Below are 62,816 nucleotides of genomic sequence, written 5' to 3'. Positions count from 1 at the left end.
TTATGGTCACATCACATACTTTATTTGTTTTTGAGCATATGTGTATTTTTCCGAGTCCGTTTTTGAAATAATGCTCAAAAATAAAAGAATTGTCGTTTTGGGTCGGTTTTGAAAATATTTATCGAAATGGTGTCCACGTAGGCTCTGTTTTTACGAGCCTGTATGGGGTTTAAACACGCCATACGTATTGGCGTGTTTAGTTCAGAGAACACGCCATTGGATATGGCGTGTTTAATCAGTCTAAAATTCCAACCCAAGGCAGTAGCTGAACAAGTGAAACAAGTGAAACAAAGGAAACACGCCATAGCTAATGGCATGTCTTGTGAAGTAAACACGCCATAGCTAATGGCGTGTTTAAGCAGTGTCTTTTTCACATCCTTTCCAGTAGCTGGTCAGAATGACAAATACTAAACACGCCATTACGTATGGCGTGTCTTCCTCTTGAAACACGCCATTGTATGTGGCGGGTTCTTCCAGGTTCATTTTTTTTTTTCAAAGCTGGACAATTTCCCTTCGTCCTCATTTCGTTCCCTTGCCAAAAACGAAAACCAAACTCAACAATGCAAATTGGACACAAACCATTGTCTATTAAAAATAAAAACCGAGTTTACACACCACATAAGCTTCGCACAAGGGGATTAAATTCAAAGTTTTACAACTAAAATGTCAAACAAATTAACCATCTAAATTGTCAAATACATTAATCCTCTAACTATTACATCAAGTCTTCTTCTTGTTCTTTCCTCGAAGGCGACTCCAAAACCCTTTCTTAGGCTCCGGGGTACCTTGTTCATTGATGGGTGACATTGAAGACATGGAAGACATAGAAGGATTAGAGCGTCTAACCCTCCTAGTGTATTGAACCAAAGGTGCATCGTCATCCACATTCATTGAGTCGAGTGACTCTTGAACCATTGGTGAACTTTCTTCCCTTGGTTCTACGGTTGGTTGAAGAAGATGGGAATAGCCTACATGTTCAAGAGATTGAGAGTAGTAGTCCCGGAGGTGTGAAACCATTGAGCGGAAATGAGGAGGCACCTCAAGAGGCATTTGTTGAAGCTCTTTATCACATGTATCATGGACATTGACGAAACCATGCGCCTAAAACAAAATCAGTAGTATAAGCAAATCACATTTTATGAAATATTGGTTAAGAATTAAAATACAAGTATATTAAGTGTACTTACAAGATATTGTATGGCTCCAAATAGTGCTTGATAAGTAGCTTGTTGGGAGAAAGGGTTTATGCGAAGAATAGTGCGATCCCGGTACCAAACCATGTAAGGGTCGTAGTAGCTCATTTCATTATCATCCTCTACACCATGGAACCGAAAATCACCCCTCCTAACCCAACTTGATATGTAGGGTTGATGTTTTTCTATTCAATTCCGTGAAAAGGCACCCCTTTTGTCAACTTTGTGCAAGTTAGGTTCGGTATTAGAATTTAAAGGGATATATTGTTTCCACCCAAATTGACGAGCTACCCTATTAGGAAAATGCCACTCAACAATGTCGAAACAAATCATAGGTGCCATCACTGCCCAATCGTTGGAGTCATCATAACAAAACTCGGGCAAAAAAGACAAAATCTGTCGGGTGTAAGGTTGCCATATAAACTGATCATGTCGCATTGAATCGAAAGCATCCCTATACCCAATTAGTGTGGTCACCCCTTCCGGTCTCTTACGATTCACACTTACCCACCTACGACCCAATGAGTCAATCCTTATTTGATGTTGAGAACCTAATGGGTTCGGTCCATGATGAGTAGCATTAACGGGTCCTATGAGTGTAGGTCGACCAATACTAATCCTCTCCCAAGCCCACAATTGCAATAGAATAAGGGGACCTCCAGTGTCTTTGGACTTGACGTTGCTTGCTCTACATAAATTACGATATAAAGTAGCAAGTACGACACCTCCCCAAGAGTAATTATCTAATTTGGTCAAATCCCTCAACAAAGGCAAATAAACAACTTGAATGTCATTACCACTCTTATCCGGAAACATGATAGTTGCCATTAAGATAAGCAAATACGCCCTCACATATTGATGTAGAACATCTTCATTTGCATCTTCCGTAAAACCACTAAATTGTTCCAACAACCAACCAATCCTCAAAGAAGCCCCCTTAAGGTCTCCAACACCCGGTGTTTTGCCTAAGAGTTCAGTTACTAACAAGGGCCAATTATAAGCGGTTGTTCCACTAACAATATCCTCTCTAATCCGTAGCTCTAACAACACTTGAACATCTTGCAAGGTCACAGTAGCCTCGCCAATAGTCAAGTGAAATGAATGGGTTTCCGGCCTCCATCGCTCAACCAAAGCACTTATTAAATCCACATTAAACTTCAAACCCACTAACCTATGAATAAAAAAAAACTGAGTGTCCCTAATGAAATTAACTACGTGATCACTTACCAAAAACCCCTTGTGCGAAACTAAGTGTGACCTACATCGGAGGGAACCAACGTCCCCTCCTTCCAATATTGCCTTGCTCCTGTGAACCTCTTGTTGTGTGAGAAGTTCCGGGTTCACCGGGCCTTCTTGTTGATGTTGTTCCATTATTCCTGCATATTTAAAAGAACATTATTAGATTAGCATAAAATAAATGTTGAAATAATAACAACAAATTATGGAAATAAAAAAATTAAAGACAAGTGTAAGTAGTAGAATACCCTTGTGAATTGTTAACTCTCATGGTACAAGTTTTTTTATTGTGGCCTAAACCACGACACAAACTACATGACACCTTGTTCTTACTCTTCTCATCCATTTCATTAAGAAATCTTTTATTCTTCCGTCTTCCTTTTCTCCGTTTGTTTTGCTCATCGGACACTATTTTAGGCCCATTGTAAGGACCCCAATAAACCTCATCTTTCAAAGGGTGAAATTTAGAAGCATATGAAGCTAAGCGTTCTCCGGTAGTGTAGGCGATGTCCACAAATTGAGTAGCATTTAAAACCTTTTTTTTTACAAACGGCATACACATGTGAACATGGATACTTGTATGTTTGGAACTTGTTACAAGTACATGTCCTCTTGGATAAATCAACGGTGTGCAAATGGTTACCATGTGACATGGGTAGTGAACCTCTACGTGTTGTGACTTGGTACACCCCTCCGACATGGTCAAAAGCCACAACCTTATGGTATGCTTCTTTTTTGCAATTTTCCTCCAACAAGGTTGTAATCTTCGGACTATAATGAAGCGCCTTCATCAACCGTTTCCTTGCAAACTCACGTCGCTCAACAAAGTATGCATTAACTCTAAAAAATACACACTTTACGAGTGCCGTTACGGGTAGAAAACGTGGTCCTTTAAGAACATTATTAAATGCCTCAACCAAGTTAGTAGTCAATATTCCATATCTATGTCCACCATCATGGCAAATTGACCACTTCTCTATTCCAATTTCAACAACATATTGTTGTGCCTCTCTATTCAACTCACCTAGGCGATGAAATCCTATGTCAAACTTATTGTTTTGTAATTGCATTGTCGTTGACCCAAACATTTCTTTCACTGCATTATTTCTAAATCTTGTATTAACATTTGAAGCCAAATGACGAATGCAAACTCTATGATAAGCATACGGCTCCTCCCACCCACTACCAACTTCACTCATTGCTTTCATAATCCCTTTGTGTCTATCGGAAATGACACACAACCCACTTCTTTTGGTAACAAATACTCTTATGCAAGACATAAACCAAGGCCAACTATCGGTATTTTCGGCTTCAACATTAGCAAAAGCAACCGGGAAAATTTGGTTATTGGCATCAATTGACATAGCTGTCAAAATAGTTCCCTTGAACTTTCCATATAAGTGAGTTCCATCAATGCTTAAAACTGGCCGACAATGTTCAAAGCCATCAATACATGGTTTAAATGCCCAAAAACACGCTTGAATGTTTGCACATTTGGGTTTGTTGTTGGTGTTGTATAAAATTGAACAATAGTGCCAGGATTAGATTCTTTTAAGCCTTGCATGAAAAGAGGTAGCAACTCATATGATTTATCCCAATCTCCAAATATATCCTCAATTGCTCTTTGTTTTGCATTCCAAGCTTTGGTGTATGAAATTGTGTAACCATATTTATCTAAAATATAAGTAACAACAAAGTTTACTTTATATCCCCAATCTACCTCAACAAGGTTACGAATCTCATGACTTATGAATGCTCATTTCAAATTCATGTGGTCTTGAGGTACCATGTCACAAACACAAGACTCATCATGACGACCTTTGTATGTGACAATGGTAAAAACTTCAGAATGAAAGTCTTTTTGTGTAGCCCTTAACCGCCAATTACATGGTGTAGGAGACCGGCCACATTTGAAGGTAATAGTATTAGGCTTTGATTCGGCAACTTTGAAAAATTGATTTGCTTTAACACAATATGATGTCACCTCATCGCTAAGTGAAGCTTTGTTTGGGAATACTTGTCCAACCGCAAACTCTTTGCCATGTTCATATCTTACCCTATTTTCCCAAGGTTTCCAACTATTCAATTCATCCTCATCTAATTGATCAATCTTATTAAACTCAACAATAGGAGCACTAGCAAAGACAAGATCATCATCACCATCTTCTTCATTTGCCAACAAATTCTCATCAAGAATTGTCAATTCCTCATCAATATCATCACCTTCTAAGTTACCATAAAATTCCCCATCATTTACGTCATTAGTTTCAAGTGAAACAAATTGAGCAACATCATCTAGCCTAATACTTGGGGTAGGAGTGATAATTTGACTAGTGGAAACTTCTACAAATATGTCCATTGAAGGAGCATGTGAATGACGAATACTTGCCCATAACGCTTTAAAGGCTCCCTCATTATTAAGGGGTACAATTTTGAAACACCCGGCACTTGGAAATTTCATCATCACCTTCAACTGAGTACCCAAACTTTGAACGCCGATTCCCTTATATATCTCTTCAACTAATTCAAGATATGTCATCTTTGTACTAGCTAGAATAAAACATTGATTCCCTCCTCTATAAGTTACACATCCATTTTGCTCAACACTTCTCCATCCCAATAACAAATAAGAAGAAAATCACAAATTTCCATTCTATACAAAAAAATGTAACAAATTCAGTATAAATCAACTACCTATAACCTAATTTCCCTAAAATACATACCTAAACAACAATTAAAATACATAAATCGTTCATCTTAATTAGGGTTTCGAAATTTGGGGTTTTTTTTAAACAACCTTAAATTAACACATATAAGTTGTAGATCTAAGCACAAAACAACATAATTACCAACAATGAAGACAAAATAAGCTAAATCTACATTCAAAAGATGAAATTAAATAAGTTAAAATAATTAAATTACCTTGCTAATTAGGTAGAATGTATAATTTGAAAAGCAAAAACCCAATATAATGCCGGAGACACGCCGGAGATTCGCCGGAGATGAGTGTGAGGTGAAGAAATAAGAAGGGGGGTGAGGTTTGTTCTATCGCACTTGGGGTGTTTGTGAGGCGGAGATGGTGAATGGTTTGTTTTATTTGGTAGAAAGTGACGGAAATACAACATTTGTTAAAAAAAAAAAGAAATCTGACCAAACACGCCATACGTATTGGCGTGTTTATTATGTAAACACGCCATACGTAATGGCGTGTTCTATTTCCTTCCAATAACGCAGCTACTGGACTTGGGTTGGAATTTTGGGCTGCTTAAACACGACATACGTAATGGCGTGTTTACTTCACAAGACACGCCATTAGCTATGACGTGTTTCCTTTGTTTCACTTGTTCAGCTACTGCCTTGGGTTGGAATTTTAGACTGATTAAACACGCCATATCCAATGGCGTGTTCTCTGAACTAAACACGCCAATACGTATGGCGTGTTTAAACCCCATACAGGCTCGTAAAAACCGAGCCTACGTGGACACCATTTCGATAAATATTTTCAAAACCGACCCAAAACGACAATTCTTTTATTTTTGAGCATTATTTCAAAAACGAACTCTATTTTTCCGAGCTTATTACTTCAAACTTTATTTGTTTTTGAGAATGGGTATATTTTTTCTGAGCTTATTAAAATTTATAACTAGATTTTAATTTTTTTTCCCTTCAAAACACAAATTTAACAAGTTTATATGTAATATTTTTGAGTTTTATTGTAATATTCCGAGATTATTATCTAAGTGAATGAAATCAAAAGCTTTATAATAAAACTCATAAGTTCTAAAATAAAACTCAAAAACTTTATTATAATACTCAGAAAATATAAACTTGTTGGTAGTACATCGGATATATAATCCACTTACTGACAGCTAAGAAGGGATGCTAATAGACACATGTATTTTCATATACTCGCACAATGTCTGGTGTCAACCACTACTTTAAACACCACTTTAAGCCTTTAAATTGGTCGGTGGTCAGCCCTGGCTGGTAAGGCCTACCCTTCACCTGAACTTTTCTGTCCCAAAAAAAAAAACAATGCCTGGTGTCAACAACACGTCGACACAACCATTACATGGAAAGTAAATATAGCAAATAAGATTCTACAGTGGAACCGATACAAAGTTATAGCATAAGATTCAAGCTGAGCTAGAATTCTAAATCTAAACGTAATAAAAGGTGGCGGTCGTGTGATAAAGGAAACAGACGATGGGAGCGTAATATTTATCTCACAACGGGGTCTCACTTATCTACCATGACCTGAAATGATGAATTACCAGAGTTGGATGGTGTGACTGGTAAAGCTTTCATCTCATAAACAAGTGGTCCAGAGTTTGACTCCTTACTCCTGCGAGAGAAAGACATTGAAGCTGGGAGGGGTCTATTAATTAAATTACTTTCAGTTGACTGAACCACTTTGTCACTACGTGGAGCAGGTGTTTCAGGAAACCCTTGTGACTTACGAAGATAGCGTCTAGCTGAAACAATACCGCATATGATGCAGCTAATGAAGCCAAATCCAGCCATAACAAGGTAGTATCTGTCAAGATGGCTACCATCAATGTCATCTCCAAACCAACCGGAACTACCGTCTATCTTTGATACTGAATACCAACAGACAAACCAAAGACAACCAAGTAATTGCCCAACACCCACCACACCTTCTGAAAATAAATTTCCATATGAGCTACTAATTGGCTTGGGCATTTCCTGTTCAAAGAAATCCTCTATGCCGGTTTTAGCTAAGCCGTCCATGGCTCCGAGTAAAAAAAGCTGAGGCATGAGCCAAAACACACTGATATTTGAGTCGGTGTTTATGGCTTTCAGTCTTTTAGCCTCAACCAGGAATGCGACCACAAAACAAGGAACTGATAGCAGCATTGCCAGCCCTACTCGTGCTGCACCATAAAATGGATAGTATGGTCCTTTAACATGCTTTTTCCGTACCCAACGGCACAATCGGCTAACAAGCTCTTGAGTTACTCTTGGGCTGTAGGTAATTACTTCAATGGGTATTTCAAATGAGTAGACTTGAGCATCCATATTGTTTGCTTGACCTGTAAAGAATGTATCGCCTACTGATGTCAGTACACCGTACAACAGGAATATCGAGGATAGCCTGATTGCTTTGAAGAAACGCCTGGTGTCGTTGACTTGGCTGACTTTGAAAAGTCTATGGTTATCAAATTCAGTATCAGCATTCTCCGTCGATGGGTTATATAATGTAGCTTTATCAAGGAACCTGCATTTTTACAAGTGGCTGTTTTAACAAGTATGTACAGAACAGAGATGGTGCAGACAGTAATATTATCAACTTGATACATATACGGTACACCCATTAGCCAATAGTGTTAAAAAATTAGTGTTAAAAAGTTACCGTAGTTTAGGTTCAGAGTTGTTATTATCTATGTCATGATCAACGCGGCTATCGTCTCTGCTGGTATCAGAGTTCTTTAGTTCAGGTTGAGGAGTACTATCTGCATCACCGTAGTATCTAGAAGTTCCTTTGGAGTCATAATGCCGTTTATTAAATGCAGCTAGGCACACTCGGAAAACTTGTACAAGTGAGCTCGTTTGAGGTTTTGTAAAAGAGCGGTAATACACCTTTCCAATAAAGAAGACTGCGGAGGTTGATATGAGAAGAACGGCGAGACAAAGAAATTCAGGCCTTCCTCCAGGAATGAGAAATATGGCAATTGGCATGCCGACTATTACTATCCGAAAGTAGATAATTTCAGACCAAAGTCGAGTAAATATTTTGTGGGTGTAAATCCATAAACGGCTTCTTGTTCTATCATCTTTGCTAGTGTCTTGTATTTCATTACCTCCTCGTCTTTCATCTTCATGATCACTGACGGCTCTATCTTGTATACGTCTCTCCTCGTCTCCATCCCCATTATATTTTACATAACCACATTGCCCCACAGTTATAAGAACCAAAGAAAGATAAAAGAAAACATCTAGTGTTGTAAAACCTCTATCATTTTCTTCGCCTATAGGAAATATCAAGTACAATATCAATAGCCCCTGTATGTAGCACATTTCAACATCCCATGATTATTATCAGACCACGTACGAATTAGTAAATCGGTTATTATTAACCGATAAAAGACAACTCAAAAGAAGCTCACCATGAAGTATAACAAGGCGGAGAGTAGAAGCATGAAGCTGTCGCCAAGACAAGTATCGGCGAGGCATGCTACGAGAATCGGAAACACTGATTTAGATCCATCCTGGATATTTGTTAGTATGACTGCATCGTACAGTTTTAATTTCCACACATCCGTGAACAGTGCGTATAGCACACTCAAATGATAATTTGCTACATAGAAGCTCACAAGTAGTAGTAATTCTGCCAAAGTTTATCAATCATCAGCTCCTTCATTAATTCAATATACACCACGATAAAAGTATTGAGGATAAAAATGAGACTAAAACGTGATTTCCCGCCCCAACAATTGAAGCGAATTAGGATCAGTTATTAGGTGGGGCCAAATATTAGATAATAAGTGGACCAAATTGAGTGCGGATGATCCAATTCCTCATCAAAGACATTACTGAAATTGAAAGGCAAACAATTGACTATGAAACCCAAAATGAAATAGACAAATAAATGACCGGAACGGAAATTTGTAGCTATGAAAATAATGAACATAGTTTTTTATTGACAATAATAAAAATATATAATCTATCTATCTATTATCTAATACACCATCAAAATCATATCATATCAATACATATATATAAAGCAGAAACTTTTCGAGCGATATAAGAGAGTCCAACTTTTTTAGAATTCCTAATAAGTGTAGATTTAGCTTTTTTTCTCTTAATAGTTTATGATAAAATTATCCTAATCAAAGTAGATCTAATAATTTATGAGAAAGTAATCCTAATAGAAGTAAATCTAATATTTTATAAGAAAAAAAATACTAATAGAAGTGGATCTAATAATTTATTGATTATTTTTACTAACATAATAATAGAAAAATAATGTTATAAAGAATATTTATTTTAGAAATATTTATAAAGTAAAAAAAAAGTCATATAATAAACGTATAAAAGTGTTAAAATTGTATATTTTATAAACATATAATTAATCTTTGTGAGAAAAAAAAAAGATCATAATCTCTTACAAATATAAATATTTGATGGGGAATATTCTGCACCCACTGACCGAGTCAACATATTGAGCAAGGTCAAAGCTAAAAAGACAGCAAGTCAACATATTAACAGCCTAACCGACAAAGCTTCGTCGGCCGACACTGGTCTCGGCTCGGAACTAGCGCCGAGAGGCATATCCGCGTACTCACATCCGGTCCCCTCGGCATGGAGTCAACCAGGCTTGCCGGCCTGTCATGGGTCCCTCGGCCGAGGGTAAAACGATCTTTTTCACTCGCTACGCCACTTGGCCACTTGGCCACTACGTGATAAAAGGTGAAAGTTTATAAATACTCATCATCTCTCATTGAGAAACTAACTGAAAATCTGGTATAAACTCCCTTATCTCTCTACAATATACTTTGCCAAGTTAACATACAACTTATCTCTCTAAGTTTACTGACTTGAGCGTCGGAGTGAGTACGTTCGGCCCCAAGCCGAGCCCTCAGTTTGTTCATCTTTACAGGAAAGAGTGAAAGGAAGAGACGAGCAACGACATCATCCTACAAGCTCAAGTGGTCACAATCCTGCTCCGGAATTACACCCGGAACAATATTGTCAAAAATCTAAGTTGTTCAATTTTAACTATTTTGTGAAATAATTTGTGTAGTAATAAAGATAATTTTATTTAGAATTTTTTGTGAATATTTAAAAGATTTACAAAAGATTCGAGTTGGTAATGAGTATAACCAAACCTGTAATTGTCTTACACAAAAACCTTAGGAAAAAGCTAAACTTTGTTTTAAAAAAAATATTTCATGAAAAAGTAACATGTCATAATAGGAAAAAGAGGTAAAGAATGATATTTACTTAGCATTTGACAGAGAAAAATTTCTACAATGACAATATTAGAAATAAACAACTTCAACGATGGCATAAAATAGTTTTAACTCTGACTTTCTATAACGTGTCAAATGTGTATGATTAAATTACCAATAATATTCACATAAGATTAAAAAAAATTGAACTACTATTTAAAAATATTAAATAAGTCTCATATAGATTTGTCAAATGAGCCAAAAAATTAAATACAAATGAACAAAGTCAAGAATTTCGATTTTATGCAGACTAATAATTCAAGAACCAACTAACTATGAATAGGTCAGTGTAAATATATATACAAATTGTGAGAACTATATATAATCTACTATTATATCACCGATTTTTTTTTCAAACTGGTTTCAAATTTATCTCAAATGTATTGAACTGCCAAATATACAAAATTATTCGGTTAGATTAATTTTTACTTTTTAAATTTCAATTCTTCTATGTGTTTTTATTCACTTAATTATTTACCGCGGTTTGCGAATGATTGGTTATTACTTTGTCATGTACTGATTGTTTATTTAAAAGTGCAATAGTTTTTACGGTAGCTTTTCAAAGGTGTTTTTTTTTTTTTTGGAAAATTTCCATTTTGGTCCCTGAGATTTGGGTTAATTCCACTTTAGTGCCATGGGGTTTGCATAATTCCACTTTAGTGTCCTAAGGTTTCGACTACTTCCACTTTGTTAACCTGAATTTTGAATAAAATTTCATTTTGGTGGCCTAAAACATTTAATGGTCAACTTTTATCATAAGTAATTATATTTTCAGTAAAATGAAGTGCAAAATTGGATATTAAACTGCATACAACATAGTAATATTGCAAAAAATGTTTGATTTGTTATGTTCAAAATATTTTTTTAGTACTCCCTCCATTATCAATATAGTTGGACTTTTTCTTTTATCAACTTAATTGACGTCTACTATCAAACCATGACAATGTAAACCAACGTTTGCAATCTGTTCAACAAATTCTTAGAACATTCAACATGCATATTGTTAAAGATGTTCCTAATGGGAGCCTCATGCATTCTATGTAACAGAATCACATGTATTTTCGTACTGTTGTTTAAAGACTACTAATTTTATTGGAATTTAGTATGAATTTGATTTTACGAGAAGGTATATAAAGAGCAAAATACTCTCTTAATTGTAGATAGTCAAGGTAAACTTTTGCTATAGGAGATCTAACATTTCTCTAAACACACTAAATATAGTTATTTATGATACTTGTTGCTTTACATAACACCATTTAGTTTTACATAGTTGTTATAGGTTAAAATAATTTGCAAAACTCATAAAGGTCTGTCTCAGTTATTAATGGCGGTTCATTTAGTGAGCTGCACTATATTTATGGAGATAATATTTTGTATTTAATTAAAACCTGTGATTTCTATAATAATAATGGAAAAAACTAATTACATACTCTTATTATGTTACTTAATGTTTTATAACTAAAATGATAACTACTAAATGACAAAACTCCTATGCTAAAAACACTAATAGTTCATTGATCAACTATACCAACCACGAACTTTTGTTTATTATAAATGATTTAAACATAATTGAACTTCTTTTATCAACTATAAAATATATGTATAAAGATGACCCTAATAGGAGCCCCGTGCATCGCACGGGCTTTTCAACTAGTATTATATTAAAGCAGAAACCATCTGCCACGTGTCATCGGCAGATGGCTTCTGCCACGTGTCATCGGCAGATGGCTTCTGCCACGTGTCATTTGCAAATTAAATATTTCATTTCCGTATAATCAGCATAATTTCCATATTTGAAAGATTTTTAACAGATTTTCCAAAACAAGAGGAGTATCTTTTCAAAATCTATCCTTTTAAACTCATTATCATATATTACCTATAAATCAAAAAGAATCTTTCCTGAAATCCCTAAAAATCATGTGCAAAGATGATCATGTAACTTGGCCTGATATTATAACTTTGATTATAACTATGCTTTTCGATGAATTAATATTAAAATTTATTTAAATTAGCAGAAATTGAAATATAGGTAATTTTGAAGATAGAGTATATTTGATTAGTAGGATGAAGCATTAAGAGTTGATGATAATTATGAAAGACCGAGTCATCCGTTAATACTTAATAGCGCCGCTTTCATCTTTTATTCTTTAGGATTTTTGGTAATTTAAATACTTTTCCTATTTTTAAAACTCTTCTTCTTTTTTTTTTTTACAAAAAATATTATTTCGTCTGTTATAATTTGAAAAGATTTGAAGACGATTTTAATTGTTGAGAAAACGATTAAATGTTTTGTATTAGTTATATCATTCTAAACTCACAGATTGTAGAATAAGACGGTTTCACATATAAGGCGTCTTTTTATCTAAGAAAACAATAATTTAATGCTATTAGTAAATAAATATGTGTTTTTTATATAATGACAATCACATACATTGTAAAACCGTTTTACACAGTAATTATGGAAAAACCTTATATATAACATCACTATTTATTTGTGAGATGATTACTTTATGAGAGGTTATATTCTATAACGAATTTGTTACTATTAATAAATATATTATATAGATAATTAGATAATTAGACATTGAACAATATTCTACGAAAATATGAAAGTATTGCTACTTGGTGGCAGAAAAAAAGAATATATTTTTTAATTTCATATATTAATGTGTATCCTTAACGCATACGTTCAAAAGGCATTTTTATTATTTATCGAAAACATATTTCAGTAAAATGATACTCTTTCATTCCACTTTTATTGTCTTATTTTCTATTTTGAAAAAAAGTTATAGTTTTATGAATAAGATTGGTTCTTAATCCATTTAGCATACTATATTTAAAAATAAGACAATTAATTTGGATTAAGTTTTAGAGTATGAATAAGATTGGTTGTTAATCCATTTAACATACTAAATTTAAAAATAAGACAATTAATTTGGATTAAATTTTGGAAAAAAGAATAAAATGAAATGGAAGAGTAATTACTTAAAAATATTACCAAGACAAACGTATAGCAAAAAAATGAGTCATTTTTGCAACTTAGGAAGCTTGAACCTTAAGAGAATATCATTCAGTCACTTACAGGTACGAGGTAATTAATCATGAGACTATTGCATCAAAGTATGGAAAATAGCTATTTTTTTTTGGTGCAGATGGAAAATAGCTAATTAAAGTTGTGAAATAGCTAACCAACCGACCAGTAAGAAACTGATTAATTTTGTTACAAATACAAATTTGTTTGTTTGTGTCAAAATATAAACGATGAAAATAGAATTGAGGTAAATGGAAAAAAAATGGTTTAGACTGGTAAAGGAAATATTAAAACCTAAGAATAAATATTTTTAGCATAGAAAGAGTTTTGGCAAATTAAATTTGAGTTTGGTCAATTTAAATGCTTAGTTTGTAAATTTAAGCATATCTTTATTTCACACCTAATAACATTTCTCCAAATAAGTCCATAATATATATTAGGTCATAAGCAATAGATAATATAGAGTTACAAAAAATCAATTTAGATACTTAGTATTATTTTCAATTTATAAAAGTTGGAGTGACTTTAAAAAATTATCTAACAACTAACGCATAACATTATGACATTGTAAGGAAATGAGTAAATAAGTTGTTAGTAAAAAAATGCTTTATCCATTTTAATTTTATTGTTCAAATCACTCATTTTAAATTATCTCAAATTAACAATGTTGAGAGACAAGTGTTAACAATTAACATGACTCAATAAACAAAAAAAAAATTTGGCGACTTGAAAGGCGAATGAATAATGAGCGGTGTTGATGGTGGGAGGTCGTGATAGGGGATGGGTCGCTATGAGTGGGTAATGATAGGGTGAGAAGTCGCATATTGTTAGTCGAAGGGTTAGGGATCACCCATGAGGGTAGGGCCGAAATGGTGGTTATACTGGATGACGTACGAGACGTACGGGGATGGTGAAGGGCAAGATGGGGTAGTATTGTTGGAGGACGTATGATACGCGAGGGGGTTGTTGAGATAGGGGTTGAGATAAACGTCGTGTCTGAGATGTTGGGTGCGTTCACCACTACGGTGGAGGGTCTGTTGGTGAATCTCGAGGTAATCAGTCAGTGATAGCGAACGTTAGCTCCTTTCACATGTTCAAGCGATTGTGGGTGGGAGAGAAAATGAGAGATAAGGTAGAGAATTGAGAGGATAACAAATAATAGGGGTAATCTGATATAAAAACGTACTACAATGACTAAAATTAAATGTATATTGCCTAAATTAACAGGTTATAAATATCCAATAACTTTATATCCGCTTTTCAGATTTCACCTCTCATATGTTAAAAACTCGAGGAAAAAAAAGCAGGGTACTTTGATTAAAATTAAGCAACATAAACTTAATAAAAGTATGTGGATAGTCAAAGCGAACTATTCTTAAAATTTAGTTATTTACTAAATAAAAAATACATAAGTTTTTACTTTTAATAATACTTTTTATTACTACCCGTGCAGTGCACGGGTTCAAAGACTAGTATCTAATCTAATCCAATATTATACGTAGTATATATCACCAGAAACTGGGGGTGTTTGGTTGGTACTTTTGGAATGGATTGGAATTGATTCAATTCATTCTAGTGTTTGGTTGGAAGATTTTGGAATGGAGTTAGATACCCAGTGCATTCTAACTCTATTCCAACCCCTTGAAATCTCATACCCATGTTTCCACTATTAATTTATATATCTATCCGAGGTGAAATATTAAAAATCAATGTTCACGAGTATTTTTTATCTAAATATTTATGGATCTAATTATTTTTTTTTTCCGAATTATTCAAGTAAGAGAAAAACATGTTTAATAACGTTAGATCGAATTTGGGTTAGGTTTGTTAGTTTTAAGTTTCGAGTCATAGTTGCGAATGAAGAGTCTTGGATAATGGTTTTTTAGTTTACTAACTCGACAAGGGTAGTTTTGTCAAATCTAGTTGCAATAATAGAGTATTTGTTAAAGTGAAATTTTCTTTGGACAATTTCTCACATTCCATTAGTTTTTTTACCTATTTGTCACATGTGAAACTTTTTTTACCAATTTGGCAACAACCCTCCACTTTTTTTTACCAATTTGGTAGTTTGGCCCATCAAAACTCTACAGTAATCCTGTACCCATAATTTATTGAGTAAACTAGAAATTATTCCTTTACTGAAATTATTCATTTAAGTTGCATTTTGTCCTAAAATTGTTTCAAAACTCCAACTTTAGTTCGTTTGTTGTTGAACTCTCTCTCCATTTGTCTACATAGTTATACCTTTCAAAATATAAATTGACCAACTTACAAACGGAATAAGTTCAAAAGGAATAAAATACTTCACTTAAGTTGAAGTTTTGAAGCAATTTTAGGACAAAATGCAACTTAAGGAGTAATTTTAGGAAAAAAATTCAAAAAGAAATAATTTTTAAAAACTGGATTTTGAAAGGGAGTAATTTCTAGCTTCCCCTAATTCGAAATTACTTTTTAACATACGGATTTTACTATTTCACATACACTTTTTCTTAAACCTAAGCAAATTGACTCTTGTTTGAACCTTTTCCCCTAAAATAGAATCTAATTACTCTAAAATCTTGCACAATGAATCATAATTCTCCAATTAGTAAAGTATTTTAATTGTTTATCAATTATTAGGGTTGATCAATTAGTAAAATCAATATGTTTAATTGTTTATCCATTATTATAGTTGGATCCATTTGATTTCTATAGTTCTTAAATGAATAAGTCGAGCAAATTGCGTTTGATACGCCTGATCTAATAAATATTGCAGACCATAAATTACTTGGTGTAGATGATGATCCAAATTAAATTAAACTCAAATAGATGATGTTGCAGGAAGTGATAGCTGTTCTCTTACGGTTCGGTTGTTCAGAATTGTTCCTCTCCCTAATTTCTCGTGGAGTAAGTATTGATGTCGGTCATAATTATACAATTACGATCCTCATCATCTTCTAGGAGATAAGTCCATATCAGGCTATGAGGCATGAACTTGTTGTGGAGACATTAAGATAATCATGGCGTTTTACAATTACTTTTAAGATCTCAGCCAACCAGCCACATATTGCTAACTAATGTATGCTACTGCTACATGTAGGCCGGAGGACGGGTTGATCGGAGTAAGTCGAACAAAGTGGGTTGCCGAGGGGGATGAATGGAAGGGAGGTGAAGGGAAGTGAAGGGAGATGAAAAAAAAAAATCAATTGATTAAAAGTGGAAAAAAATGATAAGGTTAAAATTGTAAAACGCGTATGTGAAAGAGTACAATTCGTATGTGAAAAAGCATGACCCTTCATTTGTATGAGCATGCAGGAGTGTAAATGAGCTCGACTCATATGATATTTTACGAGCTCGAGCTTTGTTCGATTACCATTTTTCCGAGCATTATTTTAATCTAACGTAATTTTTAAATTAAATATTTCATTTTAAGTTAGATTTTTTTTCTGTTTATTAGCTTGAAATAACATTTTTTATGTTATTTTCTTTTCTTAACTAATATTATAATTAATTTATCATAAACCTAATTTAAGTAAACATTATTGATAAAAATAAAATAATTTAAAAATAACCAGTTTTCGAGCGGAGCCTTAGTGTGTGCTCGGGTTCGGCTCGGTTAGACCGATCTCGAGCCGAGCTTTGATCGAGACGATTCCAAGGACTTGTGGAGCTGACTCAGTTCATTTACCGCTCTAAGCGTACGTGCTCTCCACACCCCCAAGTACACTCATGTCTTTGGTGTTCTACTCAAAAACACAAAAAATTCCATCACTAAAAACGATCTTAAGTAAACACTATAATGCTAAATATTTTCACTCCCAACCTAATTACATTATATTCTAACACTAATTGGGTAAATAATTGTCCGCAAGAGTGGAGTTTAGTGGTTAAAACTTGAGTAAAATTCTCAGGAAACTCAGGTTCAAGCCTCTCCAAGAGCAAAATCATGTGGAGCATTTTTGGCCTGAGTCCATGCCTAATAGACTTCGAGCATGTCACTCTCGGGTGGCTTAACTGGTATACGTGGTTTGCAGGCTACCACGTACACCCAAGGATAGGATTTACCCGGTGTGCACCGAAGATAGCGGCTGCGGGTTTCCTCGTCACCCAAAAAAAAATTGGTAAATAATTTTTTTGCTAGCTAACACCATTTTGGGGAAAAAGAATTGTAAAACAAGCTAGACTTACGTCTAAAGTAAGATCTTTACCTGATATAAAATTAATTCCTCTTTCAGGGTTAGAGAAGAATTTGCTGAAGGAACTGAAGTTCGGGTGCATGTTGCTGGACTTCAGGACTTGGCCAAGTTTCCGAAGAGTTTCCCGTTGTTTTATTTATGAGACGAATCGGATCAGGCCGTGTTTTATTTTTATCTAAACTTAAAATTCTACAAACGCACACTGGTAGAATTAACCATTCACGCATTTTGTATAAATTATTAAGAAATGTGGGGTAAGACTGATAAGAGGCCAGAGATTGATAGCTTTCAAAAACCCGGCTTAGAATATTTTTTTTTTTTTTGTTTTTTGACAATGGGATAGATTCCAACTTCCATTTGAGAGTCTTCTTTTTACCCTTGTTTTCTTGGTTCTACTATGCTAATTTGAAAGCCTTTGTCCTTTTTTAATTTCACAATTCTCATCCGCGAGTTATTATAGGTTTATTTCGATTAAGCTAACCTTATTAAAAAAATAAGTAGTAGAAAAAAATGCGTAAAAGTTCAATAAGCTGGACACTCAATTGTCTTCACTCCACATCTCCACTTTTAAATTAACTATTTACGGAGTAATTTTTAATTACACAATGTATTTATTACATTCTCTCCATATACCAGAATTTTACTATGTTGCTGGGTACTAAAACAACTGAAGGAAAAACCATCTTCCCTTTAGTAAAACAAAAGTTTTTAATTCGAGATAAAGACGTGCATATTGAAATCATGATGTTTTCCATATACAACATTAGAACCCACCTATGCATACACTCCTCACAATGTGACATTCTCTCACCTTACCAATGCATACACTCCTCATATAGGGACTGACAAACCCATTTACCCCTTGCTTCCCCCCTCTCTCTCTCTCTCTCTCTCTCTCTCTGCAACGATCACCCACCGCCGGCAGCCACGACATAGATCTGCGCAGGCAGCCGCCACTAAAGACCCACGATGTCGCCTCCAACCACCCTATCTCTGGCGATGCGCCACTACTCTCACTAACCCCCCCCCCCCTCACCACACACACAAACAACTTCTTCTCTTACCTGTTAACGCCGGCACCGGAGCTCCGGCAGCCACAGACAACACCAACTCCTCCTCAGCCTCACCTTCCTCTCGCACTATCGAACCTCCCCTTGCATCCGCACCACATCACCGCCCTTGTTTATTTCAGGCATAAATTCACCGTCGCCGGTGCAGCGACATATTTTCCTGCTGATTCTGACACGGTTAGATTCGGAATGTATACTCAAGAGCACCTAAAGTATTGTTTTTTCGAAATTTCTTGTCATTTTTTTTAGATCTAACCATTAATAAACGAAATTCAATTAAAAAATATAGTGTGTAAGGTGTTTGAAGGCTGTTGGCAGAGGCGAACTGAGGTGGTGGTGGTGATGTGAAATAATTGGTTGTTGCCGACAATAACTTGGTGGCGGCAGTCGTGGGTTCAAGTGTTGTTGTCGGTGATAGTCGAGGTGCGAGACTTGAGTTGATGGTGAATAGTCGTGTGACGACGCTGGCTTGCTCCTCGCTGTCATCGTCTGAGTGAGTAGGGATATCGCCGACGTGGTGTGTTGGACGCCGACTGATTGTGGGATGAGTAGTTGTAAGTGTTGGATTAGTGTGGTGGGTGTGGAGGCGATGTCTTGTTTGTGTTTTGGGATGATGTGCCGGTGTTGCTCAGAGGTGGTGGTCGGTTGTGGTAATATGGCAGTGATAGGTTGGCGGCGGTGGTGGTGTCGACGGCAGTAGTGTTACTAGTTAGTGGTAGTAGTGGCGGTGGTGGTGGAAGAGAGTGGCAGTGGTGGTGGTGGGGGGCAGTGGATACGCAAAATATCACTCTAGATACACATGGTACAACTACCGGATACACTTGGTAACTAGTGGATACATGTGTATCTAGTTACTAACTTGTGTATCCAAAAATATTATACTGTGTATGTGAGTAGTTCGTACAGTTCGCACCGTATCCGAAAAATATATATATATATATATATATATATATATATATATATATATATATATATATATATATATATATATATATATATATATATATATATATATATATAAGATCCGGTGAGAACCACTAACATAATGAGAACCGTGAGAACCCTTACCAAATCATCATCAAATCTTGTTCTGAAAATTTTGATGGATCATTTACCCTTAGTTTAGTTTATTCAAATACATTTTTAGTATAGCTAAACAAAATTTATTGATTTTTTTAACAAATATAAACTTAATGTATAAAAATACAATTATGTATACTAAAATGGCTATAGATGCACGAAAACGAATATTAGGTTTATGAAAACTGTTACATGCATGAAAATGATTATTAGGTGCATGAAAATCAGGCTCTAGGTGCACGAAAACGAGTTCTAGGTGCATGAAAATTGTTAGATACAATAAATTGAGTAGTAGGTGCATGAAAATTATTAAAATGTTTCTCGTCTCGATTTCCGTCAATAATTTATATTTTTTGGACCAAGAAATATGTTATCTAGCCATAAAATTCTATGCCGAATCCAAATATGTCGTTATTTTTCAGAAAAAAAATATGTAAGGTGGAGTTCTCAAGGTTCTCATTTTGTTGGTGGTTCTCACTGGATCCCAAATCTATATATATATATATATATATATATATATATATAGATTTAGGATCCGGTGAGAACGATCACTCGGTGCAAACGGTGAGAACGACCTACATCAATAGGATTTTATAACAGATTTTATACGGTCTGCCTACTTTTTCTAATTTTCGCGGTTCATATATATTTGTGATATTTTTTTATTTCCTTCTCTCTCCTTTCATTTTTCTAATTTCGTTCTTCTCTCTACCTTTTTCCCCCAAATCACCATAAACCCTAATTTCTTCCCCAAATCATTTCATCGTCAATTTCCGGTGAATTAATTGTTGATAACGATGAATGATTATCATTCGTCTGCCGTTTAATCGTTCTAATTTCCTTAATCGCTCTATTTCTATGAATTTCGCAAGTAATTTGGTATGATTTGATCTTCAACTTTTAATTGTTAATGTCTATTTCTTCGATTTTTTGTTTTATTAAGCTGAGTTATCCTTTAATAAGCTGAATCTAACTTCGTCGTTGTCTTTCGAAATCATTAATGCAGGTTTACCCTAATTTCTTCCCCAAATCAGTTGTTCGTCAATTTGCGGTGAATTAATTGTTGATAACGATGATCGATTATCATTCGTCTGCCGTTTACTCGTTCTACTTTACTTAATCGCTCTATTTCTATGAACTTCGCAAGTATTTTGGTATGATTTGATCTTCAACTTTTAGTTGTTAATGTCTATTTCTTCGATTATTTGTTTTATTAAGCTGTATTATCCTTTATTAAGCTGAATCTTACTTCGTCGTTGTCTTTCGAAATCATTAATGCAGGTTTATCTGCGTTACGGTTGAGATTCTGTTAATTAGGTATTTGTTTTACTGTCGTGATTAATTTTAGGTTTATTTTTGTTTATGTTCGGCTTATTCATTGATTTTATTTGATATTTACTTCCGTTCGGTTGCATGCAGGTTGTTGTTCTGTTTGAATTTAAGAGCATCGTCGTCTTGGTGTATTCTCAGCTAGGTATTATATTTTCCCTACTTTTTTTTGTTTGATTTTACATTTTTTTTCCTCCTTTTTGCTGTGTTATCATTCTAAGTTTAACATGATTGTAGTTTTGAAGTTTTTCTTCCTGAAATTTGTGTTGTTTACAACCTTTTTTTTTTTGTTGTTTTTTCTTGTTGAGCTAATTTTATGTGTATTTTCCACGTCATGTCCTTGTGTTTGCTTTCAGAATTAAGTTTGTGTGTGCTTTATCTGCCTTTTTTATATGTTTTAATGGTTCCGTATCAGCTAGGTACGTCACAACGGTTATCAGTCACACTAATTTAGTTGATAGGTACATTCATGTGGTTTGTTTGACTTAATGATATGTCCTAAGTATTTGTGGCATTTTTGTATGCTTGGCATAAGGTGCTTGATATATGCTTTTTTTGACTTTTTGTATTATTTTATTTATTTGTTTTTGTTTTGTTGTGTGTTTCATTTGGGGTTTTACACTTAATGAGTATTTTAGGGTGTAGGTGCACTTTAATATGCGTTAATCACGTCTATTTAGTCCATACGTACGTTATTTTGAGTTTAATAACAATGACTGCATCAGTGTCCTTTCAAGAGGGTGACCACATCTGCATTTGTTCTGCAATTTATTTTTTTTCCGTTGTAACGTATCTGTGATGCCCTTGGTATGTAGGGAGAGTATTTTTTTCATGGATTGTTTGTGTGTTGATGTGAGTTTTGTTCATTTATGGGGTTATGTGCCAGTCAGGTACGTCAATACGGGTTATATATACGTTGTATGAGTTGCTGGATACATTTTTTAGTTTATGTTGTGTGTATCAATGTACCTATGCATATTGTTCATTCATGGCTTGTTTTTGTTTAGCTTGGTCATTTTCAATGAGGCTACTATGGGTTTTGCACCGTGAGATATAGGTTCAGTTTATCACACATGTCCATACGCATTTGTTGTTTGTTAGGTACATTGATTACATTGACATCTACATTGTTTATGATTACAGGTGTCATTATGAAGAGAACACGTTCAGAAACGTCGGCACTAGACGGAGCAGGGACAAGCAGACATCAAGAAGTCCCTGACACAAGTATGCAACAAGCTGGATGTGATCCTTCTGAAGATTTTCCGGTATTGAAAACAAGGATGAGTCCTCGCGGTCTTCTACATTTCATCAATAGTGGCCTCTCCGACAATCAAATCTCAGATATTCAAGAGATGGGTTTTGGCGGTATCCTGTGCCTTAAAACGGATATGCTTCCCGGGCAGTTAGCACACTGGCTTGTCTCAGGATTTGATCCATTCACGTCTTCCCTCTTAAACAACCAGCTGCCTATTCGCGATGAAGATGTTCATCTTGCCACGGGGTTACCTATGGGTGAGGTACAAATAGTGCAAGCGACTCGTTTTGATCAGACCGAGGTGTTTGTAGAGATGGTTAATGCATGGAAGTCTCAGTTCGAGGGTGTTGACAAAGTTACCAACACCCACATATTGCATAAGATGGCTGAACAGAGACAAGGTGGGGACGATTTCAAGAGAAATTTTATCGTATATGTTGTGTCTGCGTTTCTTATGGGAATTAAGGGAAGTGTTCCAAGTGTGCGGATACTCAAGTGTTTGAGCGATGTCTCCTTGATTCCAAAACTGAGATGGTGCGATTTTACCCGAAGAAACTTAATTGCAAGTGTCGAACAGTGGAGAGATGAGAAGGAGAAGGAGGCCAATGGGAGCTGCAAGAAGATCTATAAAGGTCCTATAATGGTTTTAATTTTCATTTACCTCGATAGGATGGTTTTTAAGGCTAGATCAGTTAAGCGGGTGTTCCCAACATTATGTACATGGACGAAGGAAGCGATATCTTTGCGAATATCTAAAGAAAAAAGGGAAGCTCATCGGTTTGGTTCTGGTTTCATTGATACGCAGTTGGTAAAGCACCCAGATTGCTTTGGTCCTGGGTATGTGGAGAGCCGTGGCAGAACAGCACCTGATGTTGTGTCTGAGGATGATGATATTGTTGGCAATGATGAGGATGATGCGGCTGACAACAATGGACGTGATGGGCACGATGCCAACAGATCACATGTCAGTTCTTGCATTGAAACGCGGCAAGCACAAATAAAGCCCTTCTATCGCATTTTGAGAATTTTGCAGATTCTATTAATACTGCCAAGCGTATAATGCCGAAATCTGCAGTTGTTTGTCAACTGTCCGCCATGGCAGACTCTCTACTAGGGGGTTTCCAGTTAACACCACCTATTGTACCTGAAGATGAGGTTGGGACAAAAGTGGATCGCGGACGGGGTGACCCAGTTGTTGGTGGCAATGACATGCGCACTGATGAATCTGCTGCTGCCCCGGGTTCAGGTGCAGATTCACGCACTGTTAAGGAGACGCCTGCTACAGGGGGTAGGTCAGCCTCCGAGGTTCATGGCGGTCGTGTTCCATCTACACCAGAAGGCAGCAATGACGACCCTTGTTGGAACGATCCTACCTTTGTGGCAGCGGCCATCGCGTTGGGTAACGCGTTCAACAAGGATCCAGTGGATGTACCTGTACCAAAGAAAAGACGAGTTGCTCCTGAGTTCCCGACCTTCAACCTATTTCAATCTCAAGATAAATCGCAGCCAGCTGGTTCTCCGGACTGTCCTAATGCACCTGTTGTTTCCCCCCCGTCTGCTGCTCCTAATGCACCTGTTGTTTCTCCGGACTGTCCTAATGCACTTGTTGAATCAGTTCATGTAGTCCACCATGCTGCCAACATAGAGAACAAGAGAGACGTAGTTGTTCCAAATGTATACAAGTCACCCTTTATTCAAAGGAATATATCTATGTTTTCTGAATTGAGCCAACCGGAGAAAGATGTTTCTGACTTGGTTTTTGAGGAGGGATCTGATGAAAGGTATTTATAATCTTTTTTTTACAACCTATTTCAATCTCAAGTTAAATGTTTAATCGTGATCAGTTTGTGGGGTAATTCGTTAATATATCAGACCGTATCTATATTTTTTGTTTAATGTTTCTGACTGTCTTGTTATTTTCAGCGAGGTATTGTTCAGGAATCGTTTGTTCCAGCTAAGAAGATACGATTTAATGTCCTTTATCTCAGACACAAAGATTTCTACAAATGTGATAAATGCATGGGCTAATATATTGAACAAGCGAGAGGAGTTAAAAGCCGCCTCATCCCCTTTGCGTTTATACACTTTTGTTACTCATAATGTAAGTTATCCTATGATTGATCTATGTTTGTTTTAACCTTTAGTTTTAATCAATGATGTGTTTTCCTATATAGATATTCTTGCATTAATATGCTATCGTCCTACCTGACTTTATTATTGTTGTGTAAATATGTCTAACTTCAGGGAATTAAATGTGAAAATATAACCGAATACGATAAAGTCAAACTGGTGAGCTTCAACTACGTCTTTTTTATTTTTAGTAGCATTCGTCAGTTTTGTCCATTTTATGTTTCCACTAAGGCTGATATATGTGTTTCAAAACCAGATGCTGTTCCCATTTACACTCCGTGAGCCGCATCTGATTTGTGTCAACATGGTGTCCCGAAAGATTGAAGTCATTCATCCTATGTGTCCTAATTCAGTAGACTTCTCCGATTCTGTCCGCATGGTGGTGAGAATATGATTTTGCGCATACCAGTTCACTTTTTGTCAAACGTTGGATTTAGTTTTCTTCACTCCGTTAATGTGTAACGCCCCGTAAATTTCGGACCGTTAATATATTTCGAAAATAATTAGTTAATCAAGTAAAATTTGACAATAATGTATTTAAAGTAAAAATAATTCAAAGAAATATAATTTTATTATATTTTGAAGAAAAGTATTTATTTTGACAGTTTTGAAATGTTTAAAAATAGTTTAAACCGTGTAAAATCTTTTATTTCGAAATAAGGGCGTATCGGGGGGAAAATGACAATTCGTTTGAACGTTGGGTAAACGAAATTGGGAATGGGTCGTATGAATACTCAATTTTATTGTAATCTCGTGTTTAAAGACTTTGGTCTTGACGGAATTTGCGTTTGACTTACGGATTTAATTATTATTGAAACAAGTCAAACCCGACTCGTAAAAATCCCGACTAAAAATCCCGCACTTCCTTTTTCCTCCTTTCCTTCCTCCCTTACGCGGACCACAACCCTCATCCCCTTCCATTTTCTGGTTTTTCTATCTTTCTTCATCCTTGACACACCAAAACACCATTTTTACCAAAATCAAGCTCAAATTCACCATATCTTACTCGTTTCTAGTCCGTTTTTCGCATAATTTACCTTTCCGGAATCCTCTCGTCGCGATCTACAACTTGGTACAATTTAATTTCAGTTTTCTTGAAGTTGTTTTAAGACCAAATTTCGGTATTTTCGGTTTTATATGCTTATTATTGTGTTTTAATTGTTTATTTAGGTGAAGGATTGGAAGACGAGTTCGGGGACTCGTATATTGTAGAGGATAGCGGCTAGTTGTGGTTAGGGTTTCGGTTTTGAGGGGCTAATTGCTCATTTTCTAGCTTAAGGTAACATATTTCGAGTTACTCGACGAAAGATCGTCACATGTGTGTTGTTTTTGTATGTTTTATGATTTTTTGTTTATGTAGAAATTTTCACATGTTTAAAATGGTTGCATGCATGTCAATTGTTAGATTAAATTATCATAATAGTATGGAAATGATATGGGAACGATTAGATAATGCTTAAAACGGGTTAAAATGAAGAAAAACGGTAAAAAAAGAGGATGTTAGGGTGGCGGCAGCCGGCCGACAGGCCCGTGGCAGGCCCACGGCTAGGCCACGGTTGGCCCGGGTCGGTCCGTTGCTTGTTTCGCGGTTTTCCATGCTTTGTCCGTCATTTTAGGTTCATCAAGGATATAATTAGAATGAGTATACATGGTTAAACTTGTTAAGGGAATCATAATAGTAGCTAAAAGTTATGCTAATGGTAGAAAAATTATGTTATATTGACAATTATCACATGTTAGGATAGTTTACAAAATGAAATGGTAATTAATAGGCTCAAAATGAATTTTATAGTGATAATTGTAATGTTTTGTTGATTGTCTTTAAAACCGAGCCTTAGTCCCTTTGGATCGATGCGATGTCGATTAATTGAGTGATTGGTCACCGCAATTTGACCTGCACTGCCGCAGGCTGGGGTTGCGGGTAAAAATTCGGTTGAATGATTTAGATAATCGGCCTTTTTCTTGTTTTAGGCCATTTATCAAGCTTTAGTTCACATGTATAGCTTATTGAATTTAATAGCTTCTTATTTTGTAGTAATGGCCCTGGTTTCCCCTAAAGCCTTAAATATTGTTAGAATTGCTAGGATTGGAAATTAGTATTGAGTACTTATTGAGGAACTGTTGGATTGTATGCTGTATATAGCCTTTCACATGATAGAATATTAGATTTTATGTTGGTAAGTAGGACTTTTTGCCCTCTTATGGTTGAGTGGGTGTCTTAAATGACTTGTGTGGTGAGTCTTGTGTGGTGTGGGCTAAAGTATTCAAGCTGGGACTAGCTGGGACTAGGTCCTAGGTGAGTATTTCGGCCTTCATCATAGATAGGTCTTTATAGTCTCTGACGAGTATATGTTCACTGCTTGATAGCCTTTGTGTTCCTGACTAGTGGATTTATATCCAAGTTGGGGCATGACCTCAGGTACTTATTTTGATAGTATGGGGCCAGCTTAAGTACTAGCCAACCCTTCGGTGGTGTCCTTAGGGTACTCACTTCACTTTGTTTTAAAAAAAGTTGTGGGTCTTGGGTGCGGTGGTGTGTATCCGCATGTCTAGGTCTGCGCAGATTTTAGGCTAGGGTTGTGTTGTCTCTTGGCCATATTTTCTTAATAGTAACCGCTGAGCCAAGATACTGGTTCGATTACCTTCCCTACCTTGTGGTATAGACTCGAGTTACAAAGTGACTATTGACGGTGCTAAGAACTTATGCCTGTCTTTGATATATTGCCCTTTCTTGTATGGTGATTTTATGAACTGTAATAGGTGAGATGTAAGCCGGTTACAGTTGATAAAGTTTGGATTCCTATTTGAGTGATATGACTCACATGATAGATTAGTGGTCAGTTTAGGGGTCATAGGTCGGAATTACATGATAATTACATTGTTTATCATATTGCTTACATGTTTTACTACATGTTACATTAATTTTGACGATTCGTGGCTGGGAGGACTCGAAGTTACTCCCCACTGAATTGTGGCTTTCGTGTTTGTATAAAATGCGATTGACAGGTTGTTGATTCTTTGTTGGGGTCACAGACGAGCTAGTGAGCAAGGAACCTTGGACCTAGTTTGGCTTTCTTTTGTAGAAACCTTTTATCTTTTGGTTATGTATATAACCTTTTAACTTTTGGTTTTGTACATAATTTGAAGGGACATATGTCTCCCTTTTCCATTTTGGGTTTGTATCACTATATTTCCGCATCTTAAGTTATGTATGTAAATTAGTTTATCAGTTGTTGTAGGGTTTTTGACACTCTTCTTGAGTTGGATTAGTTGTGAATGGTTTAGGAAGAAAAATTTTTGAAATTGCAGGTTTTTGGACTAGTTGAACCATTTACAAACATATCCTACCAGTTTTTCTGTAGAAGTTACGTATTTAATTAAGGCTAGAATTAAGGGTGTCACATAATGTTTCTGATGGTAATCTGACTTTTTCAGAGGGATTTTGTTCGATGTGATATGACCCCTAAATCATCCAGATTTAAGTCAGTCCAGTTTTTCTCATGTGAAGAATTCGTCCCCAGAACGTATGTGATTGACGTCGTGGACGATGGCATTTATCTGATGTGTTACATGGAGATATATACGGGGTGCCGCCAAATGCTCAAAACTCAGATCATAAATGTAAGATACGTCCTTTTTTTGTCTATGTACGTTTAGTAAATAAGTAATCACAACTTTCTCACTAACAAGTTTTACACATATTGAATCATACAGTCTAGATCAGGGGCTGCAATTGGCAAGATCCTTCTTAAACAGAAGATGAAGTACTGTTTTGCTGTTTTGTCGTGCCCTCAGAACGAATTATCAAAACAAGTGTTGATGGCTGCGAAGCGTCTCAACGTCAAATCTGGGCAAGCACCCATATTTTTCTTTTTCTTTTTTTTTTGTTTTCTTTTTTGTTTGCAAGTGATCGTTAATCTTACTAATTATATTTTCCTTCTTTTTTTTTTTTTTTAAAGGAAACAATTTTGTCAGACAGAAGTGGAATATACTGATACGCACCTGTTAGACTACGTGTTCCTTCTACGTGCGGGAGAATCAGCTAAAGAGTAATGCTTCATCCTTTTGAGCATGTTTACCTTGTCAACCTTATATGCTTTGTTAGAAATAGCACATACTGAGCTTTTTCGTTGGTGTATACGTTATTTTTGTAGTGACGTAGTCGTCGAGTCAAGCTTTGGGCAAGTAACAAAAGAGGGCATGTGGTCTCTGAAACCTCGGAAATGGGTTGTGGATATGGTATGGTCACTTCTTAATTTTCATACGTGTTTCTTTCTATTTTATGTAGTATAGAACAACACTCGTTTTTTCAATTTAGGTGATCGATATGTTCGGGATCTATTCAACTATGCTCAAGCCAGATTTGTTGTATATCCCATCTACCGCACGTTTGAGTGTTACCCTTTTCATCCGTGATTCACTTAATATTATCAGTTTGTATGTTTGACTTACTAATCGATATGTTTGTCTATTCTAGCATCTCAATCCTCAACGAGATAAAAATCTTGGTCGCAATTACATCAAAACATCATATATGCCTAAAGATGGGGTGTGTGTGAAAGCTGTAAGTATATTGTTCTGTCTTTTTTAAATGTGGGTATGTAACACTCTGTATTTTTCGTTTATGAAGATCAAACTCATTTCATTCATACCATACGTCTTGTAATTTTGTCAACAAATTTTTATACCCATCATTGATAACGAACACTGGTTTCTTATCGTGTGTGATCTGGAGATGAAGACGAACTATATTCTGAACTCACTACGTCCTAAGGATATCCGGGCTGACACTGAACTTGCTGCGGAAGTGGTATATTTTTTTAAATATTATAAATGTTTTCGTTCATATAATGCTTTCCTTAATGATTCATAACTAATAGGTTCAATGTATCGTTTTGTTCTAGGTTAGTAATGTCTTCCAAATCTTATGCCGATCCAAAGGGTACAAGCATCTTGTAGGGGTGCCTCTAGCTAAGTTTTCGACTCTGACTGTTCCTCAACTGCAAAATTTGTAAGTACACATCTTTTTTTATTTACTTATCACCTGAGTATGTCACACTAAGTCAGTTGCTAGGTACATTTAATGCAGTATGTGCGTCGCGACGATATGTCCCATGTTTTTATTTGATTTTTGTATGCTGGACATAAGGTGTTTGTGCACGGATGATATAGTAAGGCCGCCTGTGTTGGTACTTATTTTAGTTTTGTTTGGTGAAGGTTTGATTGCGGCGTTCATGTTCTCAAGTGGTTAGAAGCTGGACGCAACCGAGATCTGTGGGAAGACAAGAGCAACTTCAAGGCGTTGGCTGCATATAGGAAGGACGTCGCGCTCAAATTGTTACGTTGGCAGGAGAACAAGCGTAAGGTATTCAAAATTAATCTCATTTTTCATTTGTCTTTATCGTCAGTTTTAACTGATCACATCTATTTAAGTACAAGGTTTACATCGTTTTTTTCTCATGTCTGATATGTAGGTTTACTAAAAGTCATGGAAGCGGCTTTGCGTTTGGCAAGATTGTGGCAGGATTGTGGCTGACATGTAGGCTTAGTAAAAGTCATGTATATCTTATGGACTTTTTGATGGTGTAATTGGGGTTCTGTTGCATTGTATTAACTTCGTTTACGGTTATCTGAGTATCTGGTTATCTAAGTACAAGGCGTCTTTTGAAACGCTTTTGGTTCATGTTGTTTTCATATGTGGCATCCTGTTGGATATGGAATCATGATAGTTTTGACAGTTTGTAATGGAATGGCATCGCCCCTACTTTTTGTGGATAATATGTAGGATATGCATCCCATTTCGTCTGTTTGTGTTTAGACAAATGGTGGTGTCTATGTGGCAATGGGCTGGGAATTGGGCAACCTCTTTCTTTTGCTACGTGGCAATGGTCTGATAAATTAATCGTCATACAATATTACACTACTAAGTACGCTCATCATGTATAACATGTGCAACAATCGTGTTAATATACACGCTTGTTTACTTTTGCACATAGACACAACATCAATCGTGATAACATATTAATAATATATACTTACACAACCCACCAACAACCGAATATATTTTTTTAGTGTCATACAATATCAATCGTGTCTAATGAAATCAATCGTGTCTAATGAAATCATCAGGTAATAGATAATTAGATGTCATACAATATTAGGATTTTGTCTATGGAACTTAGATTTGCGAATCATTGTTTATTAATATTTTACGCTGCTTTTTTACACAAATAATACTAATAGGTACGATTTTCATGTAAAACATGTGCAACAGTCGTGTTATTATTCACGCTTTTTGTCTTTTGCACATAGTTAGGAAATCATCAGTTATTGGACAATAGCTGAAAGTTTACTTTTTACCAATCCACATATCAAAAAACGAGCAGATTCATTAGCTCTTAATATCAAAAACTCAAGCCTTCCATAAACTTTCACTTGTATATGTTAATACAAGTGTTTCCATTCACAACCCTGATAGATACACTTTCAGCCTTGCCAGATGCACATATAATCCATGTAGATACGCTAGTATCTTGTGATATACGAATAATAAAGAATAAAAGACATACAAAGGAAAAAAAAAAGATCAAAATAAAAAATGTTCAATAATCCCATATAACAGCTCAAAAATGAAGTCTCAAATCCTCCCGCCATTATTCATTATATTTGTGTATGTGATCCGCAACTCTTTTCGTTGTTCATTCCTGAAACGAAAAAAGGCTATAAAACATTAAAGGTTACAAATTTGATTAGATACAACAATACTATTCCTTAATTAAGTACCAACTAAACAAATTCAATCTGCTATCAGTATTCTCTAATAATGAATGCACCAAAATTAATAGCGTACCTGTATCATGGAATCATACTCTCCCAGGACAATTCCGACTATCATGGAATCCTAATTCTCCGCAAGCATTGCATTTCCTGGGCGCTTTCTTCTGTTCTTTTGTAGCTTGTTCCTTTTGGGACATCATTCTTTTTCCAGACCCTTTTGTTTTTGACTGAATAGGAGGTAAGACAACCACTTCCTTTGGTATTTTTGTTCCTAAGAGCATCTCAAGTTCCCTATTCTTGTTTCTCAGCCTATCACCCGTGTTACTACTACTACTACTACATTCTGACGTACTGGTTTGTGCGCTAATCTCGTCTTTAAAACCTTTCAAAATGCCCAGCAATTCATCAACATACTCAGGTTTTTGTTCAGCGAGCGTCACACACGAGAACACCTCGGACCATAAGGTACCAATTTTGTGCCGTCTAACATCTAATGAGTTACAATCTTCAATTAAAGTATGTGGCACATTATTACAAATCGGCTGACATGTTGCCAATTTGCTCCACCTACTTATCGAGATCGATCCGGAACATTGTCAAGGCCTTGTTCTTTCAACACGTAAAGCGCATGACGGCACAAAATTCCATGTCTCTCGAACTTTTTACGGGTGCGAGTTCACTTTCATTTCGTCGAGATAAAGTTAACATAGTAAACCTTGTCTTTTTCACGATCAATAATGGGGATGTTGTCTTTGGTAGTAACCCCTAAAATTTTAACACCACAGTGAAACAAGCGACCACCCACTCGTTTTTAAATTCGAGAAAACATCACTTTGGGGTGTAGAACTCGAAGCGTGTTTTTCCAAAGGGTGAGGCGTTTCTAGATCAGGGAAGGAGTTTTTTTGACTCGGCTATTAATTTGGACTGTTTCCATCGTTGAGCGTCCATAGCACTTTCAAAACTCATAAGAAACTCAACCAAAGTTAAGTTTGGGTTCATGAAATTACCGAAAAAGCTATTCTCGGACTCAGAACTGGACGTGGTTCTCATTAGTCCACCCATAAATAAATCCCTGAAATATGTTGGGATCCAAGAAGCCCTTTTGTCAAACATCGTATCTAACCATTCATTGTCGGTCAGCCCGTATGAGGATATAACCGAGCACCACCGTTCCTCAAACTCAGACGGTTCGATATCTTCTGCCCAAACACAGGAGCACAACTCTTTCATGAAGTTAGTTTCTCGATATAGCGTAGTTCCGATCTTGTCTGGCAGCTTTTTCATGATATGCCACATGCAATATATCTGTCTTTGAGTTTTGTCCCCGAACACTGTTTTAACCCCTGCTCTTATGCCTCTATCTTGATCAGTAATTATGCACACATGATACTTATTTCTCATTGCGCTCAGAAAATTCCGAAACAACCATACGAAATCCTCATCAGTCTCTTTCCTTATAAGTCCTGCTCCAAATGTCACACATTTTTTGTGATGGTCAACCCCCGTGAAAGGTGCAAATATCATTTTATATGTGTTCATATTAAACGTCGTGTCAAAAGACGTCATATCACCAAAGAGACTGTAATTCTTTATAGCTATAGGGTCAAACCAACAAACCCTAGATAGTCGACCACGATCGTCAACATCAAAATCAAAGTAGTACGAACTACACATGGCTATTTTGTGCATGAAATTTTCAATCATCATTTGCGCGTCATACCCTTTAATAAATTTCTTCACATCCCTCCAAAACTTTTTGAAGTCCTCGAGTGATGCCCCTACATTTTGATACCCTTTCACGTACTCTTTGAACATCCTAAAGCTTTGCACAAGCCCCTTATTCACTTTAGAATTCTCAACAATCATGGTTTTATGTATAAGGGTTAATTCTCGTGACTCGGTCAAATGCACCACGGTGTTTGGTGTTGAGAGGAGGTGGGTGTGACCTTCATGAAAGTCAACAATCACATATTGTCCTTTTTCATTTCTTCGAAAAAAAATCTTTGCATTACATAAAATTCTGGTTCTCTGTCTCTTTTTTACCTTCCCTCTAGGCTTACTTTCTCGGCCTTTACCGCACACACACAATGATACTTAGTCATGACAACCCCGTCTATGTTTCGTTGCGTCGACTTCCTCATTTTAAAACCAGAATTAGCAGCATAAGCCTTATAGAATTCTAGCCCATCCTCTAGTTTATCAAAGATCATACCCAAAACAGGCTTCAATTCTGGCGCACATACAGGTATTCTTTCCTTCGGGGTTGTCTCGATGATTGGTGAGCCTGCATCTATGCACGCTACACAGTAGAACAGTATGGGTATAAGGAGCGAGTTCAAATAACGGATGCACAACAAATATAATTTTCAGGTACGCTAATTTAGTCAAAAGCACAAAATCAATTAGAAAACAAAAAACCATAGAAATTAACACAGAAATTTGTGCCTGATTGCTGACATATCGTATTTTTCATTACTGACTACTTAATGTAGACGTCAAGATACACCAATCACGTCTAATAATTTCGACATAGGTAGAAAGTCAAATGCTTATTATGACACGAATCGGTATATCCCTTAATTATAATTCTAGATACGCTGCTGAAAAACACAAACGCATCAACTATACTAATGGATATGCTATTGAATTATAATTAAGGGATATACCTGCTAATATACATGCTATTGAACTAAACAGAATATTGTATAGTGTGCATAAGAAACATGATCAGCAAGTGTAATAATCAACTTTAAAACAAATTGCATATCACATACACTAACCAGACCGGTAAGACAACTGTTCTTATCCATCAGACTCATCAATTTATAATACCAATCAGGCTAATGAAACATGAGCAGGAAGCGTAATAATCTGTCTTCCTATGTTTAAATTAGTATGAATACGCATCAAAATGATCAATAGATACATCAATCGACGCGATTTTAATGAAACGATTTATAAAAAAGGCTATCTCAACTGATTTGCAGATGTACATACCTAGATGAGATGATGACTGCACGATATCATTGCTAACAGCTGGAACAATCGCATCAGTATGTTCCCCCAAATCGCTAGAACCCTCAACATCGATAATTTTCTACGATTGAAATAATTCTGGAATGCCAATCGAAATCACAAAATCGATTGTTCATGCATCAATCACACAAAATCAATCAGAAAAATATTATAACCGTACATCCATTAGATGATCAACGCCATTGATTATGATCAATTTCGTCAATTTTGGCAGCTGTAGTTTTAAGGTTTTCGCGGAATTTTCTATGTTTTTCGCGGAAATATTTGTTTTGATTTGGGGGAAAAGATTTGGAAAGTAGAGAGAGAAAGAGATTTTTGGATTTTTTTGTCAAAACAGTCAGGTTACTCACGTGTGATTGAGGTACCGTATCCCGTGCTATTTTTTTGTTTAAAATCCTACTATTGTAGGTCGTTCTCACCATTTGCACCGAGTGATCATTCTCACCGGATCCTGCCTCTCTCTCTCTCTCTCTCTCTCTCTCTCTATATATATATATATATATATATATATATATATATATATATATATATATATATATATATATATATAAGTCAAAATCCGGTGAATATATATAGAGTCAAAATCCGGTGAGAACAATCATTCGGTGAGAACGGTGAGAACGTATTACCCACTCAATTTATTAATTAAAAACAAACACTGACTTACCCTCCTCACTGCTCCCGTCAAACATTTTCCCAAAAATTATCCAACTCAATCAACATCAAACTCATCTTCAACATTATCAACAAAAAATTAATTATCATTCATCTCCTACATTATTAACAACATGTATATACTCTACCTTAGATTAGACTAAATATCACTTGCTGACACTTTGAGTTTGTTGAGTCACTGTTGATTGTTGTTACATTTAATGGCCCAAAACTTATCCCCAAACATAAACACCAACATCCCAGATCAACGTCCACGTCCACGTTCACCAATCACCATCCCAGTGTTCTTCGTCACCGAAGTCGGTCCTCTCACTTAATCGTCCTCCGTATTTTCCTCTATTTCCTTCACATCACTGGAGATCAAGTCGTCGCTCGTGTCATCATCCCTATCGTCGTTACTTCAAACTGGTTAGCAGTAGACGACAAGTGGAATTGGTAAGCAGCGCCGACGACAAATACCTTACCTCCTCTTCTTCGTTGGTTTCCAATCTATTTTGATGTATCTACACTAATCATTGATGTATCTAACCGCTATTTTAATGTATCTTAGCATAGATACACGGAATTAGTTATTAGGTACATTGAAATTGGTTTGAGATACATCAATATTGAAATCAAATACACTAGTTTCAAATTGATTTTATAGCGAACTTTAAAAGAGGAAGAGTGTTCGACGCTGGTCGGCCGTCGATTATATGTAGCGTGGAGATCAGGACGGGCAGGTTTGAGGCTAGAAAAAGATGGGTAGATGAATTGATTAGAGCTTCGACAGTGATCGATGATGGTTGGAACTTGGAAGGAGAAAGCAAAAAGTGGCGATAAAGGATATCTTTAACTGCGACTCGTCTGACGCCATTGACGGTGGGTTGATGTCGTGATGGTGCCGGAGGTTACTGTGTACGGTGGTGAAGGTCTCGGAGCTATGGTAGCAGGCGAATGGAGTTTTTTTTTTTTTTTTTTTTAGACAAGCAGAAGAATGGAGTTACGGGAAAGAGGATTGCGTATGGTATAGGCTTGATGCGTGTAATTTGTGATTTAATCCTAGCCTTTCATGTCACTCCCATCCAAGGGAGGAGGGTTGTTCTCGCCGTTCTCACCGAGTGTTCGTTCTCACCGGATCCTAAATCTATATATATATATATATATATATATATATATATATATATATATATATATATATATATATATATATATATAGAGGAAGGATCAACTAAGGTCCTCTATATATTTGGTCACCATGTTCTATTGTGGCCATTGGATGGAGGAGATGGATGGCCAAGATCAACCTCCAAAAGTGTGTTTATGTCCTAATATCACTCATTCTCTCCTCCTTCACTAATCCTTCTAATTAATCACTAATTCACTATAACTTCTTTTTCCGTCATCCACTTCTCTCATATATCACACAACTCATCTTCTCTCTAAAACCCCAAAAAAAAAAAACCCAAAAAATCCAAATAAATAAAAAACCCAAAACCCAAATAAATAAATAAAACCCAAAAAATCCAATTAAATCAAAAAACCCAAAAAATCCAATTAAATCAAAAAACCCAAATAAATCATTCATTCTTCTCTTCCTCATTCACCACCACCCACCACTATCCCACCCGACACCAACTCACCGCCCACCACCGCCGCCACCACACCGCCGCCACCGCACCGCCACCAACTTTTTTTTTTTTTTTTTTTTTTTTTTTCCTCGGTTTTTTTTTTTTTTTTTTTTTTTTCGTTTGGTCTTTATTTTCATGTTTTGAGTTGTTTTTTCCATTCATTTTTTGTTGTTGTCTTTTATTTTCTTTTATTTTGTTACTTCTCCTTTTTTATTCATTTTCTCAAATCTCTTTTTGTTATACTTTTTTTTAAGATTTCGGGTTTTAAATCTTGTTATTTGGTTTATTTTAGATTTCGGGTTTGGTTGGGTTGTTGGTTTTTTGGTTTTATTATTGTTATTTGGTTTTTTGTTTTTGTTATTATGAGTTTTTTTTGTTTTTGTTATTATTTTTTTTTTTTCATATTTTTCATATTTATTGTTTGATTTTTTAACTATTTACGACTAAAGTTATACATTTTATGACCAAAGTTATACAAAAATGCACCAAAGTTATACAAAAAATTGGACTAAAGTTATACAAAAATGAACCAGAGTTATACAAAAATGAACCAAAGTTATACAAAAATGAACCAAAGTTATACAAGAATGGACCAAAGTTATACAAATATGGACTAAAGTTATACAAATATGGACTAAAGTTATACAAAAAAAGATCGAAGTTATACAAAAATAGACCAAAGTTATACAAAAAAAGATGAAGTTATACAAAAATGGACCAAAGTTATACAAAAATGGATTAAAGTTATACAAATATGGATTAAAGTTATACAAAAATGGACCAAAGTTATACAAAAATGAACAGGAGTTATACAAAAATGCACTGAGTTATACAAAAAATGCACCAAAGTTATACAAAAAATGGACTAAAGTTATACAAAAATGCACCAGAGTTATACAAAAATGCACCAGAGTTATACAAAAATGGATCAAAGTTATACAAAAAATGGACTAAAGTTATACAAAAATGGACTTTGGTGCATGTTTGTATAACTCTGGTGCATTTTTGTACAACTTTGGTGCATGTTTGTATAACTCTGGTGCATTTTTGTATAACTTTAGTCCAATTTTTTGTAGAACTTTAGTCCAATTTTTGTATAACTTTAGTCCAATTTTTTTTATAACTTTAGTCCATTTTTTGTATAACTTTGGTGCATTTTTGTATAACTCTGGTCTATTTTTGTATAACTTTGGTTCATTTTTGTATAACTTTGGTTCATTTTTGTATAACTTTAGTCCAATTTTTGTATAACTTTAGTCCAATTTTTTTTATAACTTTAGTCCATTTTTTGTATAACTTTGGTGCATTTTTGTATAACTCTGGTCTATTTTTGTATAACTTCAGTCCAAAATTGTATAACTTTAGTCCAAATTTGTGTAATTTTAGTCCAAAATTGTATAACTTTATTCCATAAGAGTATAACTTGGTCATAAAATGTATAACTTTAGTCATAAAATGTATAACTTTAGTCGTAAATAGTAAAAAAACCAAACAATTAAAAAAATAAAATCAAAACATACGTATAACTCTAGTCATATAATGTATAACTCTAGTCACAGTTTGTATAACTCTAGTCAATTTTTTGTATAACTTTAGTCCAATTTTTGTATAACTTTAGTCTTTTTTTGTATAACTTTGGTCATAAAATGTATAACTTTGGTCATAAAATGTATAACTTTAGTCATTAAATGTATAACTTTAGTCATAAAATGTATAACTTTAGTCGTAAATAGTAAAAAAATCAAACAATAAATATGAAAAATCTGAAAAAAAAAAAAATAATAACAAAAACCAAAAAAACTCATAATAACAAAAACAAAAAACCAAATAACAATAATAAAACCAAAAAACCAACAACCCAACCCAACCCGAAATCTGAAATAAACCAAATAACAATAAAAAAAAACCAAATTTAAATATCGTGTGTATAACTCTAATGCACGCAGTGTATAACTTTAATAGACAAGATGTATAACTTTAATCCAAAAAATCAAATAACAATAACAACCAAATAAAAAAATAACAACCAAATAAAACCAAATATGTAACACTAACAAAAAAAATACCAACAATAATAAATAACATTAAAATACCAAATCAGAAAAAAAATAAAAAAAATAGATCTAAAAAAAACACCACACAAAATTAATACCAAATAACAATAAAAAAAACCAAAAAAAAGTAAAGCAACAAATAAACCAAATAAACAAAAAAACCGACACCTCCTCCCCCTTCTTCTTGTGACCAACAACCACCCCATAACAAATACGACTAGGTCTTAAAAAAACGAAAAAATAAATAAAACAAGAACAAGAAATAAAAAAAAAAAAGACTCCCAAAAACAGATCTGAGGAGAAAAAGCAAGTGAGGCGGCGACAGTGATGGGACGGCACCACAAACGCGCGGCAAAGGGGAGGGGAGGCGACAGAAGGACGGAGGCCCAGTAGCATCGCCGGCGTGGAGCAGAAGGGAGTGGTGTTGTCGGAATCTGAAAAACAAAGAGACGGTGGTGGTGTTGTTGGGTTCTGAAAAATAAAGATAAATAAAGGTGGTGGTTGGAGGAGAAAGGAGGTGGTTGTTGTTTGTTGTTGGTGTTGGAGCCGGGATCTGGTGACCGACGGGTTGTTGTTTGTTGTTGGTGTAGTCGGGTTTTGTGAGTGAAGGTTGTCGGGTGATGTCGGCGGTAAGGAGGATTGTTGGTGGGGGTGTTGTTGTTGCTGGTTGTTGATGTCGGTGGTTGTTGTTGCTGGTTGTTGGCGAGAAGGGAGAAGGGAGGGGGGGGGGGGGCTGGGAAGAAGGTAGGGAGGTCGGGTGGTGGTGGGCCGGGAAGAAGGGAGGGAGGGTGGTGGTGTCGGCTGGTGAGGGTGATGGAGGTGGAGGTGGAGTGGGTTTTTTGGTGATTTTTTTTGTTTTGTTTTAGTTTGGGTTTTTTTTTTGTATGAGCTTGGTTTTTTTTTTTTAGAGAGGGTGGGAAGAAAATGAGAGAGAAAGAGTGAATGTGAGAAATGAGAGAGGATAAGTGAATGAGGAAGTGAGTTGGGAGATTAGAATGATGGTAGAGTTGTACACAATTAGGTAGAGTTATACACAATTAGGGAAGGAGATTAGGGAGGGAGATTTGTAGCCCTCCATTGAGATGTAATCTCATCCCTCCATCCCTTCCATCCAAAGGCCCTTATAAGGACTTAGGGCCTTATATGATAGGAGGACCTTAGAAGAACCCTTCTCTCTCTCTCTCTCTCTATATATATATATATATATATATATATATATATATATAGGGTTGAGATCCCATGAGAACCCTCTTCCCATGGGAACCATGAGAACCTTATACACTATTGGATAAAGAAAACCAATGGTTAGATATTTGACGCGCGCCATCCTCACTAAGCAATACAACCAAATTACTAAACCACCCCATTCTTACATAACCCCTTCCCCCAACCTCTTTTTTCTAAAATTATACCCATTAAAGGAGAAAAAACGTGATTTATAGAGGAAGAATTGAGGGAATTGAAAATTAATGATCTCAGCGAAGATCATCAAATTTACTACAAAGAAATCATCATTTCCAAGGAAATCAAGTAATTCAATTATAGAAACAGGTAATCTGAAATATTAACCTTACTTCTTATAGGAATTTTCAATATGTTCGAATTTTTCGGATTGAATTGTACAAATTGATTGATGCCATGTTCACACATTGTACTTAAGACTGTTTAATAATGTATGAATTGTGCTCTCATGTTTGGTTTTGATTACAAACAACTAGATACTACTTTAATGATAGGTTTTGCATAACATGTCGTATATACCGAATGTTCAAAACATATGTATTGTAGGTTCAAAGAACGTGTATCATATGTACCATACAACATTTGATAATTTGCGACTTTAGGTGTCTCATACTTTATAATTCATTGCACAGTTTGCAAAAAAATTAACTCGTAATGTACGTGTAATTATTTATATTGTACCTTAAGTAGTTATAGAATGTGACTAAGGTTTTTTAACATGTATGATATTTTTTGTCATGTGGTCTGGACAAATTACTAACGGGTGCTCTGATGACAGGTACTCAATAAAAGGTCGTCTATACAAAAGGTTCAAAATTATGTAATACGGAGTATATAAGTTCAGAAAACATGCACTATATGTTCAAAATAACATTTGATATATTGTATTAGTGGGTATATCATAGTTTATGATTCATGTAAGGATATGCGGAAACAAGTGGTTAGTACATGTAACTGTCTTTTATTGCACGTCAAGTAGTTATAGAATGTACAATGTTTTCTTAATGTTTTATAAAATTATTATCTCATGCAATTTTTACAAGTTATTTTAATGACAGTTAGTGAATACCTAGTCATATATACTAAAGGTTCAGAACAAATATACCATAGGTTCAGAACACTTGTATCATAGGTACCGAAAAACATTTATGCTATAAATTGTGTCTCCTCATTCTCTTCAAAATATACTCAGTTTTCTCCTGTACTCAATTATACTGGAGTTATAATTTTAGCACTAAATTTTACTCCCACGAATTTTATAGAAAAAAATTAATCAAATTGTCCGCACCTACATACAATATTCTACTTAAAGAAACTGAAGAGTAGTTTACACCATATATATAATAAGCGAAACGAAGCAGTGGTGTTGTAGAAACATTATGTAACATCTTTCTTCATTAGTGTTGTTATCAAATATGGCTCATTAATTAGCTTTGTTGCCGCAATTCGTAAATTCTTCACACCCCGAGTTTTTGGTAAGATGAAAGGACGATGTTATATCAAGGCTTCTAAAGATAATATGTGCTATGAAGTTGCTTGCCTTGAAGTTGCAGGATCATCAAAACATTCCTATATAAACAAAAGTAAAATTAGCTTTATAGACATGAGTTCAAGATACATATGTCATAGGTTCACATTGCATATACCACAAGTACATAACAACATTAATGCTATATGTAAAGATTATGTTCAGAGTGTTGTCATCGATGTAGTTTTATTTGCCCAACTTAGCTTGCAATTGATTAGGTATGTGCATTAAAGTTATATGAATTATAATTAACAATATTATTCACTTCCAACAAATATTTGAGAACGTGATAATTAACATAAGATTTTTGGTTATTTTTCATCAAAACGGAAACATCGAGAGCACCCAAAAACTTATAAGAAAACGTGTGCCTTTTAGAATGACGAGAACTACTAGTAGGATTTTCGTCACCAAATAATAAGCTTGGATTGAAATGACTCGTATGAAGTACAAATTTAACGGACTTCCTCTTGAGTTAACATATATTGGTCTTCTACGAATAAAAGATGTGCTAAAGTAGAAGCCTAATACGAACGACAAAAGGGTTAATAAACATAGTTAAAAGAAGTGCATTTAAAAGTATTTAGTGTTCACGACAAATGAAGATACAAACTAAATAAACTCTAGATCTCTGATCAAAATCGTCTTGAAAAGAAACTAGAACCTTAAATTTGAGTATAACCCATTAAAATTAATGTGAAACACAAGAAAAGCACGAATTGACATAGATGAAATTAAGAATCAGTCTGTAAAATAAAAATTATGAAGTCAGTATTATGTACTTGCAGGGGTGATGAAATGTACATACAAGTGTAGGAATCTGTACTTGGACGCAAAATGGGTTGAAGTTTTGAAGCAGGATCACATACAACAACAAATAGGAAAAACACCACGTTCATCAACTAAATTTTCAAGATAAACAACCTCAACAAAAATGTAGCTAGAGATCAACAAGAACAAGTGACAATCAATAAAAAAATATATCATAATTGAAATAATTGACATCGATAAGTATAAATTAGAACCAAAACCCTAAGAAATAAGGGAAAAACAATTAAGAACGAAGACTACAAAATCACATGGTAAATACGATCAAACTGATCATTAACAAGTAGAAAAGAAACACAAACGCGTGAAATTTATAAAAACGACCACCAAATCAGTCATAGAAAATTACAAAAATAAAAAATTAACAATATAGCCAGGAGAAGACAATGAAAAGTGAATTATAAAGGAATAAACAACAAATTGAATGACTCATACCTTAATGAAAAGTAAACCGAAAAAAGAAATTGAAGAGAGACTGGACATGAAAAGTCATTCATGATGTTCAGGAAAATGAAGAAGTTGAATAGATAGAGGAGTAATGAGGAAAACGCGAAAATACCCTCCACTTAAAACATGATAGAGTGATAGACGCGCATCTTATTTGGTCCGTTGGATTGTGTTTGATCTGATGGTGGATAGGGGTTCTTATGGTTCTCATAGGAAGAGGGTTCTCATAGGATCCTAAATCTATATATATATATATATATAGAAGGGTTCTAGTAAGGCCCTCATATCATATGAGTCTGTAATACCCCGTATTTTATATTGTTTATTGAGTCGAGTAATTGTCTGATCGTATTGATATCGTAGGATCGAGTTATTCGTAAGCTTGTCAAGACGGGTTTAACTGAATGAGATCACGTTAACTAATTCTTTTACCAACCACGCGGACCCATAATATTTACCCACTTACCCAATCACGTTTACCCATGACCCATTTACCATCTAACCTAAAATTTAACCTAATTCTACCCTAACATTACAAACCCTACTCCCTCACCCGCCTACCTCTTTCTTCAGCATCAAACATCAGCCTTCACGCAATTCGAGAGAGAGGGAGAGATCGTGGACATTGACGGCGCAGCAGGGAAGAGCTTAGGGTGGTTGTCGACGTGGTGAGGCGGCCCTGGTGGTGGTTTTCGTGGCGGTTTAGGTAAGCAGTTACCATCCCTTTTCTCTTTTGTTGGTTGTCAGGTTGTGGTTGTTGTCTCGGTGTGTCGCAGGGAGGTAGTAAGGGTGGTTGGTATCGGAGTAATAGTGTTGGGTGGTCTGAGTCGCCCCTATTGGTGGCGGTCAGGTGGGCTTTAGGTGGTGGTGGTGGCAGAGATGGGCGGCATCGACATGGGGGGGTAGCAAACGAGTTTATTTATGTTTTTCGGGCGAGTTGAGATGCTAGGCTTGGGGTGGCGCCACCGTGGACTCGGGGAGGTCGAACGGCGGCGCCACGGCGACGTGTGCGTGGCTAGACGGTGAGCAGAGTGGTGGTGATAGGGTGGAGTGTCGTTGACAACGGCGGGGCGTGGGGTTGTGTTGTGGGCTTTGTGGTGGCAACCATGGGAGGTGGAGTGAACCGGGGGAAGTTCGTGGCCACGGTCGACTCACCGGCGGGAGTCGAACCCGGTGAGGGTGTTGGTGGGTGCTCGAGTCGGACCGGTGTCCGACCTGGCGGGTATCACGGTGGAAGGGGGCGCGTGGGAGTTCGGGAAACGGGTTGGAAGTCGTGGGTTTGGGCGTGTATTTAGTCGGCTTTGATTCGTTTCTTTATTGTTTAAATTATCGTATTTTGTAGTTAATTTAATTCTCGAGTGTTTTAAATAATTTATTTAATTTAAATTCCCGAGTCTTTTAAAATAATTAGAGACGGATTTTGAGTCGGGTTTGTTAAAGAGAAAAGTTACTATATCGGGAAAGTTTCCATTTTAAGAGATTCTATTTTTAGTAACTTCTATTTTGGGAACGGGAATAGTTAAGTGATTGTTCATCATTTAATTATCTTTCAGAGGGAGCATTGTTGTGGAATATTACTGGACACCCGACTATTTGATTTCGGTATTGAGGTAGGGAAATACACTTGACTTCTTATCGTGTTCTTGAATTGTGTTGACTTGTTTGTGTTTCATATGACCAAGTTGTGAACGTGACTTGATTCGTGGTTGTTGATTACGCTATGATATGGTTGACTGAATTGTTCGTGTTGAGTGTGTTATCACGACATTTGGTAGCTGGCATGATTTCATTCATTGTTATACATTTATATTGCATTGTTTACTGTTGAGCATTCATATGCATTGGAGATGGAGGATGTTGAGGTGATATGGTGTGGTGATGATGAGGTTGTGATAAGGCCCGAGGCGGGTTTCGCAGACTTGCCCCGATGTCCTCAGCTGAGTGGCAGATCGGCTACGGTCGATATATAGTCTGGGGATCGGTATGGTGGGCGTTCGGGTTATGAGATATGAGTTGAGATGGAGGTGGAGGTGACGGAGGAGCATGCATATCATATTTTGTTGTTTCATTGTTTTCCCTACTCAACCTCGTGGTTGACCCTGTGTATTCGTGAACACCTGTGATGACCCAAATATTGGCGAGCAGACTTGACAGGTTAAGAGATAGAACGGGAGCTGGATGGGCGTGAGACACTGGATCAGACGACTTAGTAGTTAGATCATCATCTAGAAGACCTTCACTTTTATTTATGTTAGTTCTTGTAATTTGATGTAAACGAGGTTTGTAAAAGTTAAGTTAAAAATAATCATATAATTTGCCTTGGAGTTTAATTTGTTATTCACTACCTCGGGAAACCGAGATGGTAACAGTTTGGTTTATTAGGGAATGTCTTGCTAAAGGCTCCTTCATAAACCGGGGTGTTACAAAGTGGTATCAGAGCGAACGATCCTCAGGCCTAAACCAATGAACCCAATGAACGTAGAATGTGTCTAAATAAAATGAACCCCTGGGAATAAACTGTTAGGAGCTCACAGTGCGGTTAAGAAGGCGCCCTTAATACGTGCTCTTTTGCCCTCTCAGTTCTGAACCAGGTAACCCGAGAGAAATTGAGTGAATGAGGTAGTTAGAAGGAAAACCTTGGATATAATCGAGTGGATGTACACCTTGAGACCCATATATTCTAACCATGCTGCAGGACAACGTTACGGTAAGTATTTTGTATGAATGATGATGTGATCATATGATGTTGTGGAGATGAGAAATAAATTTTCGTGTTCAGGTTGATAATCAATGAAGTGTTGGATTGTGATAATCGTGAGCGTGAAAATAATTGCGAATTGATGATATTTGTCTGGATGGATGTTGAATGACGTGCTGATAGTGCTATTATGTCTATCGATATGCGGTTATGTGATCCCGAGGCCATGCTAGTATAGTATTGTGATAGTAATCAGAAACACTATTGAATTGCATGTTTCTAGTCATAGCAATCGTGATTTAGATGTAAGGAGTAGATCGAGATGCGAAGGGATTCTATGGGATAGATGTTTACGTAAGTACAAAGTGTGAGATTTAAGTTGGGATGGGTTAGTATACATAGTATGCTCATAAGAGCTTGTGACATAGTAAAGAATGACCTAGTGCTGAAACTCGTTTTGTTTGATTTTACTCTTTAATTGACCTTACTGCCATTTATTTTTTGTTTATTTCCTATGGATGAAAATTTTATGAGAGATAGCCTCGTGAGTTAGTGTTCATTTGGCGTTGGTTTCATGCTTATAGGATATACGGATTAGGAGTAATAAATATTTTAGTGGGCTGTGGTCAGGAAGTTCCTGTGCAGTGATGTTTTGACCAACGATTTTGTAAAAATCCTCATTTAAATTGTATTAATAATTTTTGCATAATTCCAACTCCATCGATCAGAATATTCGCATATGTTTTCAAATTGATAAGCCACGAAAATTCTTGATGTCTCTATATTAAATGGTAAGTTTTGCAAACTGACCCAAGTTTCGGACCAATCGCTGTCACATACTTGTTTGGACCAACTGAGTTGTAAAATCCTTTAAAAATTGAATTCTTGAGCTTTGAACCTCATTCTTTTTCTCACGAATTATTAACTCTCTGTAGGTTATAAAAAGTAATATAACTCAAGTTTGCGTTGAACGGTTATTTATTTGTGATTTTTGGAAGTTACAACGTGAATCATAACTTTTAAAATGTGAATTCTATGTTGAGTTTTCATACAGTTGTTCGATTATTTCATGAGCCTTATTAATGTGAAATTATAGTGTCCTTATATGATGATAGTAGCATACATATTCATTGGTTATGTATCTTAACAAGTGATAAAAAAATTAAAGTTTAGTTTATAACATTGTTGGCATGATAGTATGAGTGAAATTGAATAGCTTAATCTGATCCTTAATCGAGGGTGAAATATTTTATACGAGTCCAGTTGTTGCATATTTTATATATGTTTGGCATGTTGTAATATCTCTGGTGTGTTTATCACATTTGTATAGTGGTCGGATATATATAAATATAAAACTATATTGTCGTATCTTGGTAAAGTTGGTGGCGTTAAATGTTAACTTGATTGTTCTAATATACTCGAGTGAATATTTATAATAATTATGTTTAAATGTTTACACATGGATGGTAGTAATGAGTATGTCTAAATGTTCACACATGTAGGATGCCATCTGAGTTCTCATGTCTTTTATGTGAGTTTGTGTGCCTATAGTTATACTTATTACATTCATTGCATTAATTTATTTCAGTTGAACCTAAACTTATGATATGATAATAAAATAGTGTTGTTGTTCCTTATTGGATATGTTCATAGTTGTATTGTCATGAAATGCTAAGGTGATTGTTGCAATTGTCACGATATTTGAAATATAGTTGATATAGTTACGATATTTGAAATATATTCTCGAACCGTCAAATTATAATGAGATAACCCTTTGATGATTCACATGTCATGCGTATGTTTAAATGATAGTCGTTATGGTTACGTTTAATTGAGCCTACGCGTTGCCTAATTATTCAAATCGTACTAATCAGAGAAGTTGTTCAAGTTGCTAATCTTTTATCATAGATAATGTCCTACAAAGTATATGAAGGCAAATGTGGATGTTTAAGCTAATTATGCGATATCTTTTTTTTCTTTGAAAATGAGTTATACTACGTTCTTTGGACACAATTGAACGATAAGGTTGCTAAAATGTTAAACACATGTGTGATATGGAAGTAATGTTGTTGTTGTCATGGATCATATGTTGTTACTTTTATTGGGAAATATGTTTTCAGAATTGATATCATGCAAACTGACTAATTCGTGTTGCATAGCTGATGAGTCAAATGGTTTTGATTACATGTTATGTTTTCTGTGGTTTCAAAGTGTTTAAGTAGTGCATATGTGCAGCATGTTTTAATACTCCTGGTGATTGTTAGTAGTAAGGCGGAATGAATGCGCTTATGGATCAATTGTTCGGAATTAGTAGTAGTTTGACTTGAGAGAGGAATTTGGTGGGGTCAATGTTAAAATTGTATGCTGGTATACGTATATCCTTATGGTTGATCTTTCTAAGGTTGTTGTTCTCTAGTAGATAATGCGAACTGTGATAATCTTGAGTTGACCAAAACCCTGGTACTACAACAGCTACTCTGAAAACTTGTTATATAACTTTCGCACACTTAAACCACGTGAATGAATCCTTATCTTAACACCTTCTACGGTATCACCCTTGTGTCCTAATTTGTTTAGCTTTCCACTTTGTAGGATGGATCCCTACATTGCACACCCGCGAGACTGTTACATGTCACTTGATGCTGACTTTAATGAGCATTGTGAGAAACTTTGTGCTGCCATGGACAAGTATGGCCATAATGGGCACCCTGAGTACTTAACTAATACTCAGTTAAGAGCGTATACCCTTATCAATACTATCCCTGACTCTGGCATACTAAAGGACAAAGCAAACACTTCTATATGAGAGAGTTGTCCACCCATTGCATGAGGTTATGCCGTGACCCCAATTCTTTGCGGCGGGGCCGAGTTACCCGCCCGAGCATACCTTTGACTTTATATCAGGCGACCTGAGATACGAATTTTATGCTAATGTACCTGATGCCGAAAGTACGACTGAACCACCCAAACCAGACTTTGGGGAAGAGGTGAACCAGGTAGGGAATGACATAGAAGTCACCAGAATCAGAGTAAACGCGACCTAAGGACTGTTATGTTAGAACTAGTAACACCATGATCGGTTCGTTATGAAACCGTGTAAACCTTCGGTTCTTTTCTTGTTGTTCTTTTAGTTGATGTTGTGTTTTAAGTTAAGAATGAGCTAAGTAATAAGTGTTGCTTGTTGACAATCAGCTAACTCCATAATGAAACCTTGTTTTCGACCTTAATGTTAATGCGAAATTTCTTACCATGTGTTCTTCTCCGTTACATGTTGTTGACAGTTATTTTGTTGCATACGTATATGAAAGTTGAGAAGAGGTTACGAGGACGTAACCATGTTTTTAGTTGGGTAGGATTATAAAATCTTAAAATCTTAATGTTATGTTGCACTTGTTTATAGATTGTGGTTTTGATCAAGTTGATGTTTCGTTGTGTGGTACCCATGCAAATGAGTTCTCTATGTTGTGTTCTTACTTCTGTTAGTTGGTTGATGTGTAAGAGAAGCGTGTAGTTAAACTACTGGTATGGTGCTCTGATAGTTTGAGGTGAACGACGGTAGTAGGATGATGGAATGATTCGTGGTGATATGTCTGCATGAAGTAAGTTCCGGGACGTAACTTTCTTTTTAGGAGGGTAGAATGTAACATTCCGTTTCACCCGCTTAAATTCATGAGTTCTTGTACTAGAAAATCTGTTTTGGTAGCCACGGCGATGCTTGGAGGTTTGGTAGATGAGCGAACTTCGGGACGAAGTTCATTTTAAGGGGGGAAGACTGTAATACCCCGTATTTTATATTGTTTATTGAGTCGAGTAATTGTCTGGTCGTATTGATATCGTAGGATCGAGTTATTCGTAAGCTTGTCAAGACGGGTTTAACTGAATGAGATCACGTTAACTAATTCTTTTACCAACCACGCGGACCCATAATATTTACCCACTTACCCAATCACGTTTACCCATGACCCATTTACCATCTAACCTAAAATTTAACCTAATTCTACCCTAACATTACAAACCCTACTCCCTCACCCGCCTACCTCTTTCTTCAGCATCAAACATCAGCCTTCACGCAATTCGAGAGAGAGGGAGAGATCGTGGGCATTGACGGCGCAGCAGGGAAGAGCTTAGGGTGGTTGTCGACGTGGTGAGGCGACCCTGGTGGTGGTTTTTGTGGCGGTTTAGGTAAGCAGTCACCATCCCTTTTCTCTTTTGTTGGTTGTCAGGTTGTGGTTGTTGTCTCGGTGTGTCGCAGGGAGGTAGTAAGGGTGGTTGGTGTCGGGGTAATAGTGTTGGGTGGTCTGAGTCGCCCCTATTGGTGGCGGTCAGGTGGGCTTTAGGTGGTGGTGGTGGCAGAGATGGGCGGCATCGACATGGGGGGGTAGCAAACGAGTTTATTTATGTTTTCAGGCGAGTTGAGATGCTAGGCTTGGGGTGGCGCCACCGTGGACTCGGGGGAGGTCGAAACGGCGGCGCCACGGCGACTGTGTGCGTGGCTAGACGGTGAGCAGAGTGGTGGTGATAGGGTGGAGTTCTGTTGACAACAGCGGCGGCTGTGGGGTTGTGTTGTGGGCTGCTGTGGTGGCAACCATGGGAGGTGGAGTGAACCAGGGGGAAGTTCGTGGCCACGGTCTGACTCACCGACGGGAGTCGAACCCGGTGAGGGTGTTGGTGGGTGCTCAGGTCAGACCCGGTGTCTGACCTGGCGGTTGTCACGGTGGAAGGGGGCGCGTGGGAGTTCGGGAAACGGGTTGGAAGTCGTGGGTTTGGGCGTGTATTTAGTCGGCTTTGATTCGTTTCTTTATTGTTTAAATTATCGTATTTTGTAGTTAATTTAATTCTCGAGTGTTTTAAATAATTTATTTAATTTAAATTCCCGAGTCTTTTAAAATAATTAGAGACGGATTTTGAGTCGGGTTTGTTAAAGAGAAAAGTTACTATATCGGGAAAGTTTCCATTTTAAGAGATTCTATTTTTAGTAACTTCTATTTTGGGAACGGGAATAGTTAAGTGATTGTTCATCATTTAATTATCTTTCAGAGGGAGCATTGTTGTGGAATATTACTGGACACCCGACTATTTGATTTCGGTATTGAGGTAGGGAAATACACTTGACTTCTTATCGTGTTCTTGAATTGTGTTGACTTGTTTGTGTTTCATATGACCAATTTGTGAACGTGACTTGATTCGTGGTTGTTGATTACGCTATGATATGGTTGACTGAATTGTTCGTGTTGAGTGTGTTATCACGACATTTGGTAGCTGGCATGATTTCATTCATTGTTATACATTTATATTGCATTGTTTACTGTTGAGCATTCATATGCATTGGAGATGGAGGATGTTGAGGTGATATGGTGTGGTGATGATGAGGTTGTGATAAGGCCCAGGCGGGTTCTGCAGGACTTGCCCTGGTGTCCTCACCGGTGCGAGATCGGCTACGGTCGATATATAGTCTACCGGGGATCGGTATGGCTGGGCGTTCCGGGTTATGAGATATGAGTTGAGATGGAGGTGGAGGTGACGGAGGAGCATGCATATCATATTTTGTTGTTTCATTGTTTTCCCTACTCAACCTCGTGGTTGACCCTGTGTATTCGTGAACACCTGTGATGACCCAAATATTGGCGAGCAGACTTGACAGGTTAAGAGATAGAACGGGAGCTGGATGGGCGTGAGACACTGGATCAGACGACTTAGTAGTTAGATCATCATCTAGAAGACCTTCACTTTTATTTATGTTAGTTCTTGTAATTTGATGTAAACGAGGTTTGTAAAAGTTAAGTTAAAAATAATCATATAATTTGCCTTGGAGTTTAATTTGTTATTCACTACCTCGGGAAATCGAGATGGTAACAGTTTGGTTTATTAGGGAATGTCTTGCTAAAGGCTCCTTCATAAACCGGGGTGTTACAGAGTCCCTAAGTCCTTATAAGGGCCTTTGGATGGAAGGGATGGAGGGATGAGATTACATCTCAATGGAGGGCTACAAATCTCCCTTCCTAATCTTCCTCACTAATCATGTATAACTCCTCCCTAATTTGTATAACTCCTTCCTCATTCTAATTCTCCCAACTCACTCACTCATTATCCATTCTCTCACACTTCTCTCATCCCTCTTTCTCTATCATTTTCCTCTCATTCTCTCAAAACAAAAAAAAACCAAATATAAACAAACTAAAAAAACCAAAAACAAAAAAAAACTCCATCCTCCACCATTTCAGCCGCCCCATTACCCACGGCTCCTCCTCCTCACCCACGGCTCAACCGGCCACCCTCCTTCCTTAACCCGTCACCATCCCGTCACCGCCTCCCTTTTCTTCCTTCCTTCTCGGCTCCTCCAACACCACCATCACCAAACAACCCCACTAGCCTCGAAATAGCCGCCATACACAACCCTGCCGCGCCATCCCGACACCAAACACCACCACCGCATCTCGCAACCACCCACACACATCGCCTAACACAAAATCTGGTCGCGTCACCACCTCCTGTTGCCGCAACGACCGCCTGCTGCCACGACTTCTCCTCTGAACCGCACGCACCAACACTCACCACCACCATTTTCGTTTTTGAATTTTTTTTTTCAGATTTCGTTTGCTTTTTTCAGATTCGTTGATGTGTTGCTTTTTTTAGATTTTTGGGTTTTTGTTTTTCATTGTTTTGGGTTTTTGTTTTTCATTGTTGTTGCTGTGGTTGTATCGTGTTGTTGTTGCTGTGTTAGTTTGTTTTTTTTTTTTTTGATTTGTATTGTTATTTCATTGTTAATTTTTTTTAATTTGTATTGTTATTTCATTGTTTTATTATTTATGGGTGAATTTTTCTTAATAAATAACATTTTTAATTTTTTTGGTCTAATTTGGTTTTGTTATTGTTACATAATTTTTTTGTTTTTAGATATTGTTACATTTTTTTTTTGGTGAAATGTGAGTATGTATATTTATATTTCAAAAAGGAACTTCCCCAATTACAGCTGATCTAAAAGCAAATAAGACAACAACAAAACAAGGCTACATCAAAACTGACAATCAAATGAAACCCAAACGACTTCTGATCTCCTGCTCCGTCATGTCCTTCCTCATCACACACTTGTTTCGAATTTGCGTCTGAATCATCGTCTTCAACCCAGCAGCAATTTTTTCCGGCCTCATCATACTCAGCTCAATTCGAGCTCGATTTCTTTGTGCCCATATCAGGTATCTGTAAGCTGTGATAATCATTGCTAATATTTTCGATTTCATATTGTTTCGATTAGCATTCAACAGATCAGTAATGGTTGGAATCGGATGACCAATCCAATCTTCCACACATTTCTGAACTTTACAACTGAATTCACATTCATTGAACAAATGTTCAATCGTTTCAGAATGAGATTCACAAAGGATGCATCTGTCATCTTGACAGAAACCATAGGCATGCAATTTCATTTTCGTATTGATACCTTCCTCCATGATTAGCCAATTAATGAATGAGTGTTTAGGAACATTCCATTCATTCCAAGCTATTGTTGCCCAATTTTGTCTAGGACAAGGTCCCATCAACCATTCATATCCATTACTGATTGTATACCCTTTCGGATGAGGAGTCCAACAATTGTCAGTGAACCCAAGTTTCAGCCTCTCCTTCACCTTACAAATACTCTTCCAAGTCCAAGTAGAGTCAGTTGAAGGTGTGTAGTCATGCCAGTCACCCCCCTTAAGATATATGCTGTCAACCCATTTGATCCAAAGTCTATCTGACTTCGTATAAATCCAATTAACCAATTTTCCTATAGAAGCAATATTCCAGATTCCTGCTTTCTTAACTCTCAGTCCTCCTGCATCTTTAGCCAAAGTGACTCTGTCCCATCCCACCAATGGGACTCTATGATACTCAGCACTACTATCCCATAGGAAATTCCTACATATGGCCTCAACCTTCTTAATGACAGCCTTTGGAATGACAAACATGGCAGCCCAGTAATTATACAAAGTATTAAGCACAGAGTTGATAAGGATAACCCTACCAGCATAAGAGAGTTTTTTTGCCCCAATACTTCTAATTCTTGTCACCATTTTTTCTACAAGGCTACTACAATCTTTTTTAGAAATTTTGCCAGGCTGAATGGGGACTCCCAGATATCTAAATGGCATTTGTCCTTCCTGGAAACCTGTGACTGAAAGAATATCATGTTTAAGTTCCTCCTTCATGCCATTAAAGAAGATTTCTGACTTGGTATTGTTCATTTGCAGGCCTGAAGCATTAGAGAATGAGATGAAGGCTTTCATTAGTAGCAGAATTGAGGGAGCATCCCCTTTGCAGAACATTAACAAATCATCAGCAAACATGAGGTGAGTAAGCTTAATAGTTTTGCATAATGGATGATAGTGAAAAGGCCATCTAGTAGTAGCAAAGGCAATAAGCCTTGTCAGATAGTCCATACATATAGTAAAAATAAGAGGAGACACTGGATCTCCCTGTCTTAACCCTCTCTTACCCTGGAAGTACCCAAAATTATTGCCATTTAGAACCAAAGTATAGGAAGTTGTGGTTATGCATGCCATCAGGAGCTCAACAAACTTGATAGGAAACCTCAAACCAATCAACAACTGTTCCACAAAATCCCATTCAACAGTATCATAAGCCTTTTGCAAGTCAATCTTAAATAAACATCTAGGAGAAACACCCTTTCTGGAATATTGGTGCACAATGTCTTGACAGATCAGCACATTCTCAATTATAGATCTCCCTTGTACAAAAGCACCTTGACTTTCATGAATAATGTCAGGTAAGACTAGTGCTAGCCTATTGCATAAAAGCTTTGAGATAATCTTGTAAAGCACATTACAACAAGCAATAGGTCTGAATTGCTTAACTGATTTTGGTCTCTCACATTTTGGGATCAGACTTATATTAGTGGCATTCAATTGAGTCAGCAACTGACCAGTAGAAAAGAACTCCTGCACAGCCTGAACAACATCATTCCCAATCAAATCCCAAGAGTCCCTATAAAAACCACTTGTGTACCCATCTGGACCTGGAACTTTATCAATAGGAATAGAGAATACAACCTGTTTTACCTCCTTAAAAAGCACAGGCTTATTTAGGATAGCAATGTGCTCATCTGTGCAGTAATTGCCAAACCCCAGAACAGCATGTCTCACATTATCAGTATCTCTTCTACTGCCTAAGAGGCCAGTATAATACTCCAGGAAGGCTGACTGAATGCTAAGAGTTGTGTTGCATTCTTTCCCTTGAGCATCTTCAATTTGAATGATAGTATTTCTCATACATCTTTTTCTGATAATGCCATGAAAATAGGATGTGTTGGCATCTCCCTCCTCTAGTCACTTAGACTTAGCTTTTTGCTGTAGAAAACTATCTCTAGCTTGAGTCAGTTCTCTGAGTTTTCCCATAGCTTCCCTTTCTTGAGTAATAGCAGCTTGGTTCATAGGGTCATCAATAAGTTGAGCTTGTATAGCTGCCAACACCTGCTATGCTTCTCCAGTTTGGATTTCAATATCAGAATAGCACTCTTTATTAAGCTCCTTTAAGACAGCCTTTAACCCTTTGAGTTTCTTGACAATACAGAACATTTTGGTACCATTAATTGCCCTATCCCATACATCCTTAACCCTAGCCATAAAATCTGCTGCCTGTCCCCACATATTGAAGTACTTGAAGCTTCTATTGCTGATGACAGCTAGATTCTTGTTTGACACAACACACGGATTATGGTCAAATAGCCCTTCAGGGTGAAAATGTCCAATCAATTCTGGATAAACATCCACCCATGCATCATTAACTAAAAATCTATCCAACCTACTGTATTTCCTATGCTCAGCATCCTGCTTATTTGTCCAAGTAAAGAAGGCACCAGTGGCCTGAATATCAATCATCCCACAAGTAGTCACATAATCCAGAAAATCTTCCATATCAGCATCCCTAGTCTGCCCTCCTAGCCTCTCATCAGGATGGAGAACAGTATTAAAATCCCCAGCTAAAGCCCAAGGGCCACTGCATGTCTGGGCAAAATCTTTCAAACATCTCCACAAATCTAGTCTATCTTTGCCATCATTGAATGCATAAACCAGAGTATAGAAGAAACTCTTCCCTGTAACTATAACAGTAATTTTTGCATGAATGAACTGAGGGTTGTAGCTCTGAATTTGCACATCAAACAATTGGGGTTGCCACAACATCCACACCCTACCACCTTTATGAGTATGGCTGTTGGTGGTCACACACCAGCCATCAAACAGATTGAGGGTTAAGTTACTCACATTTCCACCACTTATTTTAGTCTCAAGCAAGCCAAATAAACCTATTCTTTGATTATTCATAAAGTTTTTAACTACTTTCTATTTATTTACACTATTGAAACCTCTTACATTCCAAAAACCAATGTTATTCATGGGAAACAGTTTGGATAGGAGGGTCACCAGTTTGCATTGCACTTCTCTGTTGCTTATCAAGTTCATCCAAATCAATTGTTTCATCAACATCACTCTCATCCTGCTCCTCAATTGGCTTATGTGTAGGACCAGGTGTAATGGGACTTGTCAATACAGGAAACTCAGTCACAGACAATGTGGATTGGACTTTGGGTACTGGTCTCCATTCTTTCCTAACAACAGGTAAGGTATTTTTCTTTTGCCGAGACTTCCTACAATCTTTAGTATCATGTCCCAGACCTTTGCATTTCAAACATATACTAGGTTTCCAATCATACTCTACCTTAACCTGCACCAGACTTCCATTCTCATCTTTAAACTGAACACTAGTGGGGAATTTGTGCCCTACTTGGAGTTCTACCATCACACGGGCAAAACCCAACCTGGTCTTTGCCTCTGTAGCTTGATCAGACCTAACATAAGGACCCACCAAGGCAGCTATTTTGGATAGACACTTACCCCAAAACTTTAAAGGTACTCCATAAAGTTTTATCCATGCTGGTACCACCTTAACCTCCTCTTTAAGGAGATCCACATTACTTTGCCAGGCTTTAACCATTAAGGGTTTATTGTCAAACATGTGGTAGCCAGCCTTAAGGACATCTTCTTTACTTTGCAAGGTGTTAAATCTAACAAGAAAAATTCCATTTGGGAGGAAAGAAATCTTGTCAATTCCATACTTATTCCATATTCGATAGATAAATCCCTCCAACACCTCCCATGGAGGGTTTGCCCCCAGTACAAAACACACCACAGCCTGATTCCAATAGTCTACTTCCTCCTGAACATCCTCTACAGAAAACTGCAGGATATCTAAATTTGCATTATTATTATTGACAGAGGAAGAGTCCACCAGGACTGATGCTGTCTCAGTTACATTCTGATTACTATTTTGTGTTATTGCATCAGGTTTCTTACCACGCTGTGTGACCCATTGGAGATTCTCAGCCGGCTCCTCTTCATCCTCAAAGGAAAGCCCTGTGATGCCATTGACCTCATGCATAGGCTTTGTACGCACCACATCCTCCTCAGATGGTCCTTTTGATCCTCCACCATTATGACTGATAATAGTCTTCTTTTTAGAACTAGTACGTTTAGCAGATTGCTTTTTCTTAGATTTTGTAGCAGAATTACGAGCCATAATGAAGAGAATTTTTGCCCTAGTGATGGGAATTGATCGTCTTTTTTTTCTCCTGTAAATCGCCTATCATTAGGGTTTTCACTTTTTCTTAGAGTTGATATTGTTACATTTTTGTTATTGTTACATGGTTTTTATTATTGGTATTTGGAATTTGGTATTTGGTTATTTGTTATTTTTCAAGTTTTTTTTTTAAGTTTCATATTTTGGGCTAAAGTTATACAATAATCAAAATAGAGTTATACTGTTAATGTCTAAAGTTATACATTGTATAAATTGAAGTTACACAAATTTTGGACTAAAGTTATACATCTTGTCTATTAAAGTTATACACTGCGTGCATTAAAGTTATACACACGATATATAAATTTTTCATTGTTAATTTTTTTTGATGAATCATGATTTTGTTTTTTGTTTTTTTTTGTTATTGTTATTTGTTTTTTTTTATATTTGGTATTTTTGTTAGATTTACGAGTTTTTTTGTTAGATTAACGGGTTTTTGTTATTATGGGTTTTTTTGCTTTTTGTTATTATGGGTTTTTTTTTGTTATTGTTATTTGGTTATTTTTTTATTATTAGTTTTCAGATCTAGTTTTCTTCTTCTCAACTTTCATCACATTTTTTATTTTGAATTTTCAAAACTATATGTAAATACAACTAAAGTTATACTATCTGCTACTAAAGTTACACTATTTACGACTAAAGTTATACACTTAAAACATTAAAGTTACAGACTATATCACTAAAGTAACTTTAATCTCATCTTCTTATTGTGTTGGTTTCAAATCTGAATTTATATTCCTAAAGTTATACAATTAACTACTAAAGTTATACATTGTATAAATTGAAGTTACACAAATTTTGGACTAAAGTTCTACATCTTGTCTATTAAAGTTATACACTGCGTGCATTAAAGTTATACATCTTGTCTATTAAAGTTATACACTGCGTGCATTAAAGTTATACTTCTTTTCTTTTTTTAAAGTTATACACACGATATACATCTTGTTTATTTTTTCAGATTTGTTGATTTATCTTTTTTAGATCTAGATGGTTTTTATTTTTTATATCTATTTGGTTTTTATTTTTTCAGTTTTGTTGGTTTTTTATTTTTGGACTGAAGTTATACAATTTTGGACTAAAGTTATACAATTTTGGACTAAAGTTATACAATTTTGAACTAAAGTTATACGTTTGGACAAAAGTTATAAGTTTGTTGGATTAAAGTTATAGGATTTTGGACTAAAGTTACACGCTTTTGGACTAAAGTTATACATATGAAGGACTAAAGTTATACAAATAAGGACAAGAATTATACAAAAATTGACTAAAGTAATACAAATATGGACAAAAGTTATACAAAAATGGACTAAAGTTATACAAATAAGGACTAAAGTTATACAAAAATGGACTAAAGTTATACAAATATGGACTAAAGTTATACAAATATGGACTAAAGTCATACAAAAAGAACTTATATAAATTCCAATTAATTCACCGAAAATGGACTAAAGTTAAACAAAAATGGACTAAAGTTATACAAAAATGGGCTAAAGTTATTTAAATAAGGAGTAAAGTTATACAAAAATGGGCTAAGGTTATACAAAAATGAACTAAAGATATACAAAAATTGACTAAAGTCATTGAAATTATACACACTTCTATTGGAGTTATACATTCGTTGAGTAGAAGTTATTCATATCGTTACTAGAGTTATACATTCATTGAGTAGAAGTTCAACACATTCCTAATGTATTTGTATATCTTTGGTCCATTTTTGTATAACTTTAGTCCATTTTTGTGTAACTTTAGTCCTTATTTGTATAACTTTAGTCCATATTCGTATAACTTTAGTCAGTTTTTTTATAACTTTAGTCCTTATTTGTATAACTTCAGTCCATATTTGTATAACTTTAGGCAATTTTTGTATAACTTTAGTCTATTTTTGTATAACTTTAGTCCATAACAGTATAACTTTAGGCAATTTTTGTATAACTTTAGTCCATTTTTGTATAACTTTGGTCCATAAAAGTATAACTTTTGTCCATAACTGAAAAATTTATAATAACTTTAAAAAAACGACATTTGTAAAAATAAAAAAAACAAGACGAATTTTAAAGAAAGACATTTGTAAAAATAAAAAACAAGACGATATTTGAAATTTCAAAATATGCATTATAATAACTTTAATATGTCTAAGATTAATACTAACAAATAGAAAAAAAACAACTACAACCAAAAGTTATACAAAAGTTGTACCGTTAAAACATTAAAGTTATACAATTTACGACTAAAGTTATACTCGTAAAACATTAAAGTTATACAATTTACAATTAAGGTTACACTTTTTATATTTTTTTTTTTGGAGTGTTATTGTTTGTGTTATTTCAAATCTGAGTTTTTTTTATAAAAAAGCGAGAATTGAGAAAATAAGTAAAAAATAACGAATGAAAAATAAATAAATAAAATAAAAGATAACAAAAATAACGAATGGAAAAAAACAACTCAAAACATAAAAACTAACACGAAAAAAAAAAAAAAAAAACGCCGGCGGCGGTGGGGTTGGCGGCGGCGGCGGGTGGTGGGGTGGTGTCGGGTAGGGTGGTGGTGCGTGGTGGTGAATGAGGAAGAGTTGAATGAATGATTTTTTTGGGTTTTTGATTTATTTGGATTTTTTGGGTTTTTTGATTTATTTGGATTTTTTGGGTTTTTTGATTTATTTGGATTTTTTGGGTTTTTTGATTTATTTGAGAGAAGAGAAGAGTGAAATGTGTGAGATGAGAGAGAAATGGGTGGGTGGAAAACAAATATATAGTAAATTAGTGGTTAATTAGGGTGGATTAGTAATGTGTGTTAATTAGCCTTTATAATGACTTTGGGTGGGTTAATCTCATCCCTCCATCTCCCTCCATCCAATGGCTCATAATAGAACTTATGGACTCAATACATATACTTGGCCTTACATGATCTCTTTTATACAGCCGGGATCCGGTGAGTCCGGGGTTTTAAATGAGTCCGTCCTATCATTATAGACCATCAGATCTAACATCTGTTAACGCGTCAGATTGTGCCACGTCGGGCTAAGATAGTAGAACAAAAACCTCAAACCTGTCCCCATCTTTCTTTCTTTCACTCTCCAATCTCTTTTGGTAAAATAATAATAATAAGAGTAAATTATCAATTACACCCACGTCAAATGCACATTTTTACATTTACTCCCACGTCAAATTTTTTTTGTAAATTACACTCAAGTTAATAGCTCAGGTTATAAATTGCACCCAGAGCCATTTTCAGGGGAAAAACTTGATTAAGTGACGAAAATACCCCCGCGTGTTTCTAACTCAGAATCAACATGACTCTTCATTTTACTTCCCCCCTCTTTCACTTTTTACCCTAATTTGTTCCCAATATTTCCCCAAAATTCTTCCCCTTTCAAATTCCCCCAAATTTTATACCAAACCTGACTCTTCATTGTGTTCATCATCCCCAAAATTCTGTTTTGCTACCGCGGAGCAGAATCTCAACGCTAATCCTCTTTCTCAAAATCTGCAAAAGGTTTTGAATGCTTACGATGATCTGTGTCGCGAAATCGATGAATTCAGCCTCAATGTTGCTCAATTCGGTACACAATTTGTCAATTTCACTTCTCAATTTCTTCGTTTTTGCACTATTAACATAGTTTCTGATGTTCTAGTGAATTTTCATAAGTTTTGATTTTCCAGAAATCGACTATAATGAAGCATTGACGTAGCTCTTAGTTGATTGATAGTTAATATGATTCGATTTCGATTATATTCAGTTAGTTCTGCTTTTGTTGTTAAATTAATTTGCTTCTAATTAAGTTTTTAGATTATGTGGAATGACTTACCTTGAGATGATGAACACAATGAAGGGAAATAAAATTAGGGAAGAGAGAAGAGAAGGATGAAGAGGCAATGAAGGAGGAGGAAACACTATCAACTTAATAAAGGAATGAAGGAGGGCAAAGTCGTCCAAATTTTAATATTTTACCCAGAAAATTTGAAAATTGACGGAAATTTGGCCGGATTCCGATATTGGGTGCAATTTGTAAACTGAGCTATTAACTTGGGTGTAATTTAATAAAAAAAATTGACGTGGGAGTAAATGTAAAAATGTGTATTTGACGTGGGTGTAATTGATAATTTACTCTAATAATAATCCCCAAATAAGCAAAAGAAAACACAGATCGCGATTCTTCATCTTCTACTGATTTCGATTTCGATTTCGATTTCGATTTTGATGATTACAAATCTTCTAATTCTTCGCTCAAGTCCAAGGTCTATCGTTCCCTTATCCGAAACTTTTTGTTTCCTTCATTCATTCTCTTGAAGTTTTTGCGATTGATTAGCTAGTCATTAGATTTGTATTAATTATTGTAAAATTTGTTTTCGTGTTAATTTTGTGCTTGATTGATGACTTTAATTTCCTATTTGCCGAATTTTTCATTTGATTCTCAAGACGTTAATGTATGTAAGCTACAAGTATCAATTGCAACAATTTTAATCCTTTCAATGTGTTGTTTCACTAATTTGTTTCCAAGTATGGAGTTAATTTGATTTCAAGGTTTATTTAGTTAATTGTTTAAGTTTTATTAGAGATTTCAAATGCAATGCTCGTCGGAAAATGTTACGAGTAATTGGATTGTGGGAAATGATACGCTGGTTGTGTAATTGAAATCGTTAGCGAACATGTTCAAGGCTTTCACAACGACAATATGAATAAATCTTGATGGTTTTGTGTCGTATTATGATCGAATTCTATTGGCATTTCAAATCTACACCATAATCTAGAGCCATATCTTTTGTTATAATAAGGCTTAGCTAGTGTCGTATTTGGTGAGAATACTTACATTATTGCTCAAAAAAGGTGTTGTTCTGTCGGATTACTTGTGTTATAATAAGGCCTAGCTAGTGTTATTCTAGGAAATAGCTTGTGTGATTTATTAGTGTAAGTGGTTTTACTCTTAAGGGAAAATTAGTATTACTCTAACCGTACATTATTCTACCATTTCTTACTATTTTAGCTTCCTAATTTTCACAAATAAAGCACACATATCCTGTTACACTATTCTTCCCTTAAGGACTTCTAGCATACCATTTTAAGCTTCTTTAGAGCAGATTCAATTTTATTTGTCATTTCTTATCTCGTTGCTTAATGACCCCTGCCAAAGCACACAATTTAATTTGTCATTTCTTATCTCGTTGTTTGTAACACAATTTTTGTTATTATAACACCCATTCAATGTAGTTGTAACATATATTAGTTGTTATGGTTGCTTGTTATTGTAACGCATACTAGCGGTTATTGTAACGCATATTAGCTATTATTATAACTTGGAAGTTGTTTGATCTTCCATAATTGTTTGTTATTGAGTACTTAGTGCGTCATTCTAGAAGTAATATTTTCATGAGTGGAGGATTGGCCTATAGTCGAAACTCAAAAACCGTTGGTTAGGCGGGTGGCTCGACCTCAGGGCTTGCATTTGAACTAGCTTGTGAACTGCAACTGGTATGTGCTACTGTGCTAGTGATGCATTTTGGACCCTAGAAAAATGTTAATTTGTAAATCCTAGAAAAATGTTAGTTGTTTTGATTGTAGAAATGCTATTTACATATTAGATATTTGATTAACTAGCTTGACGCGCTAACGTCTCTATCTTGTATTACTTCTAGTAAAAACTGAGTGACTCTACTATTCAGGTATGTTGTACATCAGATCTGAGATGCGGAATTGTTGACGCTCAAGGTAGCATGTTGTCACTTAACCATGGTTTGAGTGCTTGAATGTTGAGATCAAATAGCATACCTTGTTATGTTTTCAGGATTAGTTGAATTAGTAAGAAGGCATTCATGTCCAA

The 62,816-nt window shown here is 35.9% G+C and overlaps 3 protein-coding genes and 1 long non-coding RNA gene across 4 annotated transcripts; 1 reads left to right on the top strand and 3 right to left on the bottom strand.

The window, feature by feature from the left end:
* Positions 1-6,487: 6,487 nt before the first annotated feature.
* LOC141608190 (protein NRT1/ PTR FAMILY 5.5-like) lies at positions 6,488-17,989 on the bottom strand. The gene is made up of 4 exons (XM_074427556.1): positions 17,621-17,989; positions 8,558-8,778; positions 7,804-8,453; positions 6,488-7,668 (listed from the first exon to the last, which is right to left on the bottom strand). The coding sequence occupies exons 1-4, from the start codon at positions 17,688-17,690 to the stop codon at positions 6,669-6,671; spliced, it is 1,941 nt and encodes a 646-aa protein (XP_074283657.1). The 5' UTR covers positions 17,691-17,989; the 3' UTR covers positions 6,488-6,668.
* Positions 17,990-25,393: 7,404 nt separating this feature from the next.
* LOC141599480 (uncharacterized) lies at positions 25,394-27,604 on the top strand. The gene is made up of 3 exons (XR_012523842.1): positions 25,394-25,547; positions 25,646-25,754; positions 27,482-27,604. It is a non-coding gene; the product is annotated as an uncharacterized LOC141599480 (long non-coding RNA).
* A 3,734-nt stretch (positions 27,605-31,338) lies between these two features.
* Positions 31,339-33,118, bottom strand: LOC141651748 (protein FAR1-RELATED SEQUENCE 5-like). Its single transcript, XM_074459447.1, has 2 exons — positions 32,260-33,118; positions 31,339-31,757 (listed from the first exon to the last, which is right to left on the bottom strand). Exons 1-2 carry the CDS (start codon positions 33,116-33,118, stop codon positions 31,339-31,341), a joined length of 1,278 nt encoding a protein of 425 aa, XP_074315548.1.
* A 21,722-nt stretch (positions 33,119-54,840) lies between these two features.
* Positions 54,841-55,689, bottom strand: LOC141651738 (uncharacterized). The gene has a single exon (XM_074459439.1). It carries the CDS (start codon positions 55,687-55,689, stop codon positions 54,841-54,843), a length of 849 nt encoding a protein of 282 aa, XP_074315540.1.
* Positions 55,690-62,816: the final 7,127 nt, after the last annotated feature.

This window comes from Silene latifolia, chromosome 1 (assembly GCF_048544455.1).
Source record: "Silene latifolia isolate original U9 population chromosome 1, ASM4854445v1, whole genome shotgun sequence".
In the NCBI taxonomy this organism is placed as follows: Eukaryota; Viridiplantae; Streptophyta; class Magnoliopsida; order Caryophyllales; family Caryophyllaceae; genus Silene; species Silene latifolia.
Note: the sequence above shows the minus strand (reverse complement) of the source record. Positions and strands in the feature narration are given on the sequence as shown.

Excerpts from the sequence above, each read along its gene's own strand:
- LOC141608190 (XM_074427556.1), bottom strand. The coding sequence starts at position 17,690 with ATGCACCCGAACTTCAGTTCCTTCAGCAAATTCTTCTCTAACCCTGAA. Across the intron at positions 8,779-17,620 it reads AGGAATTAATTTTATATCAG|AATTACTACTACTTGTGAGC; the intron begins GTAAAGATCTTA and ends AAACTTTGGCAG. Across the intron at positions 8,454-8,557 it reads CCGCCTTGTTATACTTCATG|GGGCTATTGATATTGTACTT; the intron begins GTGAGCTTCTTT and ends TGCTACATACAG.
- LOC141651748 (XM_074459447.1), bottom strand. The coding sequence starts at position 33,118 with ATGATTGTTGAGAATTCTAAAGTGAATAAGGGGCTTGTGCAAAGCTTT. Across the intron at positions 31,758-32,259 it reads GTCCGAGAATAGCTTTTTCG|ATTGTAACTCATTAGATGTT; the intron begins GTAATTTCATGA and ends CTTTAATTGAAG.
- LOC141651738 (XM_074459439.1), bottom strand. The coding sequence starts at position 55,689 with ATGAATAATCAAAGAATAGGTTTATTTGGCTTGCTTGAGACTAAAATA.